Here is a 72089-nt window from a genome sequence, read left to right on the forward strand (position 1 = left end):
TGGCCATATTTCACATGGGGAAAATTTAGTGATTACTCAACTCATTTTGGAACCAACACCAGCATCCCGTATCATTTCAATTACCCATACTGGGATTTGTAAAAAGGGAGTTACTCTGGTGGGTGGACCAGTTATCTCTCAACCCAGGTCTTCACTTCTCTCCTCTAGCAGCTACTCAGTCTGTAACCACAGATGCCTCAGACTTTGTTTGAAAACCTGTTTCTAAGAGGGTGGAAGTTAAGGGTCTGTGGAACAAGCAGGACAATCTGAAACATAAATGTCAAAGAAATTATGATTTTAATAAATGCTCTCAAATCATCTTTGGGTTCCAGGTCCTCGACTAGAAATTACATACAACACCATTGAGATGTGGTATATAAAATGTGGCATATAAACAAACAGAGGAAACCGAGTACTACTCCCTTTGCAGACTAGCTTTGGTAGCCTAGAAACTAGCAATTCAGCATAGTCTATCACCACAGGTTATTTACATTCCTTCAGAGCAGACTATTGTTGCAGATAAGCTGATCAGGACCTGAATAGACCCTCACAAATGGAAGTTGAACATGGTGGTCTACCAAGAATCGATCCAACTGTGAGATCTCTTCATATAGATCTGTTTGCTTCCATTCAAAGCAGAGAGAGCAGGATTACTTTCTCAAAGGCCTATAAGGCAGATGTCTTTTCATTCTAATGGATGGGAATGTTTCTTCACCCTTTTTTTCCTTTGATAACCAGGGTTGTGCTAGAGGTTCAGAAAAACTCTCCCAAAATAATTATGGTGACCCCATTTTGGTCCAAGCAACAATGGCTCTTCCTTATTTTGAAAATGGCCAGGGACAGTTACTACAGGCATCCTCACAGTATGGACTTACTGGCACAGGGCAAGGGTTGTCTAATACACCAACTTTCAATTTCAACTCACTGCCTGAATCATATAATTTTTATATCTTTCAGGCACCTGATTTCTGAGGACATGCAGAAAGTATTAAAGGAAGCTAACAAACCTGTTCCTAGAAAATCATATTTGACTAAGTAATAAAGATTTTCTAGTTGGTACCAAAGTAAGAACTAGGACCCTTTTTACCCTAGACGTCTCTTGTTCTACACACAGACAGCTCGGCTACTACATTAACAGGACAAAACCTTCAGAAATTCTGCTCAACTGTTTATTTCCTATGAAGGTAAGAAAAAGGGGCAATCTCTGACAAAACAGACAATTTCTAAATAGTTGTCCCATGCTGTTGTTTTTTTTACTCTCACCAAAACAAGACATTTCCAGGCAAGGTCAAGGCCTACTATACAAGAGGTTAGGCCTCTGATAGTCTCTAGAAATATACTAAAGGCAGAACCTTAGTCATCTGTGCATACTTTTACCAAGCAATACAAATAAGACTCTTTCTCAAGGTCCAGAGCAGGCTTTACTAGGACTCTTCTCCAGATGTTCCTAGACTCTGAACCTTCCTTCTCCTTCCTTCCTTTCTAAATAAGCAGGATATAACCCAAGTAGCTTAGGCTTCACCAACATTGATCTAGTTGAAGGTCTACTGTTATGATAAGTTTGCCCATATAGCTTATGCAACTACAACAGTGGTATAATGATGAGTGCAGTACAGTTGTGCAAGTAAATTTACCGTAATACTAGATGATTGAATGGATCACTGTCACAGTAGGAACACCCTTCCTCCATCCTCCTTGTTTTATTATATTTTATGCCAGACTATAGATATGTTTTCCTTTTTTCCTTTTTCCTAGCACGTACTTAGTGTACAGTGGTGTAGCCTCCCATAATCTGAGGCAAGAAAGATCTGAAGGTTTGGTGCTCTAACCACTGACTTTATGTCTCTCTTCTCAAGCTCTTCAACAGTTAGGGGGTATAGAAGGTGTCCTTAAACTTTAGATGATGGCCAGTTGTCATATCCCAGGCAGGGTATAACCCAAGTAGCTTAGGCTGCTCCAGCATTCATCTATTTGAAGGTCTACTGTAACGGTATGTTTACTTACACAAGTAAACTTCTCAATTCATCACGACATCAAAATTACTCTGTGTGTGTGTGTGTGTGTGTGTGTGTGTGTGTGTGTGTGTGTGTGTATATGTGTGTGTTTGTGTGTATGTGTGCGTATATCTGTATACACATACACGTGCTTTATTTTCTGAAGAGCAATAGCTAGTTTCATCGATGGGTCATGAAGCTGTCAGAAGCCATGAAAATCACTGTTGGTCAAATTGTACTAAAACTGACTAATGCTGTATTGTATATAGTACACTTCTGGTGGATTCCCTTTGGTTGCAGTTACACAATGTTGGTGTTATAATTATGGGGGTGTGGAGATGGAGCCACCATGTAAAGCATGCTGTGTGTTTGTAAGAGTGATTCTAGGGTTTGTTTATATGTTTTCATCGGCTGTAGGCTGTGTGTGCAAGTGGAAGTGTTAGAATCGATAGTGTATAAATTGTTTGATATGTGTTTATGATCAGTTTGCATTTTGGTTTTGTTTGTGGAGTATGTGGTTTAGGTAGTGTTTGTGATTGCCTGATGTGGTGAATTTCAGTGTTTTATAGTGTTCAGTGAATGAAATGCTTGATATATTGTGTGCAGCGATTGTAGTTTGATGTAGTGTGTTTGATGTAATTAAACATAATCATGCATTAAAAATCTAAGAAAGTACATTAGTGTTATATTTCAGCAAATTCGAATGGCAGATTTATGTGAATAAATACAGTGAATAAATGAATGAATAAATAAATACTGTGAACTTATACAGTAATACTGAAGTGCAGACATAACTACATTTCATAATATCTGAAGTGTCACTGAAATGTGCCAGCTTCATTAATGGCCTGCATCTCAAATACTGTAGGAATGTGATTTCAGTATTGATGATGAACCTGCATGTCATCTAATGAGAACAGTTCTGGTTGATGCTCTCTTGAATCTTCTGTACAGACTTTCTCTATAGGCATCAGTATGGACATTATTGTGGATACTTGGATACTTTGAAGTTTCATTGGCAAAGTTTCTGCTTCTCATGGTCACTTTAATACATATTTCTTTGAACAAATGTCTTGCATTTCTTCTCAGCACTTTTCACAACAACTGATTTTGGCTGCCCATGCTTCCATTAAAAATTTGATTCAAGCTGTTTCTCTTAATAATCCTGTGGATTTCTCATCTTATTTTTTACTCCAGGTCAAAAGATTTTTAGTTTATCTGCAGATGTAAAACCTTGGTTGATTGTGCCTTATTCTCTCTTAACCTGATTTTGATTCCCTAAGGTCACTATAGAAGGAGATACGTGAATCCTTCCTTTTAATATAAGCTGTTACTAAATGAGTAGATGACAAGCCGACACTTTACAGTGGAGTATTTCTATATTTTTAATATATTCAAATAATACTTTGTTACGCTGTAAGTAACTATTATTGCTCTACAACTTCTTTATCATATGCTGCAAAATTTATACTGCTGCCTCAGGTTGACCTTTAGATTATGCATAATTAGGACTAGGCATAATGTGTTGAAATTCCCATTTCCTTGAAAAAAGATCTGAATCTAGCACTAGCATACTGTGTATTATTGTCTCACATGAAAACAACTTGTGCCATTTCTGAAATATGGCTTTCAGTGCAGTGATTGCACCTTGACTCATAATGTCAGTTAACAACTTTGGAAAACTTCAAATAATAGCACAGATCAAATGTGTGTCACTCTATGTGTGAATCTTATTAAAGTAATGTTGAAGGCATATGTTTGATACATCATGTCATGGAAAAATCGGTAGCACCCTTACTCCATGATATACCTGAACTGAGTGGGGCAACATTGTTTCCCTTGGAAAATTATTATTATAAGCATTATATACAACATATCTCTGAACTATTTGTTTAATTTGCTCAGCCATTTTCAGTAAAGTAACAGTTCACATGCTCTTTTTTTTTTTTTTTTTTACAACTGTTTGTGCATGAGAATCATGTGTACTGTCTATCACCTCCACTGATCTAGAAATGTCAGCTGATCTGCTTTGAACAACAAGCTTTATATGCAGCTAATCTCATCTTTAAATGAGAAGTAAAATAGATTTTTGTTTTTCGTGCAAACTTATGTTACAGCTAACCTTTCATGATAACTTCTTCCACTTTTTTTTTTCATTTTTTAGTACATCTCTGAAATATTTTAAGGTTCTTATCTGTCATGGGCAATTGCAGTTTAAACTAATTGCCCTCCAGTATGTCTCCAAGCAGATCTTCTTTCAGTTTCTGTAAACGCAAATGATTCAGTACGTCTGTTAAATGTGTTTGCCTTCCTGGCCTGTAATTCACTCTTGGGTCATATTTCTGCAAATGTAACGTTAGTCTCTATAGACCGTGTTGTGTCTTGTCCAACATTTTATTCAATATAATGCATAATGGCTAAATATGTATCTCTAATTGCACTGTTGCCACATACGTTTATCGACAGGACTTTGAACAGCCTGATCCTGTAGCTAGCAACTCATTCGCTCCTCAGCATATAGCTACTGGCAGTTATCAAATGCTGTCGAGCCATCAGCAACTGGGTTTATCTTCTTGCAAAATCATTCCACCATTTCCATTGTAACTGACATCAACTTGTAATATTACTATCTTATCTATATCAAAATCCTTCATTTTATGTACTCTGGTTACTAACTGACAGTTTAAAACATTTTTCTTGTTCCTCACTTCAAGTGCCAAATTACGTCTTTTTCCAATAAATGCTTATTGGGCTTATTGACAAACTTAATTTCAGTCAGATTCTGAATAAAGTTTGAAGGCTATTGCATCATATCTAGAAATTTCATAAATTATTGCTTATACTCTGGAGGAAGTGCTAACTGCCTCACAATTCTGAATTTTTTATTATCCTGTTACAAACCTTCTAAAGGTGAAAAAACTAGTCTGCATGATTCAACTCTGTAACTAATGTTATGCTAAAATTTGTTTAATGTAAAGGTTATACTGCCTCAATCTGTTCAGTAACTAAATAAGCCTTCTTCGGACATACATCAAATCAGTCCTGTTCACACCTTCAGATCCTTCAATCATATATGCAACAGCTCTCTAAAACACAGACACTGACAAAATGCCAAATGAAAAACTTAAGAATCTGTATCTTCTTATAGAATATTAAATGTGCACAACTTTGGCCTTTCATTGTCAAGTTTACTTTGTCAAAATTCCTGATTATAATCAAGTATAGGGAAATACTTTGCATTTTGTATTACTTTTAATAACTTCTTCAATAGTACAAAGCAGATAATGTTCCCTGATTACCTGTTTTTAAGTTTCTGTGTCAGTGCAGGATCCTATTTGTGAGTTTTGCAACTTTGAAATATAAGTTGTACTGTTTAAAAGTCACAACAAATATTCAAACTCATTGTAGCACCACTTAATTGTTATTTATATACTAAGCCTGAGACTGCTATACCTTGGGGAACTAGGATAATATTCTAAAATATCTCAGCTTTGGACTATGTATATATTGACTGTGCTCAGTCTTGCTATTCCAAGGATTATAGTTACGAGTCTCAGAATTTTAATAGGAACCCTTGTTAGGTTTAACCACAGTAGCCATACTATTCAGCCACCAAATACACTCAACCTGTTTTGTAATCATATTCATGCTGCTAATTCTGTGTATCTCCCTCTTAGGGAAAAATAAACTTTCCATGGAGCATGCATGACTGTTAAAATGACAGGGTCTTTATTAATATGATGCACTTCTGGAGAGCATCCCAATTTAGTGAATAACTGATTATAGTTATTGAACAAATCATCACTATTTGGAAAATAAAGAAATAATCCCAACAACGACCTGGAACACACCAGCTTAATTGACAACAAAATGTTCCTTCGACAAAGCACTTTCGCCAGTAATTGACTTCATCAGAGTCAAAGAAACCTCTAACTACAACAGAATAAATAGTGAAAATTTTTTTACAAACACTTAATTAGTTAATTGATAAGTCAGTGACAGGATAGATAGAAAAAAGATTGACCAACTGGTGGAACTAATGGAACTGGTTCTTAGGTTTTGCAAGAGCTTTTGAATAACTTAACCAGTGCATAGCATTTTCCTTTATTATATTTTTGGCCTAAAATCATACAGAACACACCAACGGCATGCTCTTCATGACTATCATTGTTTTCCTGGTCCACTTTTACTCTGTACTGCCAAATCTCTTACTTAGATTTCACGTGCAAGTTCACCCTGTCATAACTCATCTATTACCTTTATATTTGAAATAAAGTAATTTCACTTACCGTATGCATTAGTTGTTTTGTTTAATGTTGTATACCTGCTTCTCATGGCAGTCAGCCTTTTGTAAGATCATTTCAAAATACCATACCCAATTATGTCTCATACTAACAAACTATATAACTTTGTTTCATTTCATTTCCATAGCATAAGCATTGCATGGACCATTGCGCTATTGTGAAGAACAGATGGTGAATGCATAAGCAGATTTTCTGTAGTTCATAGTAACTCTAAAAGTTTTGTCTCATCACAGCTTTACTCTCTTTCGCTGACTTCCCATATTAGATTTATTACGTAAGTACTTCTTCTCCTGTGAAGTGAAGGACTATGATACACTGGGCTTTCTTTCTAATACCTCACATCCTACTTTGTGACATACATCCACCCTTTAAGGCCAGAACGTATATATTTAGATACAACCCCAGGTTATTTAGCTTGTGAATGCATTTTACTAATCAGTGGTAAGATATCTGCCTCACAGCTGTAGGACTTAGGGATTATATCAGACCTCTAGTCACTATCAGTGTGAGGTTTACATGTTCCTATTTTCGAGTTGTGGCCAGGGTCATGACTGAAAGGGGGTACTTACCAGTCCTCTTATTTGGTTAGCAATGATAAAGAAAAAAGATAAAAAGAAGTGTAGACAGGTTAAATAAATAAAGACATATGGAAATGCAGACAGGTTAAATAAATAAAGACATATGGAAATGCAGACAGGTTACAAGAAATTAACTGGTTAGTGTATATGTAAACTCAGTAGTGCAAGAGTGCAGAATAATCTTTACTTTTAAAATTGTAGTGTACAAAATTTGAAAAGAAAATATTTTCTGTGTTTGGGCTCTGTCCACAGCACCCATCAGAAGGCAATGATCCTTCAACTGTTTTACTCATGAAGGCCGTAGCTGAAACAAAATAGAAAATATAAGCTGTAATGAACTGCCAAACACTACAAGTATGGAAAATATATAGTCTTATGTCTCTTGACTGAAATCTTCTCTGTTAGTGAATTTGCCAACAATTGGCACTTATTTTTTTTTTAACTTTATAGACATTATTTATGTTTTAATGTAGGGACATTGCAGAATGCTCACTATACATGGGTTTAGTTCCATACAATTAACCTATGGCTTAGGTTTAATTGTGGAAATGCAGGTCATTAACTCTGCCTTCTTAGTTATTGTTGAAGGTTTCAGAGAACCTTTGCTTCATTGTTTGCAGTACTGTCCCCATGAAGAAAATGGACACAGACATAACCTATACACATTTCTTAACTGTGCTGTTGGTTAATAAACATGCTCTGAAGAGGTATTAGTAAACGACTGTAATGCAAAAAAAGAACATACAGTCATTTTTACTCTGTTAAATGCACTCTGTTTTGTAAGAAACTAAGTGCAATGTGTCTGTAGCTTGCCTGGTGTCTTGATGTATGCCATTTCCAGTTGAACTCATATGTCTGCACATTTAGTTACAGGACTCATAAGCCCAAATGTTGTCCCTGAATGCATACTAACTATATGCTTGTTTTACTTTTTTTCTCCTTACCACCTATAAAAATTAATTAAAAATACAGGCAAAGATTAAATCTGTCATGCCCACCCACAACACACCAAGATGGTATTGAGTTCCATAAAAAAATGTATATCTTTTCCTTGAAATGTTACACAGATTTGTTCTCCCTTACTTGACAGTTCAGTTAACTACGCGTAGCCCTAAATTTTCTATTTAGTGTTCTTATTAGATATACTTCTTTATGCCACTAGCTTCATTTTAGGACCAAACAGTCAAAAATATATCCATCCATAGTGTTCTGTACATAGATGTAAGGTGTCCTCTCAAGTATTTGTAGGATACCAACTACAGACCTAATTTCAATAGTCTGTAGTAATAGTTTAAGTTTTCAATGCCTACACTCTTTTTTAAACAACTACTACACTGTCTCGAACTTTTTGATATGTGTTTTTGTTTGATTCCTACATGAGACATTATTCTAACTTAAAGCTCATTAAACTGTAGAATAAAATGCAGTCACTGATGGAGATCTGGATTTAATCTGCTGTTATACACAACGGATTGCCTCAAAACTGAGGTAGCCTGTAGGCAGCAACGGTGTCTAAGTCCTTGAATAGATTTACCCTTTCTAACACCTCACCTCCCATTTTGTAATGTACATCCCCACTTTAAGGGCAAAATGCATATATTTAGTTTTTGAGATGTTCATTTTTTTTTTTAAAACTGCCCAGCAAGTTCTTTGGAGTTCAAAGCAGTTAGTAAGAAAGAAAACCATTTACCCCAGTTTTGCATCATAAGCATAGATAGTATATTGGTTCATTAAACTCTGTATTTGACAATCTGAAGATGAAATGGTGCAGTCCTGATACATACATGCATATATTCATACATATGGATACAGGCTTGGGTCAAGGCTTATTATGCCTGCCCAAACCAAGATACATTTGTTTTTCTAAAATATTCACCTAAAGCTACTTTAATTCCCTCAGACATCATTGACTGATAAAGCTACACACAAGACAGAGTTTATAGCCTGCTGTTGCACATCATCTGATTTAGTAATCTTGCCCTGTGAGAAAGAGTTATTCTTTATTGTTTGCCAGGGTGCACTGAATAGATAACTGTTTTCTGTTATTCCTTCTGGCATAGCTGTCAACCTTTCACCTCCAAAGTGTGGAATATTACCTCTCATAATGTGGAACAAATGCACAAAATGTGGAAAAGTTACTAACAGTTTACTAAAACTTCAGCTATGAAGCTCACAGGGTGACTAAATGTGTTACTTTATACTTGTTATTTTTTTTTTAGTGAATTAATATGATTGAGTATTATTTGCATGAATATTAATTAAAGAAATTCTTAACACTAAATGTGTGACAAACTCTTTTTCAGTGTGGAATGATATGGAACAAGGACTTTATAAGATTCAAAATGAGGAACATTCCCTGTAAGGAAGTACATTTGAGAGGTATAACAACTGGTGTGCTGCTAGCCAGGTTTTGGAAAGCTGTCACTTGAATGGTTTGCTGTGTAAAGAAAGTTAGACATCAGAGCAGAAGTCAGGTGACCCTAACTTTCATTACCCTGCATTGCATCACATCCTTCAAGCAGACTGCACACCGGTACTTGTTTTCCTTCAGGTCTTTTTGCTCTGTGCAAAACTGTGCAAATATGATATCTTTGGAGTAATGAGTAGAATCAGATGTTCAAAACTGCAACATCTGTTTTAGTTTGTCATAAATGGTCATATTCTTGATACATACATACATACATATATATATATATATATATATATATATATATATATATATATATATATATATTATATATCTATCTATACTATACTTATATATATGTGTGTGTGTGTGTGTGTGTGTGTGTGTGTGTGTGTGTGTGTGTGTGTCTGTGTATGTATATCTATATATATATATATATATATATATATATATATATATATGTGTATATATATATATATATATATATATATATATATATATATATATATATATATATTTTTATGTATATATATATATATCTCCACACATACATATATGCATGTGTATGTGTGTGTATGCATGTATGTATATATATATATATATATATATATATATATATATATATCTAGGACAGTTGAATGAAAGTTCAACAGCCGAATCCAAAATCACCGAACGCACTTTAACGAAAGCGCTTTTACCAAAAAAACACTTTCGTTAAAGTGCGTCAAAAAAAAAAAAAAAAGGAAAAACAACAAAAAGGTGTTTATGCAGGGGGGCACTCCGAAATCGCACTACAATGGGGAAAAGGAAAAAATTCCCTTACCCGCACCGTAGTACGATCTCCACAACAGTCCTTCCCCCACGACTCCCTCTGGCTGCAGGCATACATACACGAAAGTGCTTTTTCGGTTAAAAGCACCTTCGCATAAATATGCCCGGCCATTAAGCCTTCGGTGAAATGCACCATCGAGCATCAGTCCTAGACCCATATATATATATATATATATATATATATATATATATATATATATATATATATATAGATAGATAGATATAAATTTCACAACAAAAATTAAAAAAAAACAATTCTGGAATTAATAACAATGAAACAGGTACTCCGCATGTCACGCAGCACTCTGACCTTCTGAATGGAGATTGCAGTACAGTTAGATAAACAGGCTAATGTATTTAAAGAATTCAGTTAAAAACAAGAATTTAACTTTTTCAATGTTTTTGCAGTGTGAGTAAGCCCTGCTGCACCCCCTGCAAATTATATATACTAACTCCAGGAACGCACTACAGTGGGGAAAAGGGTAAACTTTCCGATCCTGACTGTACTGCAATCTCCATTCATAAGCATTAAAACCGTACATTTTTGTGTATAAATGATTTCCTTAAATACAACAGCTGAATTTTCTAACTGTGCCACAATCTCCATTCAGAAGGATGAAGGGCTGTGTGACATGCACACTAGCTGTTTTGTTGTTATTAATTCCAGCATTGTAAATGTCATTCTTTTCAACTTTCAATCTTCTCGTCTCAGCCATTTAAATTTTGATATTATGTTGATTCAATTTACTGAAGTAGATCTATATATATATATATATATATATATATATATATATATATATATATATATAGGAACACTTTATATGCCCGAAATTCTAAAATATCGAATTTTAGAATCTCAAGCCTGTAAAGTTGAATGGACAAAAATTGCAAACCCAGAAATGTCGAATGCAGAATGTCGAACCCGAGGTACGGATAGCACGTTAAGTAAGTGTACTTTTTTTAAGGTTTTGCGGAGCATTTATGTTTTTGGATGTTTGAGCTGTGGTTTAGGGTAGGTGTTGTGCAGTGTGAATGTGTTAGTGTTGGGAGTGCTGGTGTTTGAGTGTATGTGATGTCTGATTGTGCGGGTGTGTGGAATGTGCGGTGCTTGGTTGTGTGTGTTATGGAGTGTTGTGTGACCTCAGAGTTAGTATATATTAGTGGGGGGGTGCAGCCCTACACATGGGGGGTGCAGGGGAGTGCAGCCGCCCTGCATATACTAAGGGTAGGTGTTTGTGTATGTGTTTGGTTGTGTGCGTGTGTTATGTTTGTTGTAGGGAAGTGTTGGGAGTTATGTACATTCGTGTATGTATGTGTTTTTAGTGTGTGATATGTGTTTTTTGGGATTTTGCGGATTTGCGATTTTGGGTGTCGGGTTTATGTATGTTTGGTGTTTTGGGTATTCGACTTCATAGTTTCGAGATACTGTAATTTGATATTTCAGTATTTCGAAATTATGAAGTGAATCTGTATATATATATATATATATATATATATATATATATATATATATATATATATATGGGTCTACTTCGATTCATTGAAATGACATTTAATCGAAGCTCACTTACCCGATCCCAGTTCTTCGAAACTTCAGTTATCCAAAAGCACGGACTGCCAAAATCCTTTCCCTGTGAAAGGAACCACTTGGCCACCACAAGAAAAAACCTACACAGACCAAAACTAAACCCACCAAAGTGGGGGGCTTCGCCTCCACACCACCCCTACTTAAATATTCCAACTCAACGATCACAGTACATTGAAGAAAGGGCAAAGTTCACCATGGTGGCCAAGTGGTTCCTTTCACAGGGAAAGGATTTTGGCAGTAAATACGTTCGGATAACTGAAGTTTCGAAAAATTGAGATTGGGTAAGTGAGTTTTGATTAAATGCAATTTCGATGGGTTGAAGTACACCTATCACCTCATGTTCAAATTACCAAAAACTCATTTGACTGAATCTCATTTCACCGAATCTTAAGCCATAGACATGATGTGGATTTCCCTTCACCTGTGACTTGCTTGTGATAAAAAGAATTACTGTAACGTACAGTGCTAATTGTCAGAATACCGATAGTCACGTAGAAAGTAGTGTTGCAGTGTTTCTAAATGTGGGTATGTCCCTTTACATTTTTATGGAAAGTATTTAAAGTAAACTCGATAAAATTTAACAAACTGCAAACACAATAAACAAATGGAAGAAACACCATACCAGAAACTCAGGAAACAGTATAATAGTAAGCGCTTTCGTTTACTAGAATAAGCAAACTTCTTCAGACCAGATCAAAGTAATATGGCAGAAGTTTTGTGCGTTCCCAGTAGTAGTGGCGGCATGTAAAACACTGTAAGACAATTAAAAGGTATATCCCCTTTTCCCCACTATAGTGTGATCCTGGAGTTAGTATATGTAGTTGGTGAGGTGTGGGGGGCACAGCCCACCACATTGATCATGTGGGGTGCGTAGCCCCCAAAATAGTTTGGTTTTATATTGTCCAGTTTTTGTTACGAGGGTAAGTAAGTAGTTTTTAAGTTCTGGAAAGAGTTTGTCACTGGTGTTTTAAGTGTGCATGTCTATGGTGTAAAATCTATTATTTTGAAATTCAGCATTGTAAGCTTTCAGTGAAATGAAATTTAGTCAAATGAGTTTTCAGTAATTTGAACATTTTCAAATGAAATTCTGCCAAATGAGATTTAGGCAAAGTGAAGTAGACCTATATATATATATATATATATATATATATATATATATATATATATATATTTTTTTTTTTTTTTCACGGCCAGGGCAGAATCTCTATTGATAAGTGTGGCTATGAACCAAAGCCACTATCAGGCAGCGAAGTGTTAGGTCCCTCCTAATATCCACTTCATTCAAAACACATTGCGTTTGCAAGCACTGTCTCTGTGAGCGTCACCTTAAGACAGTCGGTAACAGTAAGATCATAGTTTTGTTTTCAGGGTTTTAAAAGTTGTATACATGTCCAGCAGGGGGGGCGATATCAACAACAGATTAGAACAGGAGGAAATGTTCTGGATAGGTAAACTACAAGCACATGTAAAACCGGGACTTAATACTGCATTTCCCATTCAACCTGCACTCAGGAAACGAAGACTAAGAAGGCGTGTTTAACACGTCATAAAGGGAATGGGCGTGTTAACTTGTAGTGCTGTTTCATACAACCTGCATTCAGGAAATAAAGATCAAGAAGGCATGTCAGGCATGTCATAAAGGGAATGGGTGTGTTAATTTGTAGCCTTATTTCATTGGAACATTTTTTAAATAAGGAATAGTGGTCATTGTATTTAGATCTGATGAAGGGTGAACTTTGAAACCCGAAAGCGCTTATCTCTCCATATTTATTTTATTGTTCTAATACGTTTTGATGGTGTTTTACAATAAATTATTTGGAAGTGGATGTTCAGCCTTACTGTTACCGACTGTCTTAAGGTGACGCTCACAGAGGCAGTGCTTGCAAACGCAATGTGCTTTTGAATGAAGTGGATATTAGGAGGGACCTAAGACTTCGCTGCCTGATAGTGGCTTTGGTTCATAGCCACACTTATCAATAGAGATTCCACCCTGGCCGTGAAATACGTGCTGTTATATATATATATATATATATATATATATATATATATATATATATAGTACTTACATATTATCGCAACCAGATTTTCGCGATAATGCTGGTTGCTTCTGTTTATGGTAAGAAATAGCAATAAACTTTTCTAAAGTATAATAACATGTTTTCTGTAATGTTTTTAAGTTTTAGGAATGTTTACCATTCAAACCACTGAGAAAAATAAGTGCTGAAAAAGGTTCCCGTTTACCACCAGCATCTCATGTCAGCTACGCATGTCCCATACTACTTTATATGCGTTCCTTTTCTCGTGCTGTGTTGATGTTGTCAAAGCCATAGCAAACAGGTTTTTGAAAGCTATATAATTATTTACGTTTTTATCTGTACAGTTCTTTACTGAGCAATCCACATCTTCTCAGCTTTGTACGCAGAAAAGCATTACAACACCAACTAGACAATCCATATTTCTTGAGCCGTAAAATCACCTAACAAAATCAATGAAATTAAAACAGACACTGCACTAAAAACAGAAGCAATCAGTACTGTCCTCTTATAACAAAGTTTAGTATAGTATATGTTTTATTTTTCCTGACAACCTTTCATTATATTGTTTGTAACAGTTTAAGCATTAAATACTTTACCTACATTAAATTGCATGTGTCCAATTTACTCTATACTGTTTGAAAAGGTGTAACCATTAAATACTTTACCTAAATTACTTTGCATGTGTCCAGTTTCTTCTTTTTAACCAAAACATTCAATTAAAATAAGCTAAACTTGAAGAATAATCTTTCCGACTTGTGTCCCGTTTCTTATAAGTCCAACAATAGCAAAGTAAAGCTGAAAAATAATCTCAGGAAAGCACCTAACATCGTACAGTAAGTCCCACAGTCCTTTCAGGCCAAATATATGTACACTCACAACCACTGATACCGCTATCACCGCTGAATTCAACTCTCCATGTCTTTATAGCACGCTACCCACAAATCCTAAAATTGTACGTGTTAATTGTTTAAAAAAAGCACCATCAATATCCCAACACACTTTATAATAGCTCTCCCTTTCCTAATACAGTTCATTTTTGCTGTTTAAGTAAACGTCCAAAACATATACCGTTTTGCAAAATCTGGTTGCGATAATACGTAAGTGCCATATATATATATATATATATATATATATATATATATATATATAGATAAATATATATATATATATATATATATATATATATATATATCTACACACACATATACACACACACACACACACACACACACACACACACACACACACACACACACACACACACACACATTTATTTGTTCAACTAATTATTCTTTTCTTAATGGCAACTTCTGTTCTAGATTCTACTAAAAACTGTACCAGTGCTGGTCTTTCATTTACAATCCCCACCCCCCCCCCCCACCACATTTCACCCTCTTTGCCTATACTCTGATATCAATCCTTGATATGGAAGACAATCTTTAGCCTGCAGTCCAGATAAGTTCTTGGCGTCTTCCCATTCTGTTACCTTTCCCTCTCTAGTTATTTGCTCCCAGTACCTTGGTTCCTTTGCCAGTTTTCTCCAATATATTCCCACCCTCCCTTGCCTATTGTCTGTATTCCTAATTGCAGTCATCCCTATTGGCAGAATCTCCTTTCTCCATTCCCGCGTTGGCTTAGTTCTTAGAAGACCTTCATATAAATTTTGTTCTTGAAAGAAATCAAGTATCGATACAGTGTTGTTCCTATGCTGTAACATCCTTTATACCATTGTTAAAAGTAACAACAAACTTGCATCTAGTAGGAGATGTATTTTTTGTACATCAGGAGAATACATTCCTTTTATTATATAAATGTTATTCTTGGTAGGAATCAGATACTGCAACACAGTGCTGTCCTTCTGCTGTGACATTGTGTGTACCATTGTTAAAGTCTATTTTTAGATTAGCAATACCATGTCTGTACAGTTTGCATATGTATCTTTGTTGTGTGTGTTTAGGCAGTTATAGCTGCATTCATGACGTCACTAAGTCACAGTCAGCCATATTTCAAAAGAATCAGGTCAGCAGTGCAGATCCTGCTCAACACAAAGTCAGTGTCTCAAAACATGCATATGCCAGGGGGTGGAGAGATGACAGTTTACATAACAAGGCCTCTGATTTGCTACAGAAATGTGTTATGCTGTAGGACAAACTCATAATATTACTCAATAACATTGTGTTACTTATATAATGCTTACTCTGAGGCCATTCCACCTACATTTGACATAGGACAAAGTCAGATACAAGAGTAGAGTTGAAGAATTGAGTGGAACATAGCAAATCATAGTGTAATGTACTGAAGTACAGAATTGTGGTCAGACAGAGAACACAATAATTGACATCTTTAAGAAAGAACAAACTGTCCAGTAAGAGCAGAGTATACATACACACATTCCGCTGTTTGATCATTTAACCAAGCAGTGCGTATCCATAGAATATCTATAGCATTTTCAATGGGGACTACAGCAATGGACACTAGTCTATAATGGTGTCTACTGCTTAGCCTGCCCCCTGTCACATGTTAGTATGGGATTAGTTTTGGAGTTCCTGGAGCCTGACATTAGTTTCTCATGGCCTTTTTTGACTGTGGATGATGGGTCCCGCAGTTGGCAGGGTGAGATATGCAGGAAGCATTACCAGCCGTTATAGGCATGGTCGATCATCACTCTGTACTTTCACATGCATAAAATGCTACAATTATACTTATTGTTTTTGGCATAAAAATAACAGTGCTACCACCTGAGATGTCTTGTACACATCAGCATTTCCATATATTACCAGAGGAAGTATGTGAGGAAGTGTTTCTGAATCACCTGTGTTCAAGTGGCCCTCACAAGCTTGGAGTAGTGCCTTACCCTGAACATAAATTACTTTGGAATCTGAGAATACTTCTGAGAAGTGTTCAGAAAAAATGTACTCAGAGTGCAAAGAATATGCCTGTCTGTACCAGTTATCCTTATCTCCCCAAAGTTTGTCTCACAAAATTGCAGTGAGATAGCAAATATAGTGGGGAACAGTCCAGGTTCTGTTGGTTTCCATATTGAGAGTATTCATCGGTTTGCTGATTCTTTTTTCATGTTGTTATTATCTGGTTCTGCAACTAACTCATCAATCATGATTAATAAATGTTTGACTGATGTGAAATATGAAGTAATTGAAATATATTCTAGATTCTCTCTATATTACATACAAAAAATTCATACTAGGGGCTGAGGACAGGAAAAGCTAATAGTGATGGAGTAAGAAACAAATACAGACTTCCTATCAGTTTTTCTAACAGTCAAATATTATTAGCTTTTCCTCTTCCCTACCCCTAGAGTGAATTTGCAGTGCTGTGACTAAAATCTTGTGTGATTAGATTATAAGTGATGTATAACATTTGCAATTACAGTTGTTTCAGTGGTGTTTGTGATGTATAATGTTTGCAACTACAGTGGTGGCATTTTTTTTTTAATTTATATAAATGTAAGATTGCCTCTGTCATATGCGATAATTTAATAAAGATGTTTATTAAAATAACGTATGTGGTTTTCCTCATGATAATGACTAGTCGATACTTATTTCAGCATCAAAACCATTCTGGTATTTGGCTACTATTAAACTTGTATATTTTTATAATTTTTTTTTTGTCTATGTAAAATGAGCAAAAATGGTAGTGGTATAGATGATTAACATGTAGAATCTGTTGAAAGCTTCAGAAACTGGAACCCTGAAAGAGTATCATGGCTAGGGAACACTGCAAGCTTTTCTTGCCACTTTGTAATGCTTCTTGTCTTTGGTATCAGAAGCACTGGCAACATTTTTGAAATAGAAAGCTTAAAGAAGAGCTGGATTATTCAAGATAGCAGTTTTATTTCTGACTGCACTACTGAAAAGCAATAAGGTTGCCATCCTGATTGCTGCAGTAATGTCAAAGCAATAGTCTCACATGTTGTGGAGCTGTTCTGCCCCACAAATCAATGTCTCAAAGTCTTTCATTTTTCCCTTTTCTACTGGCAAATCATACAGAAGTTTTATTCATTTGTATAATGGCCTGCTGATTTGGAGTGCTGGCTCGTGAATGCACACAACCCAGTGCAAGATATGTATAACAATTCCCATTAACTGTAGTTTGAGAACCACAAGAGAAATAAGACTCCTAGTCAGGAACATAGCTTGATAATGCTATATGATCAGTCTAGATAGACAGCAGGTAAGACCCTATCTAGAGTACTGTATGCAGTTCTTGAAAATGCATTTTTAAAATATATTAGCAGTAAGGAGATAATACAAGGGAGAGTAAAATAGTACATTGTTTGGAGATCTCGTGATGCTTCAGTGAGTTTGGAAGTTAGTGCAGATGTTTAAAGCTATGGGATATTAATAACTTCATCATGTAGTCCAGGTTTTGTTTCTGTTAGACTCCACTGACTTTCTGTGTGACTCACTTAACCAAATGAGCTCCAAGCTGAGTCTAAAAAAGGTCAATGTGGGTCAGCTCTCTATCTTTGTTAACAAATTCAAGTAAATAGGTATCATCTCCAGGCACTCACATTTAAAATTATTTAAAGTGGCAATATTTTGCTGCCTATCCAAGTGAAATTGACAGGTTGTGGTTTAACAAGCATTTTTTTCTGCATCTGTCAGAGCATTGAAGTTTAACTGAAAATGTCGGTGAAAGGATCAGTAGTATTCAGACTGATGGACCAAGCAACTACTGGACTGTGAAGAAATGTGACATCAAGGAAACTGTGGAAGCAAAATTTCACAATGCATCCATGGATGTAGCTTTGCAAATAGTCCTATTCAAACTCACAAAATTACTTGTAAATTGAATGATTTCTTTAAGAATCTTGATGGAGCACGTGAACTTGTTACTGATAAAAGTTTCTGAGCAGTTTGAAGCAATACTGGACCAGCAACAAGAGGTGACTTTATGGATATGTATACCTAAATGTTATTAGTCAGTCATATTTGGTTGTTTTGGAGGATAAAGCTCAGAAAAGGAAGCTGTTAGTGATTAGTGTATCTGAAGGAGAAGAGGAACATAATTGTGTGAAGTACATACAAGAGAATTGTCAGCATGGTCAAAATTTTCTATGAACTTATCTAGATTGCCAAGGATTTTGACTTCTTCACATGGTATTAGAAAAATCCATGCAGCATTCATGCATTATATTAATTTAATTTGAATACTAGTATGCAAAGGAGCAAATCTTGTTCTCATGGCAAGAAATGTAAAGGAGAAGACAGAACAGATGTCCTTACATTCACTGCTGCAGTATTCTTAACAAATGGGATTCCCTGCCATGGAAGCCCAAATGTCCATACAGTCTACCAAAGGCTACTTGTTTTTAAAAGGTACGCCAAACATCACCCAAATGCTCCTTGTGTAGCATAGGGCATAAAGCCGATGTTCAGGCTTACCATAATCAGAACTTCTTTGCCACCAGTCTGAAAGTATCTTGTACTGTCAGTCTGTTTGCCTGCATCAGTTTTCTGCCAGTTGAATGCATTTTCATTCTCCAGTGACTACCTACGCCTGTTGGCTGACTTCTATTGCTGTTGCAGGTAAGTGCCCCATTGGGGATTTTGTTTTTTCTTACTTTTTTGTGCTCCTTGGGGTTATTGTCATCCAGGAAGGGTAAATGCCAGTGTGGGAGACAAATTCCCCATAAAGACCATCAAGATAAGTGTCTTTTTTGTGTAGGAGCTTCTCATGATCATACGCCTTGTTCTGTTTGTCAGGCGTTCATTCCAAAAACCATTCACAGTAGACTTTCTTCCCTTTCTTTGTATCTTGAGAACCAGCATCTTAAGCATCTTGCTGAAGATACAGTGGAAAGAATATTCTACCCTGAGGGTCAACCGTTAGGGAAGAAGAAGGTGAAAAAGATATGACCAGAATCTTCAGCTGTCCAGCCTCTGCCAAGTGTTTCTCCTGAGGTTATTACAAACCCGGACGCTCGCCCAGCTATGTTATCAGATTTTTCTGTCGCAACTATGTTGGAGTGTGGTGAGGGTCCAGCTGGCAGCACGTCCAAAGAGGCTTTGCAGGTGTCCATCTTGGACATTCAGGGGGAACCACACTTGATTTTTTTCAGAGGAGCCAAGGGGAATTCCTCAGTTTTTAGTTGGGGAACAAGTTCCTCCTACGGCTCTCGACTGCTGTCCTGGGTCTGAGCATTCTCAGTTTTTTGGAGGCGATGTTCCCTTAAAAAAAGAAACAAAAAATTAAACATGTGTCTTTCGCTCCTAGGGATCCTCAAAGTGAGTGGCAGGCCTCCACTCAGGGGCTATTTACTGCTTTAATGTCCTTAAAGCCTCTTCAAGAGGTTTCAGTTCCTGCTCCTCCTTGGTCCTGTACTCCCCTTAAAAGGCCTAGAGAACAGGATTCTTCTAAGGATGAGTCAAATAGGGAAACTGAATCCCTGACTTATTCTACTCAAATTCCTTCTCATTTAGACTATGGGTCAGAGGATGTGGAGGATTCTATTAGTCCAGATGTTCCTTTTGAGGAAATTTCCTTTGGGGACATGCTCTCTAGGATGATGGATTTTTTTTTTTTAAGTGGGATTGTCCTCGGGTCTCCGATATCCATAAGAGGTACTAGGAGTTGCTGCAGCTGGAATCCCCTAAACCTGCAGCTATGCCTTCTGTTTTGGCTGTTTTGCTGGATGCTTTATCCAATGCCTCTCATGCACTTGACTCTCTGCCTCCCTGTCCCCAAGAAGCCTGACAGGATTGATAGGGTGCCTAAGGATTGTTCTTTCCTGTATAAATGTCCTTCTGCTGATCCCTCTTTCATGTCTGTAGCCTCTCATAAGCTAACTCAATTGCTTCCTTCACCCAAGTTATTTACTTCTGACAAGGATAGCAGAACTATGGAAAGGTTGGGTGAGAAGGTTTACACTTCTGCTACCCTAGCTTTTAGGGCTATTAATTATCAGACCCATATGTCTAGGTATGTGTTGGCTCTTCTTTCTCAGGCCTGTCAACTTTATTTCTGATTTTCTAGACTCTGAGGGTAAAACTTTTGTTCTTTCCTTGCTAGGGACTTCCTCTGAAGTCATTCATCATTCTATTAAATGTAATTATGATGCAGTAGATGCCTGTTATAGGGCTGCTGTTTTTGCTTCAGTGATGAGGAGGTTTTCTTGGCTTTGGCTTCAACCTCTACCTGATGATATTAAAGCTAAGTTGATAGATGATGCTCTGGATTCTAAACTTTTGTTTGGGGAAACTGCTACTGGTTTGTTTAAGTCCCTTCAGGATAAGGGTAAGGCCTTACAGGAGCTTAAACATGTGTTTGTTTCTCCTGTGCCTAAATTCCAGAGAAACTACCCCGCTAAGCCTGCCTTTGTTCGTAGGCAATCCTGCCCTTCTACTAAAGGGAGGAAGAGAACGGGCTCCTCCTGCTAAGGCTACTCAGTTTTCAGGGACTTCAAAGCTTTCCTTTCCAGATAAACCAGGTACTGTATGGCTGTCCATCTCTTCCCAGCCACATTCCTCTTTCACTTAGTTCTTTCTCTTTCTCTTCCTGTTTGGCTTCAGATCACTCAGGATTCTTGGTTTCTGTTGATTATTCATCAGGGGTACTTCATGTTGTGGAAATCCCATCCTCCTTTATGGGCATTGCTCAGCCTCATTGGGAACAGCTTCCCTTCTTCCCAGAGATTCTTCAAAGTCTCTTGACTTAGGGTACTATTCAAGAGGTACCTGTGTTCCAATGGGTAAAGGGTTCTATTCCAAACTTTTTCTAGTGCCCAGAAAAGAGGGCACTTGGAGACCTATTCTATACATCTCTCATCTAAACAGTTTTCTAAAAGTGCCTTCCTTTCAGATGTTGTTCTTTCAGATTCTGTTTCCTGTCTTTCTCCCTCAGGCCTATATGGTGTCTCTGGACCTGAAGGGTGCTTATCTCCATATTCTGATCCATCCTCTTTTCAAGAAGTTTTTACATTTCTCTGTTGTTTCTTGGCATTTTCAGTTCTCTGCTTTGCCTTTTGCCCATTCTACTGCCCCATGGGTGTTTACCAAATGCCTTGCTCCTGGGATTGCTTTTTGTAGGCTTCAGGGGATCCAGATATTTCCTTACTTAGATGACCTGTTGATTCTGGCGTCGTCTCTAGAGACCCTTTTGCAAAATCTTCATTTTACTGTTTCCCTTCTTCAGGGTTCACTATAAATTTCAAAAAGTCTTCTCTGAGTCCTTCTTAGGATCATGTTTTTCTAGGTTGCAGGATTCATATGGTGCCAGTGCTTGCATCCCTGCCCCCACCAAAGGCCTTAACCCTCATTTCTTTCATTCAAACTCTTCTTCCTCTGGCTTCCATTACCACCGGGAGTTTCTGAGAACTCTGGGTTTTATGGCATCCACCATCACGATGCTCCCTCTAGCCAAACTTCACATGAGAAAGTTTCAGTGGTTTCTGAAGTCAGTGTGGCTCCAACATGAAATCCTCTAGACTTTGTAGTTCCTCTTCTTCCTTGTGTCAGACAGGAACTTCACTGGTAGATTCATCAGTTGTCTCTGAATCCAGGGATCCCTTTTCATCCCCCTCTTCCCTCTCAGGAATTGTTCACAGACACTTCAGATGTGATTGGGGGGCAACATTTGACTCCCTAAAAATACAGGGGGTGTGGTTGCCTTTTCAGCAGAAGGAGCACATCAGTGTCAAAGAGATGAGAGCTCTTCTGCTGGCTCTTCAGGCCTGTCATCCTCTTTTCTTTCTAGGGCCTCTCAAAGTGTTCACAGACAATACCACAGTGATGTGGTATATCAACAGACAGGAAGGAAAGAGATCTTATCTTCTTTGCCAGTTGGCATTTCTTGTATGAGATCTTGCTGTCAAGTATCAAGTGACTCTTCAGGCGGTTTATATCCCTTCCAGTCAGAACATTGTGGTAGACACTGTCAGCAGGTCCTTAACTCAGTCTCACAAATGGATGCTTCATAGGGATGTGTTTTTGGACATTATGCCCCAGTGGAGTACTCCTCAAGTGGATCTTTTTGCCTCCCTCTGAACAGACAACTTTCTCTGTTTTTTGCCAGAGTCCCAGGTTCTCTCACATGGAAGGCGGATGCCATCTCATTTTCTTGGAAGGGAATGTTTCTTTATGCATTCCTTCACCTTCATCTCATTCCGAAAGTCCTGGATTCATCAGAATGCTCCTAAAATTTTGTTGGTGACTCTGTTTTGGCTGTGACATCACTGATTCCCTCTATATCTGCATCCAGCCGGGGGCAATCATCACAAGTTACCTCACAGGGTGGATCTAATCACACAAGACAAGGCATCTCTCATCCATCCCCACCTGCCCATGCTTCACCTGACACTGTGGGGTTTGATTCCTCACAGACATCTTTTTTTCTGAGGACATGCTATTAAGGCCCACTTTTTGGCTATCTCTGCTTGCCTGCCTTTTCCTCCTCCTTTAGCTTCTAGATTTGAGGTTAAACAATTTCTTAAAGGTGTCCTTAATATTAGACCTCCCAGGAAGCCTGTTCCTCCTCCCTGGGATCTTAATTTTGTTTTGGAGAAGTTGACTCAGGCTCCTTATGAGCCTGCTGCTTTAGTTTCATTGCTGCATTGTTCCTCGAAGACTGTTCTTTTCCTAGCTCTTAGTTCTACTAGACAGGTGTATGAGTTGCAGACCCTTAGGGCTTGTCCTCCTTTTTTTGGTCTTTTATGAGGACAGGGTGTCCTTGCGCACTAACCCTTTTTTTATGCCTAAGGTGGTTAATGAGCTATCACTAAATCCGGCTATTAATCTGCCTTCTTTTTTGCCCTGTCCACAATCTGACAGTGAGAAGGTGCTGCATATTTTGGACATGCATAGGCAATGCAGGGTTTATCTGGATAAGACTAAGGCTATTAGAAAATCTGATCAGTCATTTGTTTCATTTCCTTGCTGTATTCAACCAGCCTATTTCTTCTTGGATTTCTAAGGCTATTTCCGTTTGTTACACTTTTCATGGAAAGATCCTTCCTTCTTCAGTTAAGGCTCATTCTACTAGAGCTGTGGCTTCTTCGGGTGTTTTTTTTCAAGGGCTTGGATACTAATTCTGTTCTTGAAGCAGCTACCCGGACTTCTGTGCATACCTTTACCAAGCATTACAAGTTGGATGGTATCTCTAGAGCTAGGGCTGGTTTTGCTAGTGCCATTTTTCATGGCTTTTTAGGGGGCTCTTCTGTGCCTTCCCCTCCCAAGTTTCCCCTTGAGCTTTGGCACTCTACCATCTGTTAAGGATACTGCAGCAGTGAATGTAAGGACATAGTACAGTTGTGCAAAATCTTACTATAGCAGTAAATGTCCTTACCTTCACTGCTGTAGTATTCTCTCCCTCCCTCTGTCTCCCTAATCTTTTGCCTTCCTGGATGTGCAGATTACCTCTTGGGTTTCTTGGACTGTGTTCCCACTGGGGCATTCAGTTCTGGTTATGGTAGGCGTGAACATCACCTTTATGGCCTACACTATGCAAGGAGTGTTTGGATAATGTTCAGCGTATCGTTAAAAGCAATAATTAGTCTTTGGTAGACTTGTCGGATGTTCAGGCTTCCATAGTAGGGAATCCCATCTGTTAAGAATACTGTGGCAGTGAAGGCAAGGATGTATACTGTTATGGTAAGATTTTACATAACTATACTTTTTCTTTCCTGTTAACTCATCTTAGCCAACTAGTGACCAGTGAGTTTGAATTTTGAAATAATGAGATAATGGCAGGGAAAGAAACACACATTCAGATTAATGTATCCTTCCATACTGAGAGTGTTTTCTGGTCAGAGTAAGAATGTTTTCAGATCCATCAAAGGCTTTAGCTGGAGTTTGCAGTTTTAAAGTCATATATGCGGATGATTCTAAAAAGTTAGATATTTTAGGCAGAGCTGAAATTATATCTGTATGAGAACTTTCTTGTTCACAGAAGGATGATGTTCCACTAGAAAAGACTGATAATCATGATACTGCTACAGGTCATATATTATTTTTTAGAACTGGCCAATTTTACAGTATTCTCTTGTGCTGGAGACTATAACAGATGAGTAGTTAATGTAAATGCATGTCTGAAGCTTGTTTACATGGCATATTCCTTACTTCTTTTGAGATACCAAGGTCAAACCTGTGATAAAACAGTTTCACATATTAGCTGTTCATTTCACTGCAAATTGTAGTTTTTATGCAAATGACTGCAATTGTTTATTTTTATGAATAAAACAAGGTTTAGATATATTAACTGAAAGGTTAAATTAATGTGCTTTAAAATATGTAATTGTTCTCATGAAGAAGTCAATGTTTTTTGAGAAAGTAGATGTAAAATAATACAAAAAATATTAGTAACTTTCATATCTTGATTACAACACTTTCTAAGTTTAAGCAATAAAGGTTCTCAAACATCATTAAGTTTAGACTTAGTTGTTTAATTGTTCACTGTTAAGTGAAAATGTTAACATTAAGATGAAGAAACGAAATGTATGTGGGAGTTTCAAGATGGCTGCGATCCAGTGAACACCTTAACAGCACGGCTCTGCAAAAAATTTAAAAAAAAATCGATGTAAGCCATGAAATTAAGGTCCTAAAAACTTCTTTTTGATAAATAAAATACCTGCGACCATAATGACTCCTTCAATGGAGAGCTAAACCGAGTATCCTGGAAAATGCAAAACAAATTTTATTTGAGACACACCACTCAAGTATGAACATGAGATGTTATGTAGTCCAATCTCGCCTACATTCTTACCCGTGGGTTCGGAGCTGAATGTTGGCTCCGACTCGGCCAAAGTTTTTAGCTCTAAGTGTTTCTATTGGCTGGGCTAAGATGGTATCCCATGCTGCACTGCTCTCTATCCCCGATCTCATTTGCCACTCCTGTAGCTCGGACGTGGTCTCGCTCTTGGCTGTGGCTAAGTACCCTTTTTCTTCCTTATCAGAGAAATTTGTTGCAAACAAAAAGCTATTGTAATAGCTATTGTGTGTTCTTGTCTTGTCTTGTGGAAAAATTGTGTTTTGGATAATTTTTTTCTGTGGTATCCCACTAGCTGTTTCCAACGGGCTAGGCCCGTTTTCAGTTAGAGGACCTAGTCTGTCCCCTTGCTTTCCTTGTGTCATTAAAGTTTACTCGGACTAAAAACCATTTAAATTAGAGGTATTAATCCTTTTTCCCTTGTGTTTGTGTCTAAGGATCATTTAACTTAGAGATCTTGTGGTATTTGTTTGTTGTAGGCTTTTTCCGGCCTTGTGACTGTTTGACCGTTGGTCCTTTTATTCAGTGTTTAATTGTCTTGGTGCTTTATTATTGTTGGTTAACTATGTCCAGAGATACTAAGGAGCACAAGCCCTCGGGCTTCAAGAAGTGCTCTAGGTGCAGTTATAAAATGTCCATTACCGATGGACACTCTGTCTGTGTATATTGTCTGGGAGCAATTCATCTTCAGGAGTCGTGCAGCTTCTGTCATGCCTTTAGTCTGCGAGGTCTTCAGGAAAGGAAGAATAAATTGACTTTGAAGGGACTTCTGAAACCCTCCTTCGTGGAGGGTCTGGAGAGTGCTTCCAGCTCTAAGGCTAAATCCTCTAAATCAAAAAAGAGATCTCCGGCTGGCCCCATCAGTCTCCTCTGAGCCACCGGAGAAAATAGCAAAGTCTGCTTCGACATCCTCGGCACCATTGTCCTCAGGGCCGCAGGAAGTGTCAGTTGTTATGGAACCTGCTTCGACTCCAATCTTCTTGGAACCTCTTCGGAGCCGATCGCCTAGCATTAGGCCAGTATCCCCTCCTTGCAGGTCCCCTTCAGAGAGGAGGTCTCAATCTCCTTCTCTATCCTCTAAATCCTCCAGGACCTTATCAGATGTGGACATCGATAGAGTGGTGCAGAGACTCCTTCAGTCACCGGTTCTGGCAAAATTGTTCTTGGCTCCGACTCAGTCAGCTCTGAAGACGGTCCCTCATCCTGCTTCGATACTTCCTCCTCCATGCACACCTCAGCTTTCAGAGTCAGAGTACTCGGCTCCGTGTGATGTCCCTAGGTTGGTTCCAACAGCCCCTCCTGGCTTATCGGTGTCGGCGTCAGCTCCGACCCCGATGGCGCCATCCATGGGGTTCAGGACTCAGGATTCTTCTGTCAGACCTGAGGGAGAGGCTTTGGGATACCTATCGGCTCCTAGTCTCCCTCTCGGTGCTTCTGCGAGGGGAAGTTTGACTCCTGTCGTGGCTTCTGAGGCTGGTCATTCTTCGGACTCGGGGGGACCAGCCTTCGAGGTCATGCGGAGCGCGCTGGCCAGGTCATCAGCGGCATCATGTGGGTCGGTCATTCTGTCCCCTACTACACCGGTGCAGGTCTCTGATCGCCATCTATCTCTAGACAGCAGAGCCCCAAGGCCTCAGGGTACCCCCATGAGTGGTCCCCACATTTCTGAGGGCCCCTTTGAGTTTTTGCCTGAGGAGTCACCCAGAAAGAAGATGTGCAAGAGGAAGTACATAGATTCCCAGGATGAGTCTCTCACATCAGACACCGACCTCGAGGAATCGGAGGGGTCCCTCAAGTCATCCTCTGAGGATGTTTCTTTCTCTGACATCCTAGAGATTTTGAAACGAAGAGGTGACTGGCCATCCAAAGCCCCCTGTAAGGAGGAGTCGGTCTTCCTGAAGGCCTTTGGTGCTCAGCCGTCCGCCTCCTGGGCATCTCCACCCTTCGACAAGCTTCTGGATTTGGTTTGTTGAAGGGTGTGGGAAACCCCTGACTCTGTGGAACCAGTCCCCAGGAGAACCAATAAATTTTTGTCTGCTCCTCCTGATAAGGAATTTCTGTCCAAGGGAGTCAGTGTGGATGTCATGGTGGTGGCAGCTGCCACTCAGAAAGAATTAGCCGAGACTTCTTCCACCATCCACCCCCTAATAAGGAGTCTAGGACCATGGACCGGTACAGGAAGTGTACCTTTTCTTCGGCGACCTTTACCTTACCGTCACTGAATTATTTGTCACACTTTACATGGCTCCAGAGAGATCTCCTCAAGGAGCTTGGAGATACTCTCATGGGTAATGTTTCTGAGGCGGTGGCCCATACAGTCAGCGCTCACATGTCTACCCTCAATTCCATTGCAAACTCCTCCATGAGGCTAATCTTGTATGCAGCCAAAGGACCAAGTAGGGCAGCAAGTTCAGGAGTTGCTCTTAGGAGGCAGGCCTGGATGCGCCTTTGTCATTTCGCGGAGGCCTTCAAGTCTTCATTCACCGATGCCCCTTTTGATGGTTCCTCTTTGTTCGGAACCAAGGTGAAAGACACTCTCACCAGGTGCAAGCAGCAGGGAAAAACTCTGTCTGCCGTTGGAGTCCATTTTTCCCTTCCCTCTAGGCCTTATCCCAAGGCCAGAGGGGTGTCAAAATGTGGTTCAAGAAATCACAGAGATTTTTTTCCCGGTGCACAAGGTGAGTCCCCCTCCAGAGGCAGGGGAGGGGGTGGTTATTCAGGGAGATGCCACCCTAGGGGCAGAGGAGGCCCCCGCAACTTGGGAGACCACGATTCCTTTTGTAGTTCTCCCTACTGCCGCTCTTGATGGGAAGCCCGACTGTGCATTTCTGGAGCCAGTCGGGGGTCGAATCTCGTTATACCCGGAGGTCTGGCAAGACATCACCCAGGGACATCACCCAGGACCATTGGGTTCTACGAATAATTTCCGGAGGATATGTCTTCCCCTTCTCGTCAAATCCCCTTCCAATCAAGAAAATCCTGAATGTTCCAGCCAGTCAAAGGGATTACGCAGATTCAGAAGTTTCAAAGCTGCTAGAAAAAGGAGCCATCCAACATGTCCCCTCAGACCAGATCGGATTAGGGACTTACTCCAGATTTTTTTGGTGCCGAAAAGGACAGGGGACCTGAGACCCATATTGGATCTCAGCCAATTGAACACTCACGTGCAGAAGTCCAAGTTCCGAATGGTCACATTGCAGTCTATTCTCCCATTGTTGGGAAAAGAAGTGTGGATGTGCTCCATCGATCTCAAGGATGCTTACTACCACAGAAAGATGGACAGGGCATCCAGAAGTCACCTACGCTTCCGGCTGGGAGCTAGTCATTTTCAGTTTCGAGCCCTGCCCTTTGGTCTCACCACAGCCCCCAGGGTGTTTACCAAATGCATGACAGTGGTGACTGCTCACTTGAGACATCAGGGATTCCAAGTGTTTCTGCATCTGGATGACTGGCTCCTTACTGCCACCAACAGGCATCTACTACTTCAGACCAGGGACGCTACTATCAACCTATGTCAACAGTTGGGCATCACATTGAACTGGGAAAAATCTGCCTTGTTGTCCCCACAGCGTGTCACTTTTATAGGCGCCGAACTAGACACCATCCTCATGCGGGCGTTTCTATCACAGGAAAGAATCAGAGCCCTACAACAACAAGTTCACACCTTGCTCCCTTTGAGAAGAGCGAAGGCAAGATGAGTCCTCCAACTGTTGGGGACGATGGCTGCTATGATTATGTTAGTCCCTCTGGCAAGGTTACATGTGAGACTCCTTCAGTGGCTTCTCTTTGCCCAGTGGTCTCTTCAACTTCTTCCACTTTCTCACCCTATTCTACTCACAGACAGGTGCAAACAGGATCTCAGTTGGTGGCTTCGCACCAACAACCTGGATGCAGGAAAGCCCTTTGTTCCTGTGTCCCCGATTTGCCACGGCAACCACGGATGCCTCCCAGATGGGGTGGGGAGGCATTATCTAGACAGGACAGTCCAAGGCACGTGGCAAGAGCACGAGATGCATCTGCATATCAATGTCCTGGAGATGAGAGCTGTGCTACTAGCGTTGCAAGCACTTCAGAGTTTTCTTCCTCTCGGGACTATTGCAATCCACTCAGACAATATGTCAGTGATGTGGTATCTGAACAAGCAGGGAGGAACCAAGTCTTCTCCCCTTTGCAGAGAGGCCATGCGAGTTTGGCAGTGGGCAGTGTCTTCCCAACATTTTCTGGTGGCAACGCACATTCCAGGGAAGTCCAATGTGATTGCAGACAGGCTAAGCAGAGCTATTCTGATGCCTTACGAGTGGTCCCTGAACTGTCAAGTTGCGGAACACATCTTCCACAGTTGGGGTCAGCCTTGCTTTGACCTTTTTGCCAGCCCCCTCAATGCCAAATGCAGCAGCTAGTTCACGTTGATCCCCCCTCAGGGGGAGTCACCCAGGGACGCTGTAGTCCATGATTGGCCCTCCGGTCTACTATATGCCTTCCCTCTGGTTCCCTTGCTGTCAAAGGTTATTCAGAAAGCGCAATCCTTGGGAAGCAGAATGATTCTGATTGCCCCACACTGGCCTCGTCAAATTTGGTTCCCCTTTCTCCATCCCTATCTCATGGACGCTCCTTGGATTCTAGACCCACAACCAGATTTAGTGACACACATGTCAGGGCAGCTCCATCCCTCTCTTCGGACCCTCCGGTTGACAGCCTGGCTACTCCACTTCTGTCATTAGTTAGGCTTCATCATTTTTCGCCGGAGGTGGTTCATATTTTATCTTCCTCTCATAAGGCCTCGACCAGGAAGATTTATTACAGCAAATGGAAGAGGTTTTCAATCTGGGCGCATACCAAAAAGATTGATCCTTACACAGATCCAATTTCATCTGTATTGGAGTTCTTGTCTATGCTCTTTAACCAGGGTTTAGCTGCCGCAACCATTAAAGTCCAATTGGCGGTGATTTCTACCTTTCATGTCGCAGATGAGCCTAGCCTGATGGCACATAGACTCTGTAAGGCTTTCCTGAAGGGCACTTTGTTACTTCGTCCTCCGGTAACGGAACCTGTTATGCCTTGGGGCTTAAACTTTGTTCTACATGGTCTTACTTCACCCCCCTTTGAGCCTACAGCCACTTGCGATTTAAAATTCTTAACTTGGAAGACTGTCTTTTTAGTAGCCATCACATCAGCCAGACGTGTTTCGGAGCTTCAAGCTTTATCAATCAAACCCCCTTATTTGATTAAAATTCTTAACTTGGAAGACTGTCTTTTTAGTAGCCATCACGTCAGCCAGATGCATTTAGTAGCTTCAAGCTTTATCAATCAAACCCCTTTATTTGATTTTTCATAAGGACAGGGTTTCTCTCAGACTGAACCCCTCTTTTCTTCCCAAAGTGGCGTCAGTCAGTAACCTTAACCAATCAATTGAATTGCCAGTGTTCTTTCCCAGTTCTCAAACAAGGCAGAATTCAAATTTCATCAATTGGATGTGCACAGACAATTACATTTTTATTTGCACAGAATGAAAGACCTCAGAAAATCTGATCAGTTTGTTTCCTTTTCAGAAAACAGAATTGGGTCTCCTGTCTCCAAAGTCATGTTGTCAAGGTGGATTTCCAGCTGTATTTCTTTCATGTATTACTGGGGTAAAGATTTACCGTTCCGGGTGAAAGCTCACTCTACTCGGTCTGTATCTACATCTACAGCCTTTCAGGCCAGATTGTCTATGGATGATATTTGTGCTGCGGCTACTTGGGCATCTCCTCACACCTTTGTTACTCATTACAAGTTGGATGTGGTATCTAGGGGCAGGTCTTCCTTTGGTTCCACAGTGCTCAGGAGTATTTTCCACTGAGCCTCCCAGGATTTAGGTGCTAGGGATGCTGTCCCATGGATAAGAATGTAGGCGAGATTGGACTACATAACATCAAGATGTTATGTACTCACCATAACGTTCGATGTATGTAGTCCATCTTGCCTCACATTCCTACTTACCCCCCCTTCCCCCGTTAGGTCTAGTTTTAGAGCTCCCTTCATTCTTGGTTTGTTCTTCCTTTCCTTACGTGTTGCTATGCATGGAGAATGAGTGCTGGGGCTCGCAGCAAACTAGATCTGGGGATAGAGAGCAGTGCAGCATAGGATACCATCTTAGCCCAGCCAATAGAAAGACTTTGAGCTAAAAATGTTCGCCGAGTCGGAGCCGACATTCGGCTCCGAACCCACGGGTAAGAATGTGAGGCGAGATGGACAACTTATGGTGAGTGCATAACATCTTGTTAATGGCCTGATGCAGCGATCTAAGTTAGAATGGAAAATAAAAGGGCAGACCGAGCTAACCAAAGTGACGAGCAAAATCAATGAAAAATAAAATAAAAAAAGAAGATCTAAAAAGCTTTTCAATGATAAATATTACAACCGCGACAAAGCGATACCTCTAGTGAATAGCTAAACTGAGTATCCTATAAAGGGGGAAAGAAACTTTTTCCCTAAGAATACTGCGCAAGAGCTAAAATGAGACAATGGCCTGATACAGCAGGAATGGAAAATAAAAGGGCAGACTGAGCTAACCAAAGCAACAAATGAAAAACACTAAAAATAAAATTTAAAAAAGGAAGATATAAAAAGCTTTTTAATGATAAATAATACACCTGCAACCAAGTGATGCTTCTTGTGAAGAGCTAACCAAGTTTCCTGTAAAGAGCGAAACAAACTTTCTCTCTAAGAATACTGCACAAGAATGAATACGAGGTAACAGCCTGATACAGCAGATTAAAAAGGATAAGAAATTAAGAAAGCTAGACCAAAAGAGTCAAAATTATGAGCGAAGCTGAAATAATGGAAGCACAAATTATTAAAATCAAATACTCACAAGTGGTTATGTCTGAAAAAGAATCCATAACCAAAAGGCAAAGAAACACAAAACTACAAGAAAACCTGAAACTCTCAACAAAATCAAAAGCAGAGCAAACACCTATCCTAAATGACCTAAAATCTGCATTACTACCTCTACAAATAGCCATTCAAAACTTCTCAGACCAGCTTTCAGAGTTTGGGCACATTAATTCAAATAGCTTCATGACTAGATATCACAGAGGCTAAAGTATCTGAAAGTGAGTTAAAAATAAACCAAATTCAAAAAGACAATGAAACAGATGCTAAAAAGATTTATGAGATGCAACAAAAAATCATTGACTTGGAGGCAAGAAGCAGAAGGAACAATATATTAATGTGAGATATCCCAGAGAAATACGAACAAGCACAATTAATAGAAACAATAAAACAAGTTGTGGGCTGCCTTTTAGAAAAATGATTCAGAAGCTGGTGGGATGGTGATCGAAAGAGCACATCGAGCTCTACACAAAACAACAGCTTAGATAAACCCAGACAAATTTATGCAAAGTTCCTAAATCACCAAGATGTTTACAAAATTCTCACAGCAGAAAAAAAAATACATATCATATGGAATGGATGCAAAATAACATTTGCACAGGACCTTCCAAATAAAGCAGCAAAGGCAACAATTGTCTCAGTACTGTGATTATCTAATAGCCAGAAAAACAAATTCAAGATGAAACATTCAAACACATTAGTCTTCCAATATAAAGAAGTTAAACACGTGATTGAATCAGCGAAAGAAGCAAAAGCAGTGTTTCTGAAAATATTCAACGAATTGCTAGATGCTAAAACCTGAATAAACAGGTGGAAATGATAAGATTTGTTGTAATGAGACCGTCCTGAAAGTATATAAAAAAGAAACCATAGCACAGATGGGACATTTTGTTCGCCTAACCGAAGAGGGAACTAAAAATTGGATTCATGTGTGTGCCACCTTCAGATACCTTGGAGGATCCTGCTACATGCTCCGACAATTTTCAAAGGTTGTGCTCTTTTCTCTCCATTCCCCCTCTAACTGGGCTATTCACAGTTAAATAAGGTCAAATATATGACTCAAAAACTGAATGTTTAAAGAAAAACTGTTTCTTCTTGCTTCAGACTGACTCAGGATGAGAATGAAAACCCGTTTATCCGAACTCCCTAAGAAATCCCACCAGATCATAAAGAATTACTGGAAGTTGAACTGTAAAATATGGAGAATGGCAGGCGAACATTTCTTTCTCTTGACTATAAATACAAAGCATCTATGGTCAGTAGTGAAGAGCTTCAACTCTGTGCAAACCTATGCTTTCATGTTGGTAAATCATAGAGTGGCCTTCTTATGTAAAGGCACATGGACTTTGAAAGAATATAAATTGCTCAGTTTAGTAATTTCACTTAAATGGTTAAAAAATATGGCAAAATCTTAATAGGTAAAGGATAAAGAATGCATGGCTGTATGAAGTTTCTCTGAATCATTAAAGGAGCTGCAACATAGCATATCTGTCATATAATAAGAAAATTGCAAGGTAAGAGCTACATATTCTATCTTGCCTTTTTGTTTACAATTGGTAATTTTGTTTTATGCTCTTACCTAATGTATCAGCCAGCTGTAGTAAGGTATAAAACACAGTCATGTGGAAAATAAGGTGTGACTACTAAAACATTAATGGTCCTTTGCATATATGACGTAATGTGATAAGGCATGTTTGTGTAAGCTTCAGGCACTTTTTAAATAAGTATTGATTAATATTAGAATGTTATACACCAGTTAAAAATGTTATTATCTCTTTAGGGCCGGGTCAAACTGTTATGCTTTAAGTCCCTGCTTCAAATTGTTCTTGCAGTAATTGTTGGAAAATTATGGGCATGTTAAAAATTCTGGTAATTGTAAAGTGAGTTATACAAATTTCACTACAAGGGGTCTAACTATGGTATAAATAAAACTGTATAACTCTTGTAACCTATGGTAACTCCTACATGAAGTAATCAGCAGACTGTAAACCAGGCACTGTTGGCTTTCCAGTGCTATTGGCAATATAAACATATGAGTAATACATGATCTGTGTTTATTATTTAGAGTTGCCAGGGTTTTTCCCTGCTAGAAAATTGAATAACCTAATGATTATAATTACTGCAGGTACTCAAAACTTTAAAAACAATGAAGACATGATATGAGTTCACTTTCAGAGGAATAAGCATGTTACAAACTCATTCGTATTAAGACTATGCAATACTATATACACATTGCATGGTTCCTTATGCTGGTTGTTGGTAATAAATTCTAAGCTAATGCAGATGCTTTTTGTGCAAGAATTTAAAGATTTTAAATTTTTAGAAAAGCTTTCTTTTCTATTTATCAAACCTTTAAGGCATCACAGTTGTCTTGATAGGGAATATTATTCTGTGTTCCTGCATTGAGAAATGTGTGTTTTGATGCTGTTTAAATAGTGTTAAAGATCTACAAATACCTTTATTTTAGTATGAAATGCCTTTTGATGCAATACTACTGTTTTGTCACAGCTAATCCCATGATGCTTTGGCCAGTCTTCCCTGGTATTTAGAGTACTCATATGGTCAGTTAATAGTGTATTTTGAAACAGTGAAGTACTGAGTTTCAGAAAATTGTTTTCTGGCATAAACTTTGTTTTTTTTTTCAAACCAGTGACCAAGAGTTTGCACAGTATATGCATTACTACCTTAAATGAAAATAAATAAGAAGGTGTAATTGCATATATCTGGTCCATGAAGTACTAAATCTTTTGAAAGAATGCAATTCAAGAAATAATCTTCAGCAAACTCTTAAATCAATGTATAAGGCAGAAACACATAATTATGAAAAGGAGTCTAACCTGTTAAATAAGGTCAATTGTAGTTAAATACAATTCAAATGAAAGATGTAGAATTTGGGTGAGACTTTCAAACTAGGGAGCCGCAAGACAGGAAAGGTGATTAGGTAGGAGATGCTAATCGTAGTGTATCTAACTATTGTTTTTTGTAGTATAAAGGTTTTGAAAAAAAACTATTTAGAGATATGAAGAAATGCCTAACTAACTTTCAAAAGAAGAAACATGACTCTTGGTCATAAACTGTTATTCTGTTCCAGACTAGATAGTTTTGTGGGTAGGCATAGGGGTAGAGCTGGAAGAGTTAAGTGCGACATGAATAGAGACATATTTGCCCATACTAAAAATATTGTTCATGCGATTATAATGAGAAGATATCTAAACAAATTAGTATTAAGAAGAAAATAATAAGAAAAACGACATGTGGATAATTGACTCAGGGAATGTGAAACATATATAAGATAAAAAGAAAAGGATACATTTTATGCATTAGCATTTAAATCAGAAGCAAATGTTATACTCATACAAAAGACTCATGTTAAATGATGATTGGAGACATGAGAAGGACAAAAAATGGCTAAAAACAATAATAGCGTTAAGTAGTGGAACAAATGGCAAGGGGGTAGCTGTTTTAATTAAAAATTCATTTAAAGAGGTGATTATACATCATGATTCAGATATAAATGGAAGATGGTGCTATTTTTCAATTAAACGTTCTAGTTTACAGAAACCACTTCTTTTATTGAGTCTGTATAGCCCATGTGCAAAGCAACAAGACTTTTTTCATGGACATTTATAACATTCTAACTGGATTTCCAAACTATTACTCTATTATAGGAGGTGAATGGAATGCTGTAATTGATCCCATAACAGATAGAATAAGTAGAAGCAAAACTTATAACATCCAGGCCTCTTTAGAGATAAATGACCTAATAACACACTTTAACTTATTTAACCCGTATTGCTACCGGAACAAAATTCTGTCAGCAACAAAATTCACTTACTATACTCGGTGCTATAAATCATGGTCCAGACTTGACTTCTTTCTGATAGCTGAGATTTTCTTGAAGGCACAAATAAACTACTCTACAGAACCTAGTTCTTTTCAGACTACTCAAAGATTACAATTAAAATAAGTTGGCCTAGTGATCTCAATCTAAAAAAGGAGTACAAACTTGACCCTAAATCTGAACTTGCTACAGAAAAAAAGATATAATACAGGAAATTAATAATGTATTAGAAGAACTTGAGCATGACCTAACACTGACAGATATTCCCTACAATATACAATGCGCAGCAAGCAAAGCTAAAATTAGGGGAATTTTAATAAAGAAAGTGTCATACTATAAAAAAATATTCAAAGAAAAAGACTAGAATTAAAGTTAAAATAAACAAAATAGAGGAAACAATCCTAAAAAAAACAAACTCCTTACTAGAAGAACAATTGAATAACTTACAAAAATACTTATATATCATGTATGCAGAATGATACTCCTTCTCAGAAATGAGAAACAAGGCCCCTGTGATAAAAGCAATTAAATTCCAAGGGAATACACATAATACTAATCAAGAAATTATTAAAATTTTCAAAGATTTCTACTCAAACTTGTATGGCCCACTAAAATTAAAAACTACTGATTTAGAGATGAATCTCTTCTTAAGGAATCTAGCCTGCCCAAAGATTAGTCAAGCTCAAAAGGACTCACTTAGAGCTCCCTTCACACAACAAGAAATCCTTTCAGTAATAAATAGCCTGAAAAAAGTAAGGCTCCTGGACCAGATGGTTATACAGCAGAGTTCTATAAATCCTTTGGGCAAAAGAGATCAAAACTCTTATTAAAAATCTATAATTATATAAGAGAATATGGCATTACAGACTTACATTTAAAAACTTCAAAGACAATTTTTAAACCTAAGGGCAAGTCTGATCTTGAAAACCCTGAAAATTGTAAACCAATCTGTCTCATAAATCTAGACATCAAAATTTTAGCTGCAATACTTGCAAACAGATTAAAAAAAAGTATTACCTAACATAATATCACTTGCACAATCAGGATTTATGAATTGCAGACAGACTTGTGACAACACGTTGAGTTTAAATACAATGATCTTATCTTAACATTATAAAAACCCTATCTGTGCCCTCACTTTAGATGCTTGTAAAGCTTTTGACAGAGTAAACTTAAACTTTTTATTCTCTGTATTACAGCACTTTGATATACCACAAGAATTTACAACTATAATAAAACTTTTATACGAGAGCTCTCACATAGTTTTACACATAAACAGGACAAATTCATATCCAATAAAAATGTTAAATGGGACCAGATAAGGATGTACGTTATCTCCCTACCTTTTTAAGTTATATATCGAACCTCTAGTTTTGCTTATAACTCAAAAAATGTACCATCATATCCCACAATTTTTTAACAACAAAATTGTACTAACAGCCTTTGCTGAAGATTAAATATATACTTCTCACTCCCTAACACAGACTTAGGCAAAATTCTTGACTCAATCAATAGCTTCTCAAAAGTCTCAAACTATGAAATTAATCCTTTAAAGTCCTTAAATTTCCCTATTAATCCAATAGGCCACACTGGCTCTTATTTTCCAGATTCAGGAATAAAGTTAAAGTACACCCTGAAATATTTAGGTATCACCTTTGAACTTAACCCAAAACTATTCATGCAGAATAACTTACTTAAGTTTTGGTCAGACACTGATCAGGATATCCAGAGATGGGGAAGAATGAAGCTACCTTTCCTTTCGAAAGCAGCAATTATAAAAATAAATATTCTTCCAAGGCTACTATTTCAGCTAAATGCAGCAAACTTAAAAGTCCAGAAAACCTCTTTTTAAGAAAATGAATGTAACTTACCAAAATGTATCTGGTATCCTAAGTCAGTCAGAATTAGTTACCAGAAGTTAATGTATCCAAAAGAAAAGGGTGGATTGGGATTGCCTGATTTCAATTAATATTATGACAGAATATTTGCAAACAGGATTATACAACTTTACCAAAAGTAAAGAATGGTATCCACCATGGAGCAAACTATGGTATAAATATATCAAAAACAGTAATATTAATCCTAAAGCTCTTCCTTTCTTAAATCAGGAGAGCTTAAAGGATAGCAATTTTCACTTCTCCTGAAACATAGAATAATAAGGTTTCAGAAATTGTTGGAAGTTTTAAATCTAGCAAGTACTTATGTCCTCTTACAACCATTACATCTAAACTCAAATATCAGACTAAATAAAGAGATGTTAAATCTGAATAGCTATTTGCTCATTAAGAATTGTAAAGTTTGGGATATTAGGAACAAGTCTTTAGAAGACATAATGAATGATCTGAAGTAGTTAACTTCATTTGTTCATCAACCTGTGGGTATCGGATCCATATTGGATCCGAGCCGGCAGCTTCAAACAGCTAAGGTCTGAGCTCCAAGCTCCTCCCCTTTACCCATAACCTCCTGCTATCCCTTCCTGACCCCAGATCTCGTTTGCCGCGGTTCAGTCAACAGCTCTCAACGAGTTCCAGGCGTGGGAGAAGATCATTTTTGTGAGTAAATCCTTTTTCTTTTCTATTTCAGCAGTAAAAAATTGTGTGTGTTGCTCCTTAGTTAGTTTACAGTGGTTAACTGTTTTTGTAGTTAATTTTAGTTAAATTACCTCCCCCCATGTGTGTGAAGGCATGTCTGTCTTTGGGCCTAGTGTAATTTTGTCCTTAGTCATGTCTGAGGCCCCTAAAGCCTTCTTTTCTAAATGCACCGAGTGTGGCCATAAACTGTCCCCAGCGGATGGCCACACTCGGTGTGTTATCTGCCTTGGGGTTGACCACCTCTCCTCAGGCTGCACCATTTGTGCAGCCTTCAACCCCAAGGCTTTGAGGGACAGGAGGTCGAAGTTGATTCTGGCGGGACTGTTGCCCCCGGACTCGACTTCGTCCTCCTCTCCCTCCGTGACACCTGCCGTGGACGCGGCAGTGCCACCTTCCATCCCTGCTCCCCTGGCTGGGACTCACCCTCCCACCTCAGGCCAGGAGGAGAGTGAAGCTAGGAGGGAGAGGAGAAAAGAGAAGCACCACAAGTGGCGGGCCGAGTCTTCCTCCTCGGCCTCGCCGGCCAAGCAAGTAGCTTCTCCCAGGGCCTCCGGGCCTTCTCCTTCTCAGCTCCATTCACCACGTTTTTCCCCAGAGCCGGAGGAGGAGGAGACCTGGCCGCCTTCGAGGTCATCGAGGCAGCACTCCTGGCCTGCCTCGGTGGCCTCCTGTAGGTCAACTCGAAGCTTGTCCAATGCAGACATGGACCGGATGATGCGTAGGTTCCTTCAGGCCCAGCTGCAGATGGGAGTGCTCCTTGGAGCTCAACCCCCTTTTTCACCCCGATTGCTCCTTCTCTGACCCACTTCCGGGGTTCTGAGCCAGGTAGCATGGGAGCCGGGGGAGTGTCAGCATCGATAGTACCTCGTACTTCGGCGCCGACGGCACCCTCAAGTTTGTTGGGTCCGTTCTCAGAGCTGAGCTCTCGGGGCTGAGAGCTGAGCTTCGGATCCGGAGGTGTCAGTGTATCTTCGGCTCCGTCTCGGTTGGAGCATACTGGCCCTTCAGATCCGATTGCTTCAGCGCCGGCTCCGATCCACACATCGGATCTGAGTGGGCTGCTCTCAGATCCCAGAGAGAGCAGTTCTCCTTCGGCATTCGATGTTGTGGAGAGGGTATTGTTGAGGGATTCGAGGCCCCAGACTCCTGCTATGGTTCCACCCTGCACTCCCTCTCAGACGGGCCTACCTTCCATCACCCAGCCCCAGGGACAGCCTGCGCCTACGTCCCAGATAGTTCCCTTGGAGGAACAGGATGTGGTTGGTGAGGCCTCTTTGGACATCCCCCAAGGAGGTTCCTCACAAACGTAAGTGCAAGAGGAGGCACTTGGACTCACCTGAGTCCTTGACAGAAGACACAGACTTAGAGGAAGGGGAAGGTTCCCCAAGGTCACCTCCCGAAGACGTCTCCTTCAGAGACATCATGGAAATGCTTCGTATTAGAGGGGGGGTGGTCAGCCCAAAAACCTTCCTCTGATGAGTCTGTGTTTCTGGAGGCATTTGACGCAGGCCCATCTACCTCTTGGGTGTCCCCTCCCGACGATCCCCTGGTAGACCTGATTACTACCAGGGCATGGAAGGAGCAGGACACTGTGGAGCCCATTCCAAAGAGACCAGATAAAATTCCCAGCCCCCCTTCTGATAGGATGTGTTGGAGCAAGGGTGCTCCTGTAGATGCCATGTTGGTGGCGGCCGCCACCAGAAAGGAACTAGCCCAGGAGAGTTCCTCGATCCATCCTCCAGACAAGGAGTCTCGGACGATGGACCGTCTGGGGAAGCGGATTTTCGCTTCAGCCACCTTCTCTGTAAGGTCGCTGAATTATATGGCACACGTGATATGACTCCAGCGGGATCTCATCAAAGAATACGCCAGGTCACCCCCAGAGTCCATGTCCCGAGGATAAGAAAGTATTCTCAACCCGAATGGCCACTCTCAAATCCATTACGAACGCCTCTATGCGGCTCCTCTACCATGCTATGGAAGGAGCCGCTAGAGCTAGCGGAGTGGGCATTGTCTTACGATGGCATGCTTGGCTCCACCATTGTGATTTTGCGGAACCCTTCAAGGCGTCCTTCGCTAATGCCCCATTTGACGGTTCTTCGCTATTTGGCAAGACCGTACGCAACACGCTGGTCCAGAGCGAGAAAGACTGGAAGACGTTGTCTGCTGTCAGAGTCTGCTTCTCTGCTCCCCAGAGGTCCTTCTCTAGGAACCAAAAGGAACACAAGAAGATGTGGTTCCGGAAGTCTCAACAGTCCCGTTTCGCTCCGGACCCCTCGTACTTCAGAGGCAGAGGAGGACAGGGTGGACGCCGGCCCAGAGGCAGAGGGGGACTGAAGAATTTCGGGTCGAGAGAACCCTTTTCTGATCGGTCCGCCCAGCAACCCTGAAGGGTTACCCGACTGCTCCACTCTGGAGGCAGTCGGGGGACGTTTCTCGAGGCACTTAGCAGTTTGGGAGTCCATTACAACAGATCGCTGGGTGCTTTGAATCATATCCAGAGGTTATAAGATCCCCTTTCTCAATCTCCCTCCCAAACCCCGGAGCCTCCCCAATGTCCCAGCCAATCAAAGGGAGGCAGCAGCCGTAGAAATACTCCAGCTGCTAGAAAAAAGAGCAATCCAGCACGTCCCCCAGACCAATCTGGATCAGGCTTTTACTCCAGGTTCATCCTGGTGCCAAAAAAGACGAGGGACTTAAGACTGATCCTCGACCTGTCCTTTCTAAACCTGTCAGTGGCCAAAGAAAAGTTCCGGATGGTCACCATTCAATCCATTCTCCCACTCCTGCAGGAGAACGACTGGATGTGCTCTATAGACCTCAAGGATGCGTACTACCACATTCTGATGGACAGACGATCCAGAAGGTTTCTCCGCTTCTGGCTAGGAGCCAGCCACTACCAGTTCAGGGTCCTTCCCTTTGGCCTCACCACAGCCCCCAGGGTGTTCACCAAAGTCTTGGCAGTTGTAGCGGCCCACCTGAGACTCCAGGGAATACAGGTCTTTCCATACCTGGACGACTGGCTCCTGACTGCCCCCACCAGGCATCTACTGTGTTCAGCCAGAGATTACTTCCTCCACTTGGCCTCCCGACTGGGAATCACAATCAATATTAAAAAATCTTCTCTTTATCCAACCCAGATCTTGGACTTCATTGGGGCCAGATTAAACACAAACCTTTTGCAAGTCTTCTTAACTCTGGACCGGCTTCGAACACTAAAGCTCCATGTGCTGGCCCTTCTACACTCTCCGGCTCCTCCAGCAGAATTAGTCCTGAGGGCTCTAGGTTCCATGGCGGCAACAATCAACCTGCTACCCTTAGTGCGCTTGAACATGAGGTTACTACAATGGACCTTGCAGGTTCAATGGTCCATCCTGCAACATCCACTGAGTTCACCCATCCCCCTCATCAGGGTTTGCAGGAAAGCCCTATTCTAGTGGCTCCGGTCCCCGGACCTCCAGAAAGGGCACCCCTTCTCTATGTCTCCTCCTCTAACCACGGTGACCATGGACGCTTCTTGCCTTGGGTGGGGGGCACTGTATGGGCAGAACCATCCAAGGCATGTGGACCCATTCAGAGACCTTGTTGCATATCAATATCCTAGAGATGAGAGTGGTGCATTTGGCATTGCAAGCACTCCAAGCCCTTCTTCCCGTGGGGACAGTTGCAATTCAGACAGACAACATGTCAGTAGTCTGGTATATCAATAAGCAAGGGGGAACCAGATCCTACCCACTTTGTCGAGGGGCCATGAGAGTCTGGGAATGGGCGATCTCCACCAACCGCTTTCTCATAGCGACGCACATTCCGAGCCGGTCGAACATCTTGGCAGACAGGCTGAGTCGAACCATCCTTTCACCGTACGAGTGGTCTCTGAACCCGAGAGTAGCGAAGCAAATCTTCCTCAAGTGGGGTCAACCTTGCTGCGATCTCTTCGCGTCTCCTTCGAATGCAAAGTGCAGCGATTACTTCTCTCTAATCCCCCCAACAGGGGAATGCTGTGGTGCATATTTGGCCATCCAGTCTACTTTATGCTTATCCACCTCTTCCCCTAATGCTAAAATTCTTGCAGAAAGCCCATCGGTTGGGGAGCAGAGTGATCCTCATAGCCCCATTCTGGCCTCGTCAAGCGTGGTTCCCATGTCTATGGTCTCATCTAGTGAATCCCCCATGTATTCTAGATCCCACTCTGGATCCGATCTCTCACCCACTAGGATTAACAACCCCGAACCTGGACAACCTCAAGCTTACAGCTTGGTTGATCCAGTTCCAGTAATAGCTAGAACTCCCGGTATCTCGCCCTCTGTTAAGGCTATTCTAGTAGCTGCTCACAAGCCTTCTATGAGAAAGGTTTAAAATAGCAAATGGAAATGCAAAATGGAAACCTTCCAAAAGGATACATATCATAAACCTAAGGTAAATCAGAGAACTGTGTACTTCAATATTCGGTGACTTTGAAGCTAATGAAAAAGACTTAAATACATGTATTACATTATGGAACTTACTAACCTTAATGAAAAAGATGCTATCTAACACTTATAAGTTAATAGTATCTCTTAAATACCAATCATTATTGTGTTCAAAATACTGGACTGATAAGATCAAAGAATGCTCTAAAAAACAAAAATCTAATTCTATTGAAGCAACACTAAAATTAATTTATTTCAAAAAAACTCATATATACTCAATTAATGATAACCGACAATGCTTACTTCATCCAGAAATACTTAACAACTTTAATTTGGAGGTCTCTCCAAACTGTCCATACTGTTACTCACAAATAGCAGATTTACTCCATATCCTCTGGAACTGCAAATGCACTTATAAATTATGGTGCTCGTTGAGAGTTAGACTAGAGAAGATGGGATATTGAAAATCCACATTATCATGGAAATTTGCAATTTCGCATATTACCTCTCAAAAATTACCCAGGTTCAACCTATACATTTTAATTACTCTGTTAGCCAGAACTGGCTAGATCAAACCAAACTATCGTGGGAGGGTTTCAGAAGTATGGCAGTAAAGTATATATCAGCGCATGAATATATATAATGAATAACCAAAGTAGGCATTCCTATTTCCTAAAATATTGGAGTCTTCTCCTGGATATTTTGAAAGATTAGCTGAATGTAAAATGGCAAATTATCGTGATTGTTAAATGAAAAAGGACACAAAAGCACTCACTCTCATGAGCTTTGTGTCACCTTTGTTCTATATATGTATCCATATTGAAACAGTATGTTAACTGTGATGCAATGTTAATAAGAAAATGTCTGTCTGTAGTACTATTTTGTACATAGGGTATATAGGATGTTATCAGTGTATTGTAACACTGAAAATTCTCTTCATACTTGATGTCCCTAACTATGTCTGAATTCTTCTTAAAAAATGATGATTGTACTGTATCTTGCAAAATGACTGGCTCTTGTAACATGCATACAGTACAAGAGAAGAAAAAAAATACAAATATTTGAAAAAAAAGAAATTAAATGTATCATTTGTTGAACAGTGTTAATATACAAGTTTTTTAACAAGTTAATATACAGCAAGTTGTCACCTTCTCAGTACTGAAGTTGGATAACAGATGTTCGTATCAGGTAATAATTGTCCCATGCATAGTATCAAAATGTGGACCGTATTAGACTAATACATTTTGAAATATGGGGGGACAGAAGTCCTCAACTGTGGCACAGAGGAATGGAAGAATAGTTACTTTATTAGAATGAGTGGGTTGAAAGGAAGTCTTAAAGATGAAATGAACAGGTACTTGAGAAGTTTTTACAAAGATGTGAATGAAAAGAAAGCACTTGTTTAATGAAATGGCACAGATAATTGTGGATTTGATATTGTCTTTTTCAACTGATTCAACAATTTCATTATTTGATCCAACCATATCTAACATGGGCACTTTTTTCAAGAGCTTAGATACAGGACTGTGACTTCCTTCTGGTCCCTCAATTACCTCAGATCTCATTTGCCATGGAATTCTTCAGGCTGTGTGAATTAAGGGCTTTGCAGTTCAAGATAGGTTAAGTGATATTCTTCATTTTTTTCCACTTTCTACTTTGGAAAACTTTCTGATGTTTTTCAGAAAAGTTTTTTCTCCCCTCTCCCTATTCCTTAAAAAAAAAAAATATATATATATATATATATATATGTGTGTGTGTGTGTGTGTGTGTGTGTATGTATAGTTTACTATCAAAATTTCAGATGCCAGTCAGTCAAACTGTGATAGTTGAAAGGCTATTTTCCAGTTGACGGAAGGCCAAACCAAAATTGGTCTACTCCAAAACAGTGAATGCTAGTGTGCATTCGCTGTTGTGAGGTCAACATTCTGCTTGGAGATTGCAGTACAGTGGGGATCGGGAAATGTACCCATTACCTCACTCTAGTGTGATCTCAGAGTTTATATATATAATTAGCAGGGGGTGTGGGGGGCACAGCCCCCCACATGGCGTGTGCAGGTGGGCTTGCCCCCCTGCAATACATTAGTTGGAAATGGCTTGTAGGCAGGTAAAGTTGAGTATGTTACCAGTTTTGCTCCTTTGCCTGAACGATGTTTTTATTTTTATTGCTAGTTTTCGCAAATGTGATCATTCAGCTCAACGGAATGCGTATATATATATATATATATATATATATATATATATATATATATATATCATTCTCTAGTACTATTACCAGTTTATGTGCTGTTACATAGCTGATAATTAAAAAAAAAAAAGTTCTGTGTAAGCACTGTCTTTGCTTATTACTTTATTGTTGTTGTTATAGTTGGTTGTTTGTATCTTCCATCATATCGGATAAGTTTGTTGGTTTCACAAAATGCTCAGTCTGTGGGCTTAAGTTTCCACCAAAGGATATTTACTCCTTATGTGTATATTGCTTAGGAGGTTCACATTTAAATACAGACTGTAAAGCTTATGCTTCTCTTGGAGCCCAGGCCCTACATGATAAGTTAGTGTTGAAGGGCTTTCTTCCTGCCCAAGTGGGAGGTTTAACCACTCCTCCCTCAAAGTTGTCCTCTCCTTCATCCATGAAGTCTGAGAAGACCAAAGATTCTAAGGAGAAGGAAAAGGTCAAGGAACAAATCGGAAAGAAAGAGATGGAGTTAAAAAAGAGAGCAGAAAAGGCTAGGAAAAGTTCTTCAGAAGTGTTGGAGAAATCCAGTCCAGCTCAGAAGACACTGAGATGTTCAGATCCAGAGGTTCATTGGATCTGTTTATCTGTCTCTCCCATTATAATTCTCCCTGGATCTAATAAGTCTAAGGCTTCATTCCCCATTCTTACAAGAGAAGTATCAACATTCTTCTCAGCCAGCATCAGTGGCTTCATCCTTCAGGTCCTTCTGTATGTTGAGGAGTTTTTTGAAAGCTGACATTGACAGGATGATGCAGAAGTTTCTTCAGACACAGATTCAGCTATCAGATACAGATTCAGCTAGGAGTCCTCCCACTGCCTACCCCTTTGGTGGCTCTGGGATTGGTCTCTACCATCCTGCCATTGGTTTCTCCTGTACCAGTCTGACTGCTGGATCTGAAGCCCATGGACCCAAGTCTACCCCACGAGCACCCATATCATTGCTGACAGTGCTTTCACTTTTGACTCTGATGGTTTCCTTCACTTTCTTGACACCAGCCTTGTCAGACTTGGATGAGTCTCAAATCTGAAGTGCTGGAGCCAATGCTTCAGGTCAGGGTCAACTCCAAAGTTCTTGGAGCCATCCCTGTCCCTTGGTACCTTCACTCTGAACAGTTCAGTGTCATTGCTGGACTAGAAGCTAAGTCCTATCAGAGTCGAAAGTACTCCACTCCTGCTCTCTACAACTCGGGGAGGGGTGCTTCTTTGGCTCCGATTCCATCTTTGGCTTTTGAGGCATTTGAGAGGGTTCTCTTCTGGTCCAGAGAAGAGGTGACTCTGCCCCACTCAGCTCTGATCCTGTTTATGTATCCATTCATCCTGATTGACTGGGACAGTCAGCCTCATTCAGCCTTGGGGGTTCTTGCCAGACAAGCTGTCCATCTGATTCCAAACCTTCCCTCGAAGCCCTCATGGGGAATGGACTGAGAAAAGAGGCTTGTAAGAGGAGACACTTAGACTCATCACCTCACTGAAGACACTGATTTCGATGAAGGAGAATTTTCCCTATATTCCCCTCTAGAAGACGTCTACTTTGCAGATATTCTGAAACAAAAATGGAGCTGGTCCACTGAAGCACCTTCTCCAGAGATATCTGTGTTCTTCAAGGTTGGCTGTTCTACCTCCTGAGTGGTTCTGCCTGCTGATGAATTAATAGACCTAGTCTCTCAGGGGGCATGAAAGGAATCTGATGTGGTGGAGCCAAATCCAAGCAAATTGGGTGGAATATTAGTAGCCCTTAGGAATAAGTCCCACGAGGGGAAGGGTCCCAGTAAATACCATGGTTGTTGCAGCAGCCACAAGGAAATAGCACTCAGAGAAGAGCACATTTGCTCATCTACTTAATACAGAATATAGGGCATTGGACAGATTTGGAAAATGGATGTATGCTTGAGTGACTTTTGCACTCTGGGCACTGAACTACTTGGGTCGCATGACCCATTTTTAGAGGGTCTTGATGAAGGTGTTGTCAAAATTCCTCTCAGGTAACCTGTCTGCAGACATCCAAAATTTAAGTTTCAGCTATCTACCCTCTAATACATAACTAATATATCCATGCATATGCTGACTAACGTGTGTCTATATTATATTATCGTACAATGAAAATAACAAATGCTATTTCATCGTACTGATAATATCTAAACAACAAAATATCAAACAAATGGAACAGCAAATTTTTTCCCTCTGTAAAAAAAAAAAACTTAAACACAAATTTAGGTGGGGGGCTTCGCCCTCCACACCCCCCTACTTAAATATACCAACACCGAGATCGCATCATAGTGGAGGAAATGGCAAAGTCCCGAAGACGGCCCACTGAATTTTTTCCCTGGGAAAAAATTCGATGTTCCGTGACTTTGCTATTTTGACATTTCGATAGTATCGGATCGACTAAATAGCATTCGCTATTTATTCCATTCGATACTGTCATATAGACCCATCTAACACAGCTGATGGTACAACTTGGGTAGCAGGCACAAGTATTGCAATCTTTTGACACACCTGGATCCACCTATGGGACTTTGTGGAATGCTTCAAACGTCCTACATCAATGCCTCCTTTAATGTTCTGACCCATTAAGACCTAAAGTGAAAGAAACATGAGAAGTAAACAGGAAGACAAAATCCTGCCTGAAGTTGGCTTATGTTTTATCACCCCACAAAGGACCTTTTCCCAAAACCAGAAGGAGAAGCTATAGTTCCAAAAATACCAGGGTTTTGGCCAGAATGCTGCTGTAGACAGATCCCCCACTGCAGAGGAGGTAGTAAATTTAATGGGCATTGCCCCATATGCAGAGGTGGACCACAATATCAGGGGTTTTCAGGCCCTTTCACTGAGAAACCCTACCAACCTGAAAGGTTGCCTTACTGACGCACCCTGGGGGCATTCGGGGGGGGGGGGCACTTATCACGTCACCATCAAGTCTGGTAAGCCATCACTCAAGATTTCTGAGTGCAGAAGATAATCATGAGTGGCTACATTATTCCCTTTGTTTCCACTCCTCAGAAAAAAAGAAAAGAATTCCCAATGTTCTACCTAGTCAGATGGAATTAGCAACAGCAGAAGTAAGAAAGCTGCTAGAAAGAGAGTCATCCGGCAGGTCCCCCCAGCCAATTAGGAAATTGAGTCTATTCGATTTTCTTTTTAGTTACAAAAAATGTGACCTAAGGCCTTTTCTGGACCTAAACCATCTCAATCAGTTCATAAAATGGAATGTAATTCTGGATTGTCAGAGCTCCGTCCATTGTACCTCTTTTGAGGAAGGTTGACTAGATGTGCTCTGTAGATCTCCTAGATGTGTGCTATCATATCAGATAGCAAAGCAGTCCAGGGTATTTCTCCATTTCTGGCTGGGAGCCAACCATTTTCAATTCAGCCCCCAGAGTGTTTAACAAATGCATACAGTGGTAGCAGATTATATCTCGCTGCAAGGATTCCAGATGTTCCACTACTTGGACAATCGGCTCCTTACCATACCAATCAAGGATCTACTAATTCAATGCAGTGATTTCTTTCTCCATCTAGCTTCACAGTTGGGAATTACTATCAGTCTTATCAAGAGACGGATGATACCAATGTGGTCAGTAGAGTTTGTGGGATGCCACCTGGATACAAATACACAAATAGCCAGTCTAGGACCTTATTCCTGCATCAGGTGGCTTTAGAGGTCCTTTTCACCCTTGTCCCAAAGCAAACCTTAGTCTTCAAGCAGGATATCATATGGGAGCCTGTGATGGACATTTTTTGTTTTATGGTCCTTGATGTTTCATCCCCTTCATGTGCCAATACGTCTCACATCAACAAGTAGGAAATGCATCAGTTGGTGGTTGATCTCCCCAATAGTGTCATGGGGCCAACTGTTCTCCCCACCACCCCAAAAGCAACCATAATCACAGATGTTTCCATTCTAGGGTGGGGGCATTTTGAGGTGAAAACTGTTCAAGGTTCATGGTTGAAGACAGACACTAGTCTTCTCAACAGTGCATTGGACATATGGGCAGATGTTCATCATGTTTCACTGTTGCAGTCCTAACAAATGGATTATCTGGCTCCCGGTAGCCCTCAGTCAGCCAGAATACCAAAGGTAAGTAAAAATGACGTCAGTTGCCGTCAGTTGTATAGGATGTCAGGGTGTCCGATACAAAAAGAGGCAACTGACGTCACTTCCTCATCCTTTCTTTCCGTGGAGCCCGAAGCAGAAGCTTTTCATGCACGAGTGCCGGTTGGCAGTTTACCTTTGTTGGTTTCTGAGTACAAGAGTTGAAGTCTACTACAGCTAAGTACCCCATTGTGGATCCTCTTTTCTTGCCTTAACATATGTCAGAAAAAGGTAATAATTGCCTTACCTGTGGAAAGCAGATTCCCCATAGAGATTTTCATTCCTATTGCATTATCTGTTTAGGCCTTCACCACGGCGTTCCCAAGTGTGATCTCTGTGCCTCCTTTAATCTGCGTACTATCCATCATCGGGCTAAGATTTTGGCTAGGCATTTTGGAGTTTGGCCTAAGTTCTTTGGTATGGTGTCCACCGGTCTTCAGGCTTCGGATGTTCTGAAGAAATGCAAGGATAAGGACCATGGCAGGTGTCAGAAAGCTAAGTTCTCGGATGAGATTAAGTTGGTCATCAGTCAGGCGGTAGCCAGTGAGACGCCTTTGCAGTCCCTGCAGTTCACAGATGTACAACCGCAGGCCTTGATTGAGTCTGAGTCCCTTAGGCCTTCGGCCTCCATTTTGCCTTCCGACCTCTCGCCGGTCGCCTCTTCTGCTGGAGCTGGAGCCGCTAAGCTGACTTTGGTGTCCAAGGCCTCCATTTTGCATTCTGACAGCAAACTTCTTCCTTCAACCTCTGCTGCAACGTCGGCAGTTGCCAGGCCTCCTGAGTCCTTCAGGCTTGCAGGTAAATCTTCCATTCATAAGCCTGTAAAAAAGCAGGCTCCAACTTCTTCTCGTTCCCCTCAAACCCAAATGGTTAAAATGGCTAAGGATTTGTTGACTCTTATTAGGGGTTCTCAGCCTCCTCCTTCTAAAAGGAGTAGGGATGTTTCTCCTGAGGTTTTGTCCTGTTCAGGTTCTGATTCTTCCAGCATTTTTGCTGATGAAGAGGAATTTTCTCAGGCTTTTTCTGCTTTTGAGGATTCAGATGCAGAGGAGTCCATCCCTTCGGCCTCTCCTCCAGAGGATTTCTCTTTTGGTGATACTTTAAATATCCTCAGAGAACATTTTAAATGGGAAAGTCAGGATTATCCCCAATCCAAGAAATGGATTAGGGAGTTTCTGGATTTACCTCAGCATAAGCCTTTTGCTATTCCCCCTGTGTTGGAAGTTGTTGATGATGTTTTTCTGGAAAATTCCTTATCTCCAAATTCAGTTCCTCCTGCTCCCAGGAAACCTGACAGGTACTACAGAGTCCCTGATTCTCATCTGTTTCTTTTCAGGAATCCACTGGCAGATCCAGAGGTTATTTCTCAGGGCCCTAAAGGAGTTAAGGTCACTGTTACCAGGAATCAAACCTAGATAGGTGGGGTAAGAAGGTTTATACCTCTGCCACCCTAGCTATTAGGGCTACCAATTGTCTATTTCATATGCTGAAATACCAGCAGCACACCTTGGAGGCTATTAAGTCTAGGATAGCAAGTGTACCTCTTTTGGCAGAGAGTAAAGACATGCAGGATGCATTGAATTCTGCCAGTCTGGTCAGTAAGCATTCTTTGCATTGTGATTTTGACATCCTTGAGGCCTCCAGCAGGGCTACGGCTACTGGATCTTTTATTAGAAGGCATGCTTGGCTTAGAGAACAGCCTCTTCCAGAACCTGTCAAGGCTAAGCTTTTGGATGTACCTTTGCATAAAGACAGTCTTTTTGGCAGCAAAGCAGAGGAGGTACTGAAGAAGATGGAGGATAAGGTCAAGTCCATGCAAACTGTTAAGGATTTTCTGCAAGTTCAACCCCCCTCGCCTTAGCAGGAATTACTCTTCCAAGAGTTGGACCTTTCCTGATACCAGCAGACAGAACCGTTCCAAGACTAGAGGTTACAAATTTTCTAGGGGACAGGGGGCTACCCCTCAAAGGTCTAGGTGTTGGCCAGCTTCCACTTCTAAAGGGGCAAGCTCCAAGCCTGCATATCAATCAAAATACTCTCAATGACTTTTTACAACTTCTGCCTGTTCTTGCTTGCCAGGAGAGTACTTTAAGGGGAAGGTTGGCCCTTTTTGCAGATGTCTGGGCCACTATCACAGACGACAAATAGGTGCTCAGAACAGTGACCCTAGGGCATAAGTTTTCTTTCCGCACCTTTCTAGCTCCCAAGGGATTCCCGGACATTCCTCCAAACCAAAGGGCAGAAGTATAAAAACAAATTTTGTATCTGTCTCATCTGGGCGCAGTAGAATCAGTTCCTGCTCAGCAGGTAGGCCAGGGCTTTTATTCTAGGCTTTTCCTAGTTCCTAAAAAAGAAGGCACCCGGTGTCCTATCCTGGTTCTTTCCATTCTCAACTCTTTTCTAGTAATTCCAAAGTTCAAAATGCTCACTCTGCATCAGTTGCTATCACTGCTAGAAATGGCTTCCTGGCTGGTAACCTTGGATCTCAGAGAGGCTTATCTGCCCATTCCTATCAGGGAAAGTTGCAGGCATTACCTTAATTTCAGAGTGGACGAGCAACATTGCCAATTTTCTGCGCTGCCCTTTGGCTTATCTACTGCTCCCAGAGTCTTCACAAAGTGCCTGGCCCCAGTCATTGCTTTTTGCAGGCAGAAGAAAATTCATTTTTACCCATGCTTGGACGACTGTCTGATTCAAGCAAGTTCTCAGGAACAGCTATCAAAGGATCTGGAATTTGTAAAGACTCTTCTCTCTTCCCTGGGTTGCACTCTCAATGTGGAAAAATTGAAAATGGTACCATCCAAGGAGATAACATTCCTGGGAACGAGTCTGAAAACAGCCACCCAGGTGATATATCTCACCCAGGAAAAGCAGACAACTCTTTCAGTTTACTTCAAGGACTTGGCAAGCCTGTCCCAGCTCCCTGCAAGGAAATAGCTGCAAGCTCTGGGATTCATGGCATCTTGTATTCTCATGATTCCATATGCAAGACTGCATATGAGGAAATTGCAGTGGTACCTCAAGAACATTTGGTGTCAACACACAGAGGACTTGGATATGATGATTCCTCTGCTTCCATCTCTGCAGGCGGAGTTTCTATAGTGGGCAGCAGCCTGTCTACAAAACAAAGGCATGCCTTTTTGGACACCTCTTGCCACTCATGTTCTGACTACAGACGCATTGAACTACGCCTGGGGAGCACACCTGGATGGCAGATGCATACAGGGACGTTGGAATGCCCAGCAGATGCACCTGCACATAAATCTAAAATAGCTGATTGCAGTTCAGCAGGCCTTACTAGCTTTCAAGCATTTTCTTTCTCCAAGGACCCTGCTTGTCAGGACAGACAACACCACGGTAATGTGGTACATCAACAAGCAGGGAGAGACTCACTCTTACCCCCTGTGCAGGCAAAGCATGAATCTTTGGTCCATGCAGCATCCCTGGACCTGCATCTCCTAGCTCAGTTTCTTCCAGGAAGGCTCAATGTTTTGGCAGACCATTTGAGCAGGCAAACCCTGGATCCTCACAAGTGGCAGCTGAACAGAGCAGTCTTTTACAGCATCATTCAATGTTGGGGCGCACCTCAGGTGGATCTTTTCTCCACCCCAGACAGCCATCTGCTACCTCTCTTTTGCACCAGACAGCAGCACGGCAGAGCCTGGAAAGTGGATGCTCTGTCCTTCCCTTGGACGTTGCTATCAGTGTACGCCTTCCCTCCTCTTCTTCCCAGAGTATTAGTGAAGATCATGGACGAACGTCCAAGGACTATTCTCATAGCTCCAGACTGGCCCAGACAGCATTAGTATCCGCTGCTTCGCAGTCTCTCCCATCTTCCTCCTCGACATCTTCCTCTGAAGCCATATCTTTTGGTTCAGGAAAGGGGAAACATTCTACATCCTCATCTTCAGTCTCTCCATTTGGCAGCATGGCTCATTGTATGACTCTTTCCCTTTCTTCCTCCCTTTCCCAAAAGGTGGTTGACATGCTGAGGGAGGCCAGGAGGCCTAGCACTAGGAAGTCCTATGCTGGCAAATGGACAGGTTCTCTCAATGGATGGAGTCTGCTTCTCAACCTACCCTTCATCTGATCCTGGAATATCTGGCTGATTTGTTTCAGGGTGGTATTTCTTTTTCCTCTATCAAGATCCATGCTTCAGTCATCTCTGCTCATTGTTCTCTTGAACAGCCCATTTTCTCTCATCCCCTGATGAAAATGTTTCTCAGAGGTGCTTGCAGTTGAAAACCTCCCAGAAGAGCACCTATTCCAGCCTGGGATCTTAATTTTGTTCTAGTGAAACTCACTCTTCCTCCTTTTGAGCCAGCTGCCTCTGCAGATTTAAAGTTTCTCTCTTGGAAGACTGCCTTTCTCTTGGCTATAACTTCAGCAAGAAGGGTTTCGGAGCTGCAAGTTTTGATGGCCGTGGAGCCTTTCCTTATTTTCCATGCAGATAGAGTCTCTCTGCAAACTAATCCCTCCTTTATGCCTAAGGTGGTTTCCAGCCTGACACTCTTGATCAGTCCATACACCTTCCTACCTTCTTTCCTAATCCTCGCAATAGAGGTGAAAGGATTCTACATTCTCTTGATGTGCACAGATAGCTCAGGTTTTATCTGGACAGGACTAAAGACCTTCGGAAATCAGCACAGTTATTGGTCAGTTTTGCCCCAGGAGGCCAGGGCAAGGCTATTTCTAAGCAGACCACTTCTAAATGGATTGCACATTGCATTACATTTTGTTATTCCTTTCATGGCAAAGCTCTGCCTCAAGGGGTTAGAACCCACTCTACTAGAGCGGCTTCCACTTCTGCAACCTTTCTAAGGGATGTCCCTACTAAAGACATTTTGGGGGCTGCCACATGGTCTTCTGTTGACACTTTCACAAAGCATTATAATTTGCCTCTGTTTTCCAGAGCCAGGGCAGGGTTTGCCACTGCGGTGTTGCAGGGCATTATCTCCAACCCTTGATGCTGTTGGTTCCTCCCCCCTTTTTTCTCTGGGCTTTGGTAATCAACCCATTTGTTAGAACTGCAACAGTGAAACATGATGAACATAGTACAGTTGTGTACACTTACCATAAATGTAGATGTTCGAGTGTATTCACTGTTGCAGTCCTGGTTTCTCTCCCTCCTTCCCCCTTGTTGTGGTCCTCTCCTATTCTCTTTTCCTGAGGTACAGGCTTAATTTGTTATTTATCAAATTGGTTTTTGGTTTAAGCCTTATTTTCTGGGGGCTCCTGACTGTTATGGCAAGAAAAACTGAGGAAGTGACGTCAGCTCCCTCCTTTTGTATCGGATACCCTGACGTCCTTTACAACCGATGGCATTTTTACTTACCTTTGGTATTCTGGCTGACTGAGGGCTACTGGGAGCTGGATAACCCATTTGTTAGGACTGCAACAGTGAATACACTCAAACATCTACATTTATGGCAAGTGTACGCAACTGTACTTTCTCCTAGTATTGCAGACCTTTCAGGACTCTCATCCAGAGGGTGTGATCTCCATCCACATGGACTATATGGTAGTAGTCTGGTATATCAACAAGCAGGGAGGAACCAATTCATGCCCACTGTGCCAGGAAGTCATGAGAGTGTGGCAATGGGCAATGCCTTCCCGTTACTTTCTAATTGCAATCTGCATCCCTGGGACTTCCAGTGTACTAGTGGCAAACTGACCAGGTCTGTTCTTCTGCCCCATGAATGGTCCCTCAGTCAGACAGTGGCGACACTGATTTTCAAATTATTGAGGCCAACCATGCTGTGATCTCTATGCTTCATACCTTATCACAAAAGTGCAACTTACTTTGCCCTAATCCCTCACAGGGGCAAACACTGAGGGACAATCTAGTCTGCAGTTGTCCCTGCCTCCCCCCAGGTCTCCTTTATGCATTTCCACCATTTTACCTAATAACAAAGTTTCTTCAGAAAGCCAAGAGTACAATGCCAAAGTTATTCTCATTGCTCCCCTTTGGTCCCGGCAGGTTTGGTTCCTCTTTCTCTAGCCTCATCTCAAATATCCACTTTGGGTGTTGGACCAGTGTTTTCTGTATTACCCATCTAGCCAGCATCAGTGAGACCTAAAAACCCTGAAACTGACAGCATACTTTTAATGATGGCCAGGGATGTCAGGCTGTCTGCTCCATGTATTCAAATTTTATCATCCTCACAAAAAACAAATACGTGGAAGTTATACCTTAGCAAATGGAAAAGATTTACCATCTGGGGTTGCTCCAGAGGTTTGGAACCATTTTAGTCACTCTTCCCTCAATTTTTGATTTCTTGGCAGAATTGTTTCCCAAAGGTTCTAATTTTTCTACTATCAGAGTGCAGTTAGCAGCCATTTCCAGTTTTCACGTGGTACAGAATTAAGACTTCCATTGCTTTTTTAAAAATTTCCAAGGCCTTTTTGAAGGAAACCTGCCTTCTAAGACCTCAAATCAGGGATCCATTTCTCCCTCGGGACATTACTATCATGCTATAGACACCGGCTAAGGCTCCCTTTGAGTCTGCTTCTTCGGTGAATCTAAAATTTCTTTCTTGGAAAACTTTTTTTAAACAAGAAACATCTTTATTAAATTTTCACGCATGACATAGGCAATCATTTATATAAATGAAAACAAATATTGACATAATTTTAATTGCAAATATTATACATCACTTATAATCTCTCCAGTCATTGTCAGTCAAACATTACATAGCCCATTTAAATCCTGCCTGCTTTTAAACCCCATTCCTCTTCTGCATGTACTGTTCCCACAATTCCCATTTTTTCTATGTAATTGCTCCCACCCTTTTCTAAAGATCCCAGTTACAGTTGTTTTATCTCTATTACTATATTCACAACTTCCAGTACCGTTGGTTTAGACATTGATTTCCATTTTCTAGTAATTCCATTTTTGGCAGTCACCATAATTAGACTCAGCTAGGCCTTACTATGTCTAGGCAATTCCGATTCTGTATCATAGCTCAAAAAATCATATCTTTAGTTACACTAATTTGCTCACCCAATATCTGTAACAGAGTAATCTCAGGGAATCTTTAAAGTCTGCCACGTCATTACACTCTCAGAAAATATGTTCATAATTACCTGTTCCTTCTCCATCACGCCTCCAATATTTGCTGTCTACATGAGAAAAAATTCTTTGAAGTCTATTTTGGGTATAAAAATAACTATGGAAATACTTACAAGCAAAGATAATAAATCTTCTAGACTTTGTTGCATATTTGGGAGACGTACATAAATCCCTCATTGTCTGTTTGTGAATTGCTTATTCAGTCTCTCTTCCCAATCCTTTTTAACTTCTTCTGATTGATTCATATAGTTATCATGATTTTTTAAGAGGAGCTTCTGTACTAGATTCTACTAAAAACTCTACCAGTGCTGGTCTTTTGCTTAGGCTCCCCCTATTTCTTTCTCTTTGCCTATACTCTGATATCAATCCTTAATAAGGAAGGCAATCTGTAGCCTGCAGTCCAAATAAATTCTTGACCTTTTCCCATTCTATTACAGCTCCTTCTCTAATTATTTGCTCCCAATGCTTTGGTGCTTTTGCCAGTTTTCTCCAATAAATTCCAGCCCTCTCTTGCCTATTGTCTATATCCATAATTGCAGTCAGTCACCCCTATTGGCAGAATCTCCTTTCTCCATTCCTGTGTTGGCTTATTTCTTAGAATACTTTCTGCTACTTTATGAATAAAATATTCTGTATGATTATTTTTATTCTCTTTAAAGATCTGCATCCAAAATCCCAGTCTGTTCTTGTTTCTTGAGCTTCTCCCTCTTTCACCATCATTCCTTTCCATTTTGAATTATAGGTTTCTGCTATGTATAGGAGCCTTAACTTTGTAGCTCTGAAATGGGTCTACTTCACATCATCTAAAACCCATTTGACTGACTTTCATTTCACTGAGACCAAATCACCTAATTTTCAAAATACTGAAAACTCATTTGACTGAATCTCATTTCACTGAATTGTAAGCCATAGACATGATGTGGGTTTCCATTCACCTTTGACTTATTTGTCATAAATATAATTTTTGTAACTTATAGTGCTGACTGACAGAATACAGAGAGTCATGTAGAAAGTAGTGTTGTAGTGTTTTTAAATGTGGGTATGTTTCTTCACATTTTTATGAGATCTAAAATAATATGGTGGATGTTATGTTAGTTCCAAGCAGTAGTGGCAGTGTGTAGAGTACTGTAAGGCAAGTAAAAGTTATATGCCCTTTTCCCTACTGTAGTGCAATCCTGGAGTTAGTATATATAGTTAGGGTGGGTATGTTTGTCTCTGGTTTAACATTTAGACTTTTGAAATTTAGCATTGTAAGCTTTTGGTGAAATGAGATACAGTCAAATGAGTTTTCAGTATTTTGACAAATTAGGTGATTTGGTCTCAGTGAAATGAAAGTCAGTCAAATGGGTTTTAAGTGATGTGAAGTAGACCCCTTTGAAACACCCCCTTCAAATTGGGTAATCCCAAGCTGCCTTGTTGTATTGAAAGAATCAGCGTATCCCCCTTGACTCTTGCCATCTTACCGTCAAAGATAAAATCCTTCAGCTCTTTATTAATTGCTATCCACACCTTCTCCTCAGGTTGATAAAAATATGCCTGACCTGTGTATAAAACTGTTTGAACTAAAAACATTTTAATTGCTTGTATCTTGCTAGCCATATCCTTATAACAGAGCTTCTAATCTCTCAGTTTTTGTATTATCTTTTGTTTAACCTCTTCCACCATATCCTTAGTTGCCACTCCAGAATGCTTTTTAATCCATACTCCTAAGTACTTCATGTTATCATGTCCCCATAAATATGGATATTGCTGAGCCAATTCGTGTGTGGGTACATAATTTATAGCTGTTGCTTGTTTTAGCTTCATTAATTTTGTATCTTTGAAAGATTTGAAACTACCTAAAAATGTTCCAGAACACTGAAATGTCTTTTTCTGGTTTTATCAGGTATAAAATAATACCATCTGCAAACAGAGCCAGCTTTTCTTGACTACCATACCAATTATATCCTTGAATTTCTGACTCCTTTATTTATTTGTTTATTTATTAATTTATTAATTTTGCCAGTGGTCCTAAATATAATGTACATACCAAAGGGGAAAGAGGACAATCCTGCCTGGTTCCTTTGCTCAAACATAAATTACTAGAGAGGAATCCACCCACTTTAATTTTTACCTCTGATCCCTCATATATCCTCCTAATCAACCTTATAATTTTATCAAGGAATGCAAATGCTTCCACTGCCCTGCTACTAAACTCCCAGCTTGCTCTGTCAAATGCTTTCTCTGCAAGACCCACCACCAACAGTGGTATTTTTTACATTCTGCTTCCCTCTGGATCAATGTTCTATTGATGTTGTCAGATGTTTGATCCCCTCCACAAAAACCACATTGATCCATATTTATCAATTTTGGAATCACTTTTGTCATTCTTTTAGCCATTATAGACATAAAGACTTTATAATCATGGTTTAGGCTTGAAATGGCCCTGTATGAAGCTGGATATGATGGTTCTCTACCCTCTTTAGTTATTACAGTCACCACTGCTTTCTTCCAGGATGTTTTTGCTTCTACTCCTCTTAAAATACTGTTAAACAAAACCTTCCAGATCCTTATCAGTTTTTCCCTCCTAACTTCCAAACTTCCATAGAAATACCACCTATTCCTGGGAACTTTCCTTTGGATTGGTTGTATATCACCATTTTTATCTAATCACCTCCTATCCTAACTGTTACTAATTGAGCCTCATCTACCTCTAACCTTAGAATATTCAATTCTTCCATAAACATTTCCAATTTACCTTTTCTTGCTTTCCATATTTCTCGGATACAGACTTTCATAAAGTTTCCAAAATATTTCTAGTACCTCTACAGGTTCTCTAGTTATCTTCCTTGTTATAGGCTCCCAAAGCTTGGCAACAACCCTTTCTACTTTCTGTTGCCTGAGTCGTTGTGCTAAAAGTTTTTGTGCTCTGGAGTTATTATCAAAAACAGTTGCTTAACAGCAATCTTTCTAAACTCGTGCATATTATCAAGATAATCCCTTATTTTCTGTTTAGCATTCTGCAATTGCTCCTTTTCTTGTTCTGGGAGACTCCCCCTATTTTGCAGTACTTTAACCTTTGTCAGTCACGCTAAATAATTCTTGTTACTTCTTAACCATATCTCCCTTTCTTTTATTTCTACTCTATTTTTAAACTCCATTTTAATTTTATCTCACTCCTTTGCTATAGTTTCAAAAGAAATTTCTATATTCTCTAATAACTCCTGAATAATTTCTACAACCCATTCTTTAAATTCCTCTCTTTTTAACAGATAGGTGGTAAAGTGCCAGTGTCTCATTTTTATTTTATTACCCTGCATTTTTAGTTTAGTTATTATTGGCATGTGATCTGAAATAGTTATTGGATGTGTATCAAAACTTTCAATTAAATGCACATGTTCCTGTGAAATGTAAGTTCTGTCTAGCCTAGCCTAGTTTTGTATCTTGGGAATAATACTTAATGGAAAACCTCTCTTTTTGTAGCAATTACATCAATGAGGAGGATTTTGGAGTTGCAATCCTTGTCCTCCAAGCCTCCATATCTTTTTTTTCATAAAGCTAGAATATCTTTGAGAAGAAATGCCTACTTCCTTCTGAAGGTGGCTTCCGAAGCAAACCTTAATCAAACAATTAATCTACCAATGTTCTTTTCAAAGTTCTCAAACAAAGGTAAATATACCATGTTAAGTTGCCTAACTCGCCTTCATTCTTGCTGGTTGGGGTTTGGAGCTGATCCTCGGCTCCGACTCGGCCATCTTCAAAAGCTCAAGAGCTGCTTACTGGCTCAAGGCCACCCCCTATCCCATGATGCCTGGCGCTAGATACCCAGATCTCATTTGCCGCCTCTGCTGCGAGGTTGTTCTACTGGCTCAGGTCGTATAAAACTTATTATCACTAGTTTTTTCTGTCATAAAAACTGTTAGTTTAGTGTAGAATTCCATTTTTAGTTATAACTATTGTATTTTAGTGTTTTCTATCTGAATTCCTTCCCTTTTTCAGAAACTCGTTTTAATTAGAGAGTCCCCCCCCCCTTTTTTTTAGCCCTTTCCTTACCTCAAAAGGTTTCCGTTTAAGTTAAAGGATAACCTTTTCTGTCTTTCTCTCTTAAAAAAAAAAGAAAAAAAAGGTTAATAGTTGTTGTTTATAGTGTTTATTAGCTAGTTTAGTTATACTTCTGGTAGTAGTAGTTGTTGTGTTTGTGGTATTTTAACCGTAACTTCTGTGTCTGGGTTTTTTCCTTGGTTTCTATTCAGGATGTCCAAGGATCCCAAGCCGTCCGGATTCAAGAAGTGTGACTCATGCTGTCAGAAGATGTCTCTGACAGATGGGCACACTTCTTGTGTTTATTGTCTGGGCGCCATGCACCTGCAGGACTCTTGCTCGATTTGCCACACATTTAGTCCAAGAGTCCTGCAGGAGTGCAAAAACAAGTTGATCCTGAGGGGTTTACTTAAGCCCCAAGATTCACCAGCTAAGGCTCAGCCAGTGAAATCTTCTAAGACACCTAAACCTTTGGCTCCCAGTTCGGAGCCGTTGCTAGGTGAAACGGTACCATTTATCTCGGTTCTAGCTGAAACCGAGGTTTCTCCCTCCCAGTCAGCCCCGACATGTTTCTCGGAGCCATCTGGGAGTAGAAAAAGATCTAGGTCTCCTTCTCTGGAGTCGATACGTTCGGCTCCGAGATCACCTTTGCTCCAATCAGAGCATAGTCACCACTCATTCCACTCTTCTCGGTCCTCGTGACTTTCACACCATGACGTGGAAAGAGTGATCAGTAGACTGTTAAAATCGCAGGCCCTAGCAAAAATGTTATCCAGCCTCCCTCATCAGGGGTCGGCTCCACCCACGTCTACAGATATTCCTCCTCTGACTCCTTTGAGCTCGGAGCCGGAGTTCGTTGGGGTTCGAGTCGTGGAACTGTCGGCTCCGATACCTTGTCTTTCGGTTCCGTCGTCGGCTCCGATCCCTTCCATGGTACCGTCCATGGAGTGATCTGGGGGCTGAGACTCCCTCGTCAGCTCCGAGGGGGTGAGTGGCATCGGACCCTTGTCCGACCCCATTCTCCCCCTCGGGGCTTCGGCTCAGGTGAGCTCAGCTCCCACATCAGCCTCAGAGCCATCCCTCTCGGTGCGAGGAGGGATTCCGATTTCTTCGGAACTGGAGCTCTCTCTACGTCCGGGCAGGGATGCCTTCGAGGTGATGAGGAGTGTGCTGGCCCCGGAGTCAGCCCCACGATCGACCCCATCGGCTCCTCCCCCTATGGTGCCTGCGTCAGCCTCTGCCCCTCTTCCAGACCCCAAGCGTGGGGATCCAGCACTCCAGGACACCCCTTTGGGTGTATCATCCTCTTCCGAGGCCTCCCCTGATCATTCAGAGGAGCCACCTCACAAGAGAAAATGCAAGAGGAAGCATGTTGACTCCCCTGAGTCTGTCACTTCAGATACCGACTTGGAGAATTCGGAAGGGTCCCTTAGATCCCCCTCTGAAGAGGTCTCCTTTTCAGACATCCTTGAGATGCTTAGGCAGAGGGGGAACTGGACTACCCTAGCCCCTTCTGACGATGAGTCGGTATTCCTGGATGCGTTTGGCTCCCGACCCTCCACCTCCTGGGTGTCTCTGCCCTTCGACCCACTGATGTCTGCCATGGCTTGAAGGGCGTAGTCGGCTCCAGATTCCGTGGAATAAACCCCTAGGAGACCTGCTAAATTCATAACAGCTCCAGAGGACAACATTTTTGATGGAGGGCGTCCCCGTCGATCCCATGGTGGTTGCAGTGGCCACGAAAAATGAGATAGCCAAAACTTCTTCATCTGTTCATCCTCCTAATAAGGGGTCTAGGATGATGGACAGATACAGGAAGCAGATGTTCGCTTCAGCGACCTTCTCCATGAGGTCCCTGAATTATTTGTGCCACTTCACCCATCTTCAGAGGGATCTCCTTAAAGAGCTTGGAGATACCCTCCAAGATCCATCAGCTGAGGGGGCTCAGGCTAAGATGGCTTCCCAGCTGGCGACTCTAAATTCAGTGGTGAACTCCTCCATGAGGCTCATAACTTATGCTGCCGATGGTGCGAGTAGAGCTGCAGGCACAGGCGTTGCCCTGAGGAGGCACGCTTGGATGCGGCTATGTAACCTTGCGGAACCATTCAGAGCGTCTTTCACCAATACCCCCTTTGATGGATCCGCTCTTTTTGGATCACAGGTGAAAGATACCCTTACCAGGTGTGAGCAGGAAGGCAAGACTCTCTCTGCCGTGGGAGTCCGTTTTTCCACTCCGTCCAGACCCTATCCCAAAGGTCAGAAGAGTGGAAAGATGTGGTTCCGGAAATCCCAGGGAGCCTTGCCGGACACATGTGGTGAGTTTCCATCCAGGGGCAGAGGAGGGAACAATAACAGATGCCGCCCCCGTGGAAGAGGGGGGTCCACAAAAACAGGGCAGCAGAGAATCATTCTCTGACAAGCCCTTTCAGCATCCCTGAAGGGTTGCCTGGCTGCCCACCTCTGGAAGCAGTCAAGGGAAGATTATCACTGTACCCAAAAGCCTGGCAAGAGATAACTCGAGACAAGTGGGTACAGTCCCTTATATCCGGAGGCTACAAAATTCCTTTTCTGCGCCATTCCTTACTGTCAAACAAGTCCCTTCCAGATGTTCCACCCAGTCTAAGGGATCAAGCAGTCCAAGAAATTTCAAAACTGCTAAGAAAGAAAGTCATCCAGGAAGTCCCAGCAGACCAGCTAGGATCCGGAACTTACTCAAGGTTCTTTTTAGTACCAAATTAAACAGGGGACTGGAGACCCATTCTGGATCTCAGCATACTAAACAAGTCTGTTCGAAGAACCAAGTTTCGGATGGTCACGCTACAGTCCATTCTACCCTTTCTGGGTCAGGACAATTGGATGTGCTCTATAGATCTTCAGGATGCGTATTACCACATCAAAATGGACAAGCGCTCCAGAAGATTCCTCCACTTCCGGCTGGGAGCCAGTCATTATCAATTCAGAGCTCTGCCCCTTTGGTCTCACCACAGCCCTCAGGGTGTTCACCAAATGTATGGCAGTAGTTGCCGCACATCTCAGACGGTTAGAATTCCAGGTGTTTCCATATCTAGAACACTGGCTCCTCACTGCTTCCACCAGGCATCAACTTCTGCTAGACAGAGACTACACTATCCAGACTTGCTCCAGGCTAGGTATCACAATAAATTTCGAAAAATCTGCATTGTCGCCCTGTCAGTCTATCACCTTTATAGGCGCAAATTTAAATACAAAGGACATGTTGGTGAGCCTCCCACCGGACAGAATACAAGTAATTCGCCAACATGTGCAGGTCTTATTAGCATACAGAAGAATTCAAGCCAGGTTCGTCCTCCAATCTCTAGGTCTCATGACAGCAGCAATCATGCTCGTTCCTCTAGCTTGTTTTCACATGAGGATTCCCCAGTGGCTTCTCTTCACCCAATGGTCCTTCCAGCAGCTTCCTATGTCTCACATGATTATGATCACAGAAGCATGCAAAAAGCACCTTGCATGGTGGATAGTCTCCACATCAGTGCCTCAAGGCAGACCCTTTGTCCCATCACCTCCAGTTGCTACGGTAACCATGGATGCCTCCTTGATCGGGTGAGGGGGAATTATCAGGGCAGGACAGTCCAAGGCATCTGGCAACCTCACAAGTACCATCTGCATGTAAATGTCTTGGAGATGAGGGCAGTGCTTCTAGCATTGCAAGTTCTTCAGGACTCTCTTCCTACCGGGACCATTGCAATTCAAATGGACAATATGTCGGTAGCATGGTACATCAACAAGCAGGGCGGAACCATGTCCTACCCCCTATGTTGAGAGGCAGTCAGACTCTGGCAATGGGTGATCTCTTCCCAACGGTTTCTGATCGCAACGCACATCCCTGGGAAGTCCAACGTCATAGCAGACAGGCTCAGCAGAGCAATTCTCATGCCTCACAAGTGGTCTCTGATTCAGGACCAAATCTTCTGCAAATGGGGTCAACCTTGCTGCGACCTTTTTGCAACTCCCTTCAACAGCAAATGCAGCAATTTATTCACTCTCCTTCCACTTCCTGGACATTCCCTCAAAGACGCTCTAGTCTACGATTGGCCTCAGGGACTTCTTTATGCATTCCCTCCATTTCCCTTAATTCCCAAGTTAATACAGAAAGCTACCACATTGGGTTGCAAAATGATCCTCATTGCTCCATACTGGCCTCGACAGATATGGTTCCCATTCCTGCAGCATCATCTTCTCGAGCAGCCTTGGACTCTGGACCTAGTTCCGGACCTCCTGATCCATCAATCGGGTGGGCTGCATCAATCCCTGCAATCTCTCCAGCTCACTGCTTGGTTGCTCCACTTCCGACATTAGCCATGCTTCCTGATATCTCCCCCTCTGTGTGCGAAATTATCTTATCGTCGCACAAGTCTACCACTAGAAAAACTTATGCTAGTAAGTGGAAACGTTTTTCTTCCTGGGCAGAGGCCAAGAATATAGACCCTTTTTCATCCCCTGTACACCATATTTTGTAATTTCTTGCAGAACTCTTTCATGCTGGTTCCGCTTCCGCTACAATTAGAGTTCAGGTAGCTGCAACCTCATATTTTCACATTGGCCTGTCGGAAAATAATATCATGTCTCATAAGCTATGTAAAGCCTTTCTCAAAGGGACCACCCTGCTCAGGCCCCCGGTGAGAGATCCTCCCCCTCCGTGAGATCTAAATTTTATTTTAGCTTCTCTAATTTTGTCCCCCTTCAAACCTGCAGCATCCTGTTCCTTGAAGGTTTTATCTTGGAAAACCCTCTTTCTGGTAGCTATTACTTCAGCCAGATGAGTTTCGGAACTTCAGGCTCTTTGTACCCGTCCTCCATACCTAGTATTCCACAATGACAGGGTTACTCTCAGGACTAACCCTTCCTTCCTTCCTAAGGTTTATTCAGAAAGTAACTTGAATCAGTCCATAGACCTTCCTGTGTTTTTTCCCAACCACTCCAACAGGGCGAAATATAAATTGCATCAATTAGATGTTCATAGGCAACTACGCTTTTATTTGCACAGAACTAAGGACATCAGGAAGTCGGACCAACTTTTTTTCTCTTATGCTCAGGGTAAACAAGGCCTTCCAGTCTCAAAAGTAACCTTATCTAGGTGGTTGACTACGATTATCACATTTATCTATCAGTTGAGGAACAAAGAGTTGCCTGTCAAACCAAAAGGTCATTCCACCAGAGCTTTAGCCACTTCTGTCGCCTTTTAGGCTAGGTTGCCCATGGAATCTATTTGTGCAGCTGCTACATGGGCCAACCCACATACTTTCATTTCACATTATAAAGTGGATGTGGACTCCAGGATCAGAGCTGATTTTGGTTCCACGGTTCTGAAGAGTTTGTTCCGATTAGCCACCCAGGTTTTTAGGTGCTAGGGACGCTGTCCCAACCAGCAAGAATTAAGGCGAGATAGACAACTTAACATAAAGAAGTTATGTACCTACCATAACGTTCCATGTTAGTTGTCTTCTTCTCGCCTTCTTTCTTGTGTCCCACCCTCCATCCCCCTATCCTAGTGGACCGAGAAGAGTTATTTATGGTTTTTCACTGGCTGAGTCTTCTCTGGCTGTTCCTCTCTGCCTAGTAGCCTCACTGGTAGGCTTTATATATTATAGGATAGGATTCTTTCCTTTTTACATTGGCAGTTAGACTTACCAAACGAGATCTGAGTATCTAGCACCAGGCATCATGGGTTAGGGGGTGGCCTTGAGCCAGTAAGCAGCTCTCGTGCTTTTGAAGATGGCCGAGTCGGAGCCGAGGATCAGCTCCGAACCCCAACCAGCAAGAAAGAAGGTGAGAAGAAGACAACTAACATGGAACGTTATGGTAGGTACATAACTTCTTTTTATATTTGCTAGACATTCGTCAACTCAGCTTTTACTTACACCAGATGAAGCTTATGAGAAAGTCTGATCGACTGTTCCCTGTTTTTTCATAAGGTAAACTGGGTAAAGGAGTTTCAAAAATAATGCTGTCCAGCTGGTTTTCCGACTGTATTGCCTTCATTTATGAAAAGATGGAGCTAACTTTACTTAGCAAACCAAAGGCTCATTCTTCCAGAGCAGTGGCTACCTCTACTGTCTTCTTGGATAGGGTTCCTATTGATGAGATTTGTGTTGTAGCTACTTGGTCTATGGTTCACACCTTTGTGGTACACTACAGGTTGGATGTACAATCCAGTTCCTGTACATACTTTGGCTTCATCATTCTCAAGAATATCCTTCCTTAAGACCACCCAGGTTTTCATTTAGCTTGGGAATCTGTCCCAATTATTGAATTGGACAAAAAAGACAACATTGGATACAAATGTTATGTACTTACCATAATGCTAGATCCATGTTGTCTTGTTTTGTCTTGTTCAACAGCCTTCTGTCTGTCCCCTATCCTAAGTTGTCATTCTAGGAATCCTGGCCTTGTCATCTGGACAACATTTTTTGCTGTTTTTTTTCCTCATGTCCTCTTTGTTAGATAGGATTGTCAGATAAGCATGTGTTTATGTTTCCTTGTAGAGAATTCTAACTATAAGCATACAAACTCAATCTGAGGTAATCTGAGACCAGAGGAAATTGTGGGTGAGGGAGGAATCAGAGCCCTGGATCCAAGCTCATGAAAAAGTGCCGAGATCAGATACAGTTGGATCCAATAACCCAATTATTGATGAAACAAGACAACATGGGCCAAGTGTTATGGTAAGTACATAACCTTTGTTTATATATGACAGTAGTGGGCATGGAGAGACTTTTCATGTTGTCTGAGAAGGAAATTATGTGGGGATTCTATGCCTTAATGGAAGGGGAAATACACAATTGTGTTGGTACGGTATATAGTTGTGCATTTGGTTTTCCTTCCTTTATGAAATTAAGTTAGAACTTAAAATACTGTTGAAGTGGATTAATATAATGACCATGACTGCAATGGACTGGGTATTGTAATGTTTGAATTTGGATGGACAACTAGAAATATGGTCAGGAAAGCCTGGATGTAGCCATTAAGCCGTATATGATATGGTGCTTGCTTGTTGGTGCTGAATGAAGATTATTGTATCAAAGCTGGCGCTGAATGAAGATTATTTTATCAGTTTTTAAGAGTGAAGGTGGTATGTGTAAATTATTTTCCTGTGTATTGCTGAATAATGTGAACTGCATGTTTGTTTGTACCTTTTTTTCTTCTTTCTCCTTGGTCTAGAATCCAGCATGTAATTACATCAATAGGCATGCTTTTGACAAAGCTAGGGACACTTATTTTTTCTGAAATCAAACAGACTTATTATCATGCCTAAGTAGTACTACTTCTGTGAAGACTTTTCAGATGATATGTCTCCTTTAGAGGGATAAGAGATTTGTTAAAATGGAGATATAAACATTAAAATATTATTTACAGTGACAGTAACTAGGGGTGCATAGATTCTTATTATTATTGTTGTTATGTTTATTATTATTATTGTGTTGATTGTGTTGGACCTAGTGCCCATTTTCATATGGGGCTCAAAAAGAAGAAAATGCAAGAATAAATGAGATACAACAAAACAAAAATAAATACAAGTGAGAGAAAAAAGTGTATCAATTCAACTGTGCAGAAATAATTGCATTATATGATGGCCTTGGTGGGTCTATATTCGAACATTGAAGTTTCACAACTTTGAATGTTCTAATATCGACCCCTATTCAGCGAAAGATGAGAACATCGAACATGCAGGACAGCGAATTTTTTCCTAGGGAAAAAAATTGCCGTTCCGAAACACATACACACAACACAAGCACACCAAACAAACAGCAATCCACACACATACACCTAAAATCTTACATCTAACCCTACACTAAACTGTACAAACACCACTAACTATCCACTTACCTTAACCCAAACCCTAACCCTAAGGTCCGTCACTATCGCATACTCACCTCACCTGCACTAACCCTAACTCACCTACCCCGCCCTAACCCTCACGTCCACACAATCGCACACTTACCTGACCCGGCCTTAACCCTAACTCACCTAACATGCCCTAACCCTCACGTTCACACAATCGCACACTTACCTGACCTGTGCCCTAACCCTAACTCACCAAACCCGCCCTAACCCTCATGTCTACACAATCGCACACATACCTAACCCTCGCCCTAATCCTAACTCACCTAACCCACGCCCAATCGCACACTTACCTGAACCCAACCTGTAACTTTCCACCACAACGCTGAAAATAGCGAAGTGACAGAAATGGACAACCAAATTCTTTTCCTAGGAAAACATTCATTTTTCTGTCATTTCGCTATTTTCAGCGTTCACTGAATAGGGGTCGATATTAGTACATTCGAAGTTGTGAAACTTCGATGTTCTAATATAGACCTGGCCTTGGTCAGTCATATCTGATTAACCATGTACAGTGATCTTAGTTTAATTAAGAGTGGCTTTATCAAATTATGGTGATCTGTTTGTATGCAAAGATGAGTGCATCTTGATGCTGGGTAATTAATGATGAGTTCACCAGGGTGGTCATAATAATAATGAAATTAAATAGTGGCTAAAAGATTATTTGCATTGATATTATAATTATCTAGGGGCAAAAAATATGATACCAGTAAGAATATCATAGTGAAAATTTTGGAGTTTCTTTTAATTGATGCAGCCAGGTAATTATTTTTATGGTAATAACGGACCATGCTGATTTTTGCAAGGAGGTAATTTAACCTTAGTGGAAGTCAGTTGTTAAAGGTGCCATATTATTTCAGGAGAGGAAGTGGCTGAGTGGATGATATAAATTCCCAGAAAGGATGTTATCATGGATCAGCAAAACAGGTACAGTGTTGTCTGTAAGCTGGGATGGGAGGTTTTATGTTGGATGATACTGCCTAGCATTGTAATTATGCTTAGTCTTCCTAATGGAAATTGATTTTATGTAAGATGTGTTGGATACAGAAGTTTATTTTTAAATGACATATGGATACATCTGTTTTCTAACAATGAAAATAATACCGGCATAATAACTGTGACAACTGTGGTGGATAATTATTTTTATTCCTGAAGAACAGGAAGTAACAAAAGAAGACAAGTTTTATGTTATAAATAATTCATCTTAGATGGGTTAAGCATGTGTTACGCACCAATAATAAAAATAGGTCTGTTGTACAGGTCATATTAGAAAATAATTTCTTTGTTCTCATTTAGTAATGAAGCACAAGTAAAAATGCTTTTATGTGTAGTTTTGTGTTTAGTATTGTTTTAGATTAAGTTCTACAACAATGTGTTTTAAGATGTTGCTATTTGTATGATAGTGTAAATAAAGGTGAATTTTTAAATAAATTATATATGGTCTTTACTGGAAGACATATACAGAAAAGGTACATGAGTTTAATGCGTACAAGTCTTGAGGAGTAGAGTTGGACATGGGATATGTTATAAAAACTCAAGCTCCTGAATGAATCAATATGCCATTAAAAAATGCATTAGAACAACAAGACATGAAAGAAGCAAAGTAGAAGGCTCAAGGGGAAATAAAAGGAAGTGTATTTTATAGAAAGATTAGTGGATGATTGGAAGAGCCTTCAGAAAGGGAGAGCAGCATAGAAAATAGTGAAAGAAAACAATAAGCAATAAGGCAATCTTTATGCTGGATAGATTTGAAAAGGAGATAAATTATTGGTTAAGTGGTATCCACAGATTACCTAGATGTGGAGAAATTAGCAGGTTAGTCAAGGCAGGTCTATTTTACCCTTTAAAAACTGTGTTTTGTCTTAGTGTGCATGCCATTTTGTCATGTATCAATAGGTAATGACTGTATACTGTATACTGATTATAGAGTTTCTCTGCTATATAGCTGCATTTCAATTATTGTATGTCCGTAGTCTAGCTGTAAAGTTTGCATTTTTCTCTGTTAAATAAATTTGTCATAGAAGGATACCTGTTTTGTAACTGGAACTTTTCCACCTGAGTCCCTACTGACAAAGGGCTACCACAGTCCAGTTGGAGTACCCTGGTCAAAAAAGGCAATAAATAAAATAAATATAAAACTGTTGAGCAACCCAATTTTCTCCAGTTTGTAGACCTTACTTAAAGTATTATCTTTTTGCAACTTGACCAGTTATGTTGCGCCAGTTCTCAAGATCTTGTACAAATGGCAGCAATGGCAGGAGGGAGGAGGAGAAGAACTGGAGGACCTGTATCTCATTTACACTGAATGACAAGATTCATAGAGCCCGACAGTGTCAAAAGAGATTCATGGAGAGTGAGAGCATCTGCCTTACACTCAGTATTCAAGGTATACTTTACTGTTGTGTCTTGATTAGATGGTTACTGACCTAAAAACAATGAAAAAAATAGCAAAAACAAATGTACTAAAGACCAGTCAGAAAAATAAAAGTTGTATAAATTTGGTTCTGATATTCAGCATTCTGTAAAACTTATATGGCAGATAAATAGGAAGAAAATTGGCCTCAACTACCTCTAACCTTGGCATATGTAATTCTTCCATAAACATTTCTATTTGTATCTTTAATTGATTTCCATATTTCTCTGTTTTTTTACAGATTTTCATAGAAATTCTGAAATATTTCTAAAACCTGTACAGGATTTCTTGTTACCGTCCTTGTTATATGCTCCCTAGGCTTGGTGACAGCCCTTTCTACTTTATGTTTCCTGAGTTGTTGTGCTAAAGTTTATGTGCTCTACTGTTATGATCAAAAAACAGTTGCTTAACAGCAATCTTTCTAAACTCATGTATGTTATTGAGGTAATCCCATATTTTCTGCTTATAATTCTGCAGTTGGTCCTCTTCATGTTCTGTGAGACTCCCCCAATTCTGCAGTACTTTAACATTTGTCAGTCCCGCCAAATAATTCTTGTTACTTCATAACCATAGCACTCTTCCCCCCCCCCATTTTTTTTAACTCCACCTTAATTTTCTCCCACTCCCTAGCTATATTTTCAGAAGTAATTTTCTATCCTCTCGAATAGCTCCTGAATAATCTCCACTACCCATTCCTTAAATTCCTCTGTTTTCAATGGATAGGCAGCCACATGCCAGTGTCTTATATTTATTTAATTACCCTGTGTTTTTATTTTAGTTATTATTGGTGCATGATCGGAAATAGTTATTGAGTGCATATCAAGACCTTCAATTAAATGCACATGTTCCTGTGAAATATAAATTCTGTGTAGCCTAGCCCAGTTTTTATATCTTGGAGAATAATGTGTAAATTCACTCAGAACTCCAAATACTGAATTCACATCTTCCATGCCAAATATTTTCAGAAATTTCTTCAAAACTCTGCCATCCTTTGTTATACTTTCCCTTCTGAGCCCCCCAGACACATCTTCACTGCTGCAAATCAAATTCCATCCCCACTTATAAGTAATATTCCTTGCTGAAAACGGATTATTTTTCCCAGAATTTTCTTAAACTCCATTATACCAGTTTTAGATGGAATATAAATACATGCCATTATAATCTGTCCCCCTTGCCAGTAGCCACTTAGCACTACAAATCTGCCATT

This window comes from Protopterus annectens, chromosome 9.part0 (genome assembly GCF_019279795.1).
Source record: "Protopterus annectens isolate FY-2018-M chromosome 9.part0, PAN1.0, whole genome shotgun sequence".
NCBI lineage: Eukaryota > Metazoa > Chordata > Ceratodontiformes > Protopteridae > Protopterus > Protopterus annectens.